Below are 65,007 nucleotides of genomic sequence, written 5' to 3'. Positions count from 1 at the left end.
CCCCGAACCTCAGTTTCCCCATCTGTGCTGACAATCTCCCATAATCCCTGCCAGGTGCTTTGTGTTCCACCACCGTATACTGAGGGCCCCAGGATCGTCACCCTGTGTCTGCCTCCCTCAGTGGGTGGGGACCTCCCGGGAGGTGGCCACTGTTCTTTTTCACAGTCTGGCGGCTGCCACAAAGAAGACGCTCCTTTAATGGGAATATTTGTTAAAGGAATGTATGGTTGGTTGGATGGATAAATGGGTGGATAGATGGTTGCCTGATGGATTGGAGCATTGGATGATGCATCCGTTTCCTCTGGCCTGTCTAACAAATTACCACAAACTTAGCAGGAGAAATCGACATAAATCTATTATCTTACAGTTCTGGAGGTTAGAAATCTGAAATGGCTCTCACTAGGCTGAAATCAAGGCGTTGACAGGGCTGCGTTCCTCCTAAAGTTTCACTCCACCTTTTTGCTTTTCCAGCTTCGAGAGGCGCTTCACTCTCCCTGTCCTATGAGCCTATTATTTTATGTTGGGATGAGTCTTTCTCATGCTGCCATCATGTTCTCTCTTCTGATTCCCCTTTTCCACTCTTTTTTTTTTTAAGATTTTATTTATTTATTTGACAGAGAGAGACAGAGCGAGAGAGGGAACACAAGCAGGGGGAGTAGGGGAGGGAGAAGCAGGCTTCCCGCCATGACCTGAGCCGAAGGCAGGCGCTTAACGACTGAGCCACCCAGGCGCCCCTCCCTTTTCCACTCTTAAGGACCCTTGTAATTTCATTGGGACCCCCAGATAATCTGGGATAATCTCCCTATTTTAAGGTCAGCTGATTAACCACCTTAATTCTATCCATAATCTTAATTCCCCTTTGCCATGTTAAGTAACATATTCACAGGGTCTGAAGATTAGAATGTAGGCATCTTTTGAGGGCCATTATTCTGCCTACCGTAGAAGGGTAGATTTTTGTTTGGATGGTTGTATAGATGTACGGATGGATGAACGGATGGATGGACGAACAGACAGCAGACTCAGCCCTCCAAGTGGACGTGAAGAGCTTGAGACAGAGCAAACATGTTAACCTCCCATCTTCTGCATCCTCTCCTTCTATTAATGTAGTGCAAGAGCCCTGGGCCAAGGGAGGGATCTTTCCCAGGTTCTGCATTCCTCTCTATTGCATTTTATCTTCCCAACTGGCTCTGGCTCTCCCAGAGGTCGGGTATCCTGCCCCACCTACCAGTCTGGTACCCCAAGCCAAATTTGACCCTTGCCTGCCAATGAGTGAGAGAATGACTTTGTGGGACGTTCCCCTGGGACGGGAGGTTGGAGGGGCGATAGGGGTGCAGGGGTTGGGACTCCCACTGGATGAATGTGATGGAGTATCAGGGTGAGGAAGCAGAGAGAGCCTCCCGAGCTCACCCACTTTGGGATTCTTTTTTTTTTTTTGAGGGAGAAAGCAATTCAATTTGTGTTTATTCCTTATCTATCTGTTTAAATACAATATTTGTTTAATGTAAAAGAATATCTGGAAGTGACAATGTATAATAATATAATGGCCACCGGTGACCGACCCCACAATACAGGCATAGGAATGAGATCTGCCTTGCGAGACCTAATCTCCCTGAGGCCTGGGATTCCTGTCGGTCTAGCTCTGGCCGCATCCCCTCCAGTATCAATAGTGCCCGGTGCCCTGTGGGCTCTTGAGAGCTGTTCATGGGTGGAATTTTCCCGTGTGTGCCACCCCTACCCGACTCCTCCCTACCTGAGTGTATTAAGAATCTTGCCTCCTGGACCCTGACACAGCCCCCACCTGCTCTGAGGAGAGTCCTTCTCAGTCCTGCACTGAGGGGGTGACAGGGAGCCCAGTCTCACCAGACTGATGGAGGAGGTGGGATCGGGAGAGGCCTCAGCAGGCCCAGGAGTCAAGTGCTTCATCTTGCATTTGCACCCAGTTTTCAAATGAGGCTCATGGCAGGGAAGGGAGAAATAGGGAACAGGAGCCCCGATCCAAGCCCCTGTCCAGGCTGGAATGAGTGGAGGCGGCTCCTGCCCTGAAAGTATGTGGAGGGGATCTCCTCCAACACAGACTCTGTGCTGGAAGGAGCCCACTGCCACCACCTCAGCCGGGCTGGCCCCCCTCCATGATGCGAGTCCAGGGGTTAGGCCAGCCTCGGCCCCTAGCTCTGCTCCGTAAGCACTGTGCTCCGGGAGCAGGCCTCCCGGGGAAGGAGGTGAGAAAGGGCCACGCTGCCTGCAATATCCTGCACCCCTGCCCACCTACCAGCACGGCTTTTCTCCATCTCCTCTCAGGGAACCCCCTCTCCAGGCTGCTGCCACATTCCCACCCCCGCAGCCCCCAGGTCCCTCCTCCCGCTAGGGTGGGAGCACAGCAATTCAAGTTATATTTAGCCAAGCCTCATCCTCCAGGAGCTGCAAGTCAAGGGGAAGCCGCCCCCGCACCTCCAGGAGCTGCTTGTGGAAAACGATTAAAACCAGAGCTGCCAGGCCCGTGCCAGGCAGGCAGCCGTGCAGAGACAGGCCCATTCAGGCCCACCGGGCTCTCGCTGCTGGCTCCCAGAGCTGCGGCCTCGTTGCCAGGAGTGGCGGGGGTCTCCACACGCCCCTCACGGCCACCACCGCTCAGCAGCTGCTCCTCAGCCTGCCTACAGTGAGCAGGGCACCCCAGGGCAGCCCCGCTCTCCCATCTCTCTCCCCCTGGGCAGGGCACCTTGGGGGAGGGCAGCCTCCCTGTTTCCAGGGAAGATTTGGGGTTTGGGGAAGGACCTCTATGCTGCCTGCCTGGCCTTCTGGTTGCTTTAAGCCTGGTCCCAGGAGGGCTACTGAGTCAGACAGAGACCATGGGAGAGGCCCTGGTAAGTGCTTGGCTGGAACGGGTCCCTGAAGCCTCACCACAACCTGGCAGGGAGGTAGTGTCCTCATCCTACAGTCTTACAGGAGGGGACAATGAGCCACAGGCATTCAGTATTTGCTCCAACTCACCCAGCTGCTAAGTGTCAGGCAGGATCTGGGTCGTACTCTCCAACCTTCCCCAGTGGATGGGCCGGGCCGGAATGTGATGGCCAGCTAATGAACAAGCGTGGGGCCGGCTCAGAGAGGAAGGACTCACCAGTGTTGTCCTGGGGGGAAGAGGTAGGCCCCCCACTCTCGGCCACTTGCTGTGGGGTCCAGAGCACACTCTACCCCAGGGTCATTCCCTCAGGAGAGGCATCGCCCTCCTTTCCCGAAGCTGTCACCCGTGTGAGAGTCTTAGGCGGGGTCCAAGCCCAGAAGAGCTTCCAGAAGTGGCTTTGACGGAGGAGAAGCTGGTGACCCTGGGCAAGTCACTTCATCTTTCTCAGCCTCGGCTTCCCCACCTGCAGCATGGGAGTAGCGAGAGAAGCTGCTCTGCGGGTACGGCGAGGGCCAGCGAGGACCAGGGATGAGCAAGGCAAAGCTCCTGGCTCCACGCCCCGGCAGGGGGCCCCTTTCCCTGCTGGAGCCCTGGACTTGGGCTGTGTGCTGGGAAGGTGGGGATACCCACCGTGGGCCAGGCCCCAGGGCTTTGAGGGTGCAGCTCAGGGAGGCCCTGATCAGCTGGGGTCTGGTGCCAGAGAGTCCCCTGCCCCCGCCCCACCTCGGCCTGTTCTCCCCGCCTTTGAGCCCAACAGTGTGCCTCCTCTGCCAGGAAGACTTCCAGGTTCCTCCTCCAACCTCCAGAGGCTCCTGGCCTGGATGGACCCCTCTCTGTTCCACGTCTTGGTGTGCTAGGCCTACAGCTGCCTCTCCTCCCAGCCCTCCAGGCTCTGTGCACAGGAGATGCTCCTGGTGATGGTGGCCACAGCTCAGGTCCAGCAAACATAAGGGGTTTCAAGCTTGGGGTCCATCCACAGATCTCTTGGGTGGATCCCGAGGTCATCCTTTCTCTTTGCTGCATGGCAAGCATCTGCCCCAGCCTGAGTGGCTGAACCCATTCCATGGAGGAGGGGTGGAAGGGGAGTGAGCGGCAGCCTCTGGGAAGTTGAAGGATTTACCCAGTGACACAGCTGGGATAGGGCAGCGTGCCTGGGCCAAAGCTCAATGCCTATGGCCACAAGCCCTTCTTGCCCTTTAGGGTCCCCAGCCTTCCTGAATGTGCCCCTCCTCAGATCCCCAGCTCCCCTCTGCTCTTTCTGGTGTCCCTTGTGCCTCCCTAAACAGGGCTGGGCCTCCTTCTCCCTCATTCCATCCATGATGTACTGGGACCTTGGAGGGGGTTTTACTGAAGCACTAAATGGGGAGGAGACAATGGCAAGCCCAGAGCCTTCCCAAGACCTCCCCCACCCCACCCCATGGGGGTATGATCCTCCTGTGGCCCTGTCCAGCCCCCTCACATGCACCTACTCCACCACCACCCCCCACCCCGCAAGTCAGTTCTCTGAGCCCCTGAGCCTCTCCTCCATTCACATCCTGCCAGTCCCTGCCCGCCCGAGGCCAACTGACCCCTGCCTCCTCCCAGGGTCACTGCCACCACCACCACACCCGGTCCTTTCTAGGCCTGTCCTGGGTGAGTGGGTCTGAGCCGAGGCAGGGGGTAGCCCAGAGGATGCCCCCACTTGGGACATCTGTTGACCATAGAGGCCCCAGGCTTCTCCCAGGTCACCTGGGGGTAGGGGAGTCAGTGTCACAGGGCTCCCTCTATGGCTTCACTGGGCATACACCATCCCATGCTTCTCCGGGTCCTCGTGGGCATCTGGACCACAGCAGTTCTCCATGTGGCTGTGGGACCTCTAGCAAGTCATGCCCAAGGACTCTTGTCTCTCCATCTGTGGACTACAGTAAGGAGAACGCCGTCACCACCGGCCCCCCCGCAAGGCTGTTGTGAGGTCCGCGAACGCACAGCCAGGCTCTGGGATACTTCCTGCCTGCTCAGCACTGGGTGCGGTTCTCCCTCTCTGTTACAGATGGGGAGACTGAGGCTCAGAGATGTGAAGTCACTCTGCGGGTGGGTGGCAGTCAGCTTTGAACCCAAGCCCCCCTGATGCCAAAACCATGTCCTCCAGTCACTCTGAGGTGGGCCAGCAGGGGCGGTACCCACAGGCTTCGCTTTCTCTGCCCTGAGCTCTCTTTGGGGAAAACACCCCACCCCCACCCCCATCACCGCCAGGAGCTTGGTTGGAGCCAGGGGGACCCAACTTACCCCGGCTCACCTGCCAAGAATGGGCAGACCGAGGCTTGATCCATAGGTGGGGGCGGGGGGGCGTGGAGAAGCAGGGGTGTGTGTGTGTGTGTGTGTGTGTGTGTGTGTGTGTGTGTGAAAAGGGAGAGAGAGATTGGGGAGGCTCAGAGGGTTCGAGGAGAGGGGAACCCCAGCCTGCCAGCAGCTGCATCATTCCATCCACGGGCCTGTGCTGCCGCCGTGTGGACAGCAGGCTCACGTTCCCGGCTGCCCACACGGCGTCCCTCCTGGGCCAGAGGCACCCCCCCCCCCCCCCCCCCCCCGGGGGAAACCCCGGGGCCGGGGGCTGTTGAAGGCATACCCAGTGACCTGAGGGATGGGCTGCACCTCTAAGCCTCTACCCGAACTGTGCTCTCTTCCTGCCAGGTCCTGAGCCCCAGCCTGGCGTCAAACCCTGCCCACCACCTTTCCTTCTCCAGGGGCTTTGCATCCCAGACTCCCAGAGTTAAGGGAACTTAAGAGTTGTATCCCCCATCCTTCTAAACCATACTTCATTCTCCATCCTCAGCAATTAAACCACTGCTGACACACCTATTGTATCAGGGAACTCACTGCTTCCGGAAACTCACTGCTTCGTGGTTTGGGGGAAATTTTGATTGCATAGATGATCCTCATCCATGGAGCTGGTATTTGCCTCCCTCAGTCACAACGCGGCCTTCTGGAACCACCCAGTGCCAGGTGGCCTCTCACTTGGGCATTTCTTTCTTTTTTTTTTTTTTAAGATTTTATTTATTTATTTGAGAGAGCGAGAATGAGAGAGAGAGAGAGCACATGAGAGGGGGGAGGGTCAGCGGGAGAAGCAGACTCCCCGCCGAGCAGGGAGCCCGATGCGGGACGCGATCCCGGGACTCCAGGATCATGACCTGAGCCGAAGGCAGTCGCTCAACCAACTGAGCCACCCAGGCGCCCCTCACTTGGGCATTTCTAATCCAATGGTTAGGGGCTCTTCTTCTCTGTCCCCCAGTCTTCTACAAAGAAAGCATCCCGGTTCTGATAATCCACTCACAGTCCCTCTTATTTGGGCACACTGGGGGTCCCTGTCTCTCTGGAACTGCAGGACTGGGGGGACCCAGGACCCCTGAGGACTGTCACTTCCCCCCATCCTGGCCCTCCCTTGGATCCTGTCCTCATTTCTAGCACTCACCTGCCACTGACAATTTCCCTAAGCCTTGTCCCCCTCTCCAGAGGCCTTGTAGGGAAAAAGCATGGTTGGGACTGACAATGATTGAGCACCTAATGTGTACTCAGCCCAGTGTCCAGTGCTTTGCTCAAAGTATCCAGTTTTACCCCGTGAGGCAATTATTGTGTTTGTCCCCAGGTTACGCTCAGACTGAGGCTTAGAGAGCAGAGACCTGACTTGGTAGAAGAGCAGACTCTTATCTCTGTGAAATCCCTCCAGGCTGACTGGCTTCCTGCCTCCTGATTCTGCCATCTGCCTGGATTTGTGAAATGTGTACATTTAATTCCTCAAATATTTATCAGGTCCCTGCATGTACCTGGGGCTGTGCTAGGCACAGCAGAAACAACCCCGGATGTCTTCGACCCTGTTACTTTGCTGAGTGGGCCCCACTGACCCTACTTCGGCTGTGGTTGGGCTGTTGCTCTGGACAAGGCCTGGGCAAGACGCTGCCACTGCAGGTCACATGGCACAGTGGGTCACATCCTGCCCAGTGGAAGGCTCATCTGGCCCCCGAAGCTCACCTCTCCATCTTGCGCCCAAGACACTGGCAAGGGGCCTGGAGGATAGACACTCTGCATAGTCTAGTGAGTAGCTCTGCCCATGGCGAGGCCACAGAGGATGGCAAGTGGACCCAGGCCTCCACATGGACCTGAGATGGGGCAAGAGCTGCTCGCTCACAGAGGGTAGAAGTGTGTGAACCCTGGAGGAAGGGTTAAGTTTTTCACCTTTTTTGTGTCAGAGACTACTTTGACATCTGGTGATGTTTCTACTGACCTCTTTCAGAAAAATGTATGTGGGTGGGGGAGTTTGTTTGTTTGTTTGTTTAAAGTAATCTCTACACCCAACGTGGGGCTCGAACTCACGACCCCAAGATCAAGAGTCTCATGCTCTTCCAACTGAGCCAGCTAGGCACTCCCAGAATAATGTTTTTAAATGTGTAAAATAAAATAGGATTACCAAGGATTTTCATGAACAAGGAAGGATGTCCACGAATTATGACTGAATGAATAAAATAAGGTTACAACAGAGCTTCTTTTTTTAAGATTTTATTTATTTATTTATTTATTTGAGAGAGAGAGCTCAAGGGAGAAAGAGCAAAAATGGGGCAGGGGTGGAGGTGGTGGGCAGAGGGAGAAGCAGACCCCCGCTGAGCAGGGAGCCCAATGCAGGGCTCGATCCCAGGATCCCAAGATCATGACCTGAGCTGAAGGCAGACACTTAACTGACTGAGCCACCCAGGTGCCCCAAAAGAGCTTTTATGGAAGGAAGGAAAGAAAGAAAGAGAGAGAGAGGAAACTATCCCTATACATATGGCAAGCCCTACCATCTTTCCTCCCTTGAAAAGCATGGCAGGCCAGTGGCTCCAAGGTCATGTTCCCCTTTGGCCCTGGAACAAGTCCCCTCAGATCACCATCAAAGCCCCTGGCTCTTGTCACTGCTCCGCCTTTGCCTGGCAGCCAGGATTTCACCCTGGGCCAATCCCTCTAGCAGCTCCAACGTCAGTGAGTGACCATCACCTCTCTGAATCTGCCTCCGCCGTCAGACTACGGCTCTCTGCTCGCTGCTTGCTCTGCCACTGTCATAAGAGCCTGGCAAAACTGAGTTCCGAGCAGGCGTCACTGCTCACTTTTTAGGAGCTCACTGTGGGAGCTTCTGCTCAGCCGGAAGGCCACGCGGTGGAGCCACCTGCTTCCTTTAAAGTCATTCCAGCCCCCTCTGCTGGCCCCTATCCTGCCTGCTCCTCTTTCTCAAGGGTGCGGCAGTCAAACTTTCTTCTCCCTGTCCCACCCTCCAGGCCCACCTCTCCCACTCCCTGAGCCGAGGCCCTGACTCCCCAGCAGAGACTGTGCCATCCCTACTTCCCACAGCCCCCACCTCCGCCCACTGGCTCCCCGTCCTGTTCTCAGCAGCCCTCAGGACTGCTCCTCTGGACCCCTTCCCTCTGGCCTCAACCGTTTCTTGGCCCTAGGTCCCCCTGCCAGCGTCTAAACGTGTTCTTCCTTCTCCGGACTCACACTTGCCAGATTTCTCTCCCCCTTCTCAGGAATGCTTTGGTAAGGTGTCACTGCCATGTCTGGTCTCCGCATCCTTCTTTCCCCCCTGCACTCCCCAACTCTCTGCAATATGCTCCTGTCACTCCATGAATCCACTTTGCCAAAGAACTGTCCATGCAGCTGGGGTCTACTAGGTTCCTGTTCTGCATCAAGTGCTATGTCAAGCAATGGGAAAGGAAAAGTGACCAAACCGTCCTGAACTCATGGCTCTTGTGCCAATGGACACATATACAAGTAAGTAAAGAACAGAATTAGAGTCTGGACAGTTCTGTGAAGGAAGCAAAGAGAATGATAGGACAGAAAACAACTGGGGAGATGGAGTGGAGTGTATCTATTTTAGATAGGGCATCCTAGGGAGGCCTCTCCAAGAAAGCACGCCATCCAAAGAGCAGGGAGAAGGTAGTCCAGAGGGAGGGGATAGCAAGTGCAAAGGCCCTGAAGTCAGAACAAGCATTCATGGGCGCCTGGGTGGCTCAGTCTGTTAAGCGTCTGCCTCCGACTCAGGTCATGATCCCAGGGTCCTGGAATGGAGCCCCACATCACATCGCATCAGGCTCCCTTGGACTGAGCCCTGCGTCGGGCTCCCTGCTCAGCAGAAAGCCTGCTTTTCCCTCTCCCACTCCCCCTGCTTGTGCTCCTTCTCTCGCTGTGTCTCTCTGTGTCAAATAAATAAACAAAAATCTTTAAGAAAGAAAGAGAGAAAGAAAGAAAGAGAAAGAAAGAAAGAAAAAGAAAGAGAAAGAAAGAAAGAAAGAAAGAAAGAAAGAAAGAAAGAAAGAAAGAAAGAAAGAAAGAAAGAAAGAAAGAAGGAAAGAAAGGAAAGAAAAAAGAAAAGTACCCCTGGCTACTGTGCAGAGAATGGACTGTAGGGGGCAGAGGTAGACGGGGGAGCTGTGAGCAGGCTGGGGGAACCTGGAACCGAGCCGGGGCAGTGGGTGTGGAGAAGAGTGTATAAGTTACACTGGACTTGGGATGCAGCTGATCAGGGAGAGGATGGAGGCCAGAGTAGCCCCTGAGTTTTGGGCTTGAACATCTGGGTGAATGCTGGTACTGTTCACAGAAATGGGGAAGGTTGGGAGGGACAGGGCTTTTATTGCTTTGTTTTGAGGAGGCCAGTGATCCAGATGTTTCTGTTTAGATGCATTAAATGTGATACGCCTATTGGACATCCAAAGTGAGTTAGACCTTGCCTCCCGACAACTCTCCCCCCGCCACACACACAGTTCAGTCTCCACACAGCAGTGGGGGCTGAGGGCGTTGTTAAAGACACAAGGCAGATCTTGTCATTGAAAGTCTTCAAAGGCCTTCCCTTGCTTTGGAAATAAACTCTGCCTCCCCTAACCCTGGCAACTCCCTCCCTATCATTCACTTCTCTCCAAACCCATGGGCTTTTTTTCTTTCCTGCCAAGCATGAATGCTTGTTTTGTTTTTAAGATTTTATTTATTTGAGAGAGAGAGATCACGAACAGGGGGGAGGGGTAGACGGAGAAGCAGGCTCCCTGCTGAGCAGGAGCAGGGAGCCCGATGCGGGGCTCAATCCCAGGACCTCGGGATCATGCCCTGAGCCCAAGGCAGACGCTTAACGACTGAGCCCCCCAGGTGCCCCCAAGGGTACTTTTCAAGAGCACGAGTCTGTCATTCCTTGCCTAGCATGCATCCCTCAAAGACTCCCTTCGTCTTCGGGACCTTTCACGAGAACTGGGTCCCAAGAGCTTGGTCCAAGAGGAATAAGGGTACGTAAAACCTGCAGAAAGCAGGGCCAGGCCCATAGCACCGCCTTCGCGTCCGACTTATACCCTCCCGGGCTTCGGAACCTTTCTTCCCGGCGCTGGGGGAAACTTTTCCAGAAGTACCTTCCGGCCTCGACGACCCTATTTCCCGTGCTGCACCGCGGCTTTCCTCTTTCTCTTTCTCTTCCGGTCCGAGGTGCTTCGGGAGCCGCGGTCTTCGGTGAGAATTGGCCGCGCGGTATCTGGAACCATCCGCGCCTCCTAGCCGGCGGCCGGACGCAAAACCGGGAAGGACAGAGAGGCCGGCTGCATGGCTCTGGGGAGCGGAGGGCGCGGGTGGTGCTTGTGGGTTCTCAAGGAGTGGATGGGAGAGGGAGAACTCGGATTTGGGGTAGAGCGCAGTCTGGTGAGGGCGGGTTGGTTCCAGGGCCCTCTTACCCGAGTTCGGGAGGCCGGGACCGGCGTGGGGTCGTGCTGAGTAAGTGGAGGCCGATGGAGGCTGCAGATGCGGGGCCCCTGTGCTGCAGCTTCATTCTGGCTTCTGGCCCCACGTCCTTCCAGATCAGGGCGGCAGTGAGAGGCCCAGCCAGCCTGGCGAGCCCCCAGCCCTGATCTCCACTCTCCTCCCCCAGGTGCAGACATGGCCAAGTCCAAGAACCACACCACGCACAACCAGTGTAAGTTCCCCCGGCCCCGCCTCCGTCTCACTTCAGACCCTGACAAGGATTGGGGACACTCTGGGCCTGGGGCTGGCTTTGTTTTCGGCCAGGATGACCTCCGGGTTATAGTTTTAAGAAGCCAGGGGTCCTTTTGAGATGCCCACAGTGCTTTCCATTCAGGGATAAGGGCTATTCCCTCTCTCGAGAAGACCTGCTCTGGGAAGTAATGGTTTTCCCAGGCTGGTCAGCCGTGATGTGTGGTCTTACTAGAGCAAGTCTCGTTTGGTCTAATACCTTTGCTTCCCTGCAGCACGAAAATGGCACAGAAATGGCATCAAGAAACCCCGGTCACAAAGATACGAATCTCTTAAGGGGGTGAGTGAGGAGGGTGTCCCTTTGGCCCCCGTTGCACAGCTAGAGCGTCTCCTGTATCTCTCTCTGGCTTCAGCATCTGCCTGAGCAGCGACTCCCGCGTCTTGGCCCGGACCACCAAAGCCCACAGTTTTTCTCTCCAGCCAGCTTTTGCCTGGACTTCACGTTCTGCGAAAGCCATAATAAACCTTTGCTTGGCTTTTCCCAGCCCAGATTGTAACTCCCTAGTCAGGTGTAACCTGCCTCGGGAGGGTAGTTTGACTGTCCCCCTTGCTTATCCAGAACACTTAAGGAGAGAAGTGGCCTTACCTTTGTGTACCAGGTACCCTCTGAGAGCCTTGCATTCCACCAGCCTGTGGCCTTGATCTGACCTCATGCAGGGCTTGGGGGCAGCTTTCCTTGCTGTGCCAAGGAGTTCTCAGCTGAGAAGGCTGAGGCTGGAGGGTCTAAGCAAGAGAACGGGGTCCTGTCTGTCCCCTGTGCCCTTGGTCTCTGGTCTGTGGAATGAACCATTAAATCTCTGAACCGCGGTTTCCCCATCTTGGTCTCTTTTTCAACCTCATTTGCTGTGTGTCTGTTGGACCAGGCTTGGTGCTTAACTGACACCTTCCTTTAAAGAGGTGGGGATGGCCCTGAGGGGTTTCAGGAAAACCTCAGCCCTGCAAGCCTGGCTGTTAGGGCAGCCTTCATTTGTTCTTTCCTTCTGCACTTGGCCTTTGAGCTCAGTTGGGCTCTGGGCATAAAGCCCTGAAAATACGGTCTGTATGTAGCATTAGCAGGGTGGAGTGGTGGCTTTGGGGGTTGTAGCACATGTTTCTCTGCAGGTGGTTTGTAAGGGGTGTGTATTTCAGCATTTAAGTTTGACTTGATGCTGTCTCTGCCCCCAGTAGTCTCCTGGTGCAGCTATGGAGAGGGCCACCAGCGGTGGCTTGGGGCCCCACATGCTGCACTTACAGCCTGTACCTTTCCTTGCCTTCCAGGTAGACCCCAAGTTCTTGAGGAACATGCGCTTTGCCAAGAAGCACAACAAGAAGGGCCTGAAGAAGATGCAGGCCAACAACGCCAAGGCCATGAGTGCACGTGCAGAGGCTATCAAGGCCCTCGTCAAGCCCAAGGAGGTCAAGCCCAAGATCCCAAAGGGCGGCAGCCGCAAGCTCAATCGACTTGCCTACATCGCTCACCCCAAGCTTGGGAAACGTGCTCGTGCCCGCATTGCCAAGGGTCTCCGGCTCTGCCGGCCAAAGGCCAAGGCCAAGGCTCAAACCAAGGCCCAGGCTGTGGCTCCGGCTCCGGCTCCGGCTCCAGCTCCTGCTGCAGCTCTGGCTCCCAAAGGTGCCCAGGCCCCCACAAAGGCTCCAGTGTAGAGGCTTGTGTCTGTCAGTGTGAGGACAGGACTGGTGTGACCCCAGGGCTTCTATCTGCACGGGGCTGGTGTCCTCCTTTGCTCTTTGTACAAATAAACCTGGGGCAGGCTCTGTCAGTTGGCCTGTGTCTGTGGTCCACAGACTGGGGTATGGGTGGGAGTCGGGGGAAATGGGGCCCTGGAGTACAAGAAAGGGACCTAGTGAAAGACATGGTGGAGAGCCTTAGGGAGGCTGGGGCACATAGCCTGCTGGATTGGTCAGTCTGGTGAGGAAGGAGAATTCCCAAATATCCTGATAAGTCTTGAAGTTTATCCCGGGGTTAAAGAGAAGGACCCTGCTGAGTTCTGCACTCCGGCCTGAGGCGGTCCAGTGTACACAGCCAGCATCCATCACTCTGGGTTGTGCTGGGGGCCCCGGGATGCAGGGCAGTGGTGGCACTGCCTTATTGATACAGCTGGGCCAGATCTTACTGTGCCTCCTGGATCAGCTGCTTCCTCCTCTGCAAAGTTAGAGCAGCTAGTGAGGCAAGTGGTATAGTGGTCATAGGCATTGTGGAGGCTTTCTGTAGAAGCTGCTAAGCATGTCACCGTTCCTGGTCATGCAGTCTTTGAAACCAGTCTTGAGTATGGTTGTCGTTAACTTGTGGACCAACCTTGGCACTTGGGAGGTTCCAAAAGGGTTGCACTTCCTAGAGCACCTGGGTGGCTCAGTCGGTTAAGCATCCAGACTCTTGGTTTTGACTCTTGATTTCAGGCTCAGGTCATGATCTCAGGGTTGTGGGATCAAGCCCTGAGTTGGTCTCCGTGCTCAGGAGGGAGTTTGCTTCTCTCTCTCCCTCTGCCCCTCGCCACCCCCTCCACATGGCATGCGCGCACACACGCTTGCTCTCAAATCTTAAAGAGGCAACAGGTACATCCCATGATAAATGGTCCCTCTTCCTCTGAAGTAGGTATTCTCTTTGTTTCACAGGGAAGGAAATTTGTTTGAGATCATGGAGCTCTGGCATGTAAGTAGCATTGGGATCCAGGCAGCCCATGCAGGACCCCAGAAAGTTTGCCCAACCAGGGCTGGGCTGCTAGCTCATGACTTTCATCTTGGCATGCTCTGGGGGGCCAACTGCCCATTACCAGGGGGTGTCAGATAGATGGGGTCTTGAAAGGGACCAGGAACAGGTTTTATGTCCTGAAGGTACTTTGGCCCAGCCTGAGGTCATCAGGTCAGGTGGCTTCCAGTGAGGCTTGTGTTCTAGGCCAGGACAGGGCGTGAAGACTCCTTTCCCATCATCCTGCTGTAGTCTGAAGGGGGAGGCCAGACCCCAGGTCAGGGGCTTCAAATAGGCTTACTTAAGGTCACAACCAGGTTGCTGTCAGCCTCCAGCTCCCACCCAGAGCCTCCCCTGTGTCCCTAGTTTTTGAGTCTCAAATCTTGACTCCCATTACCTACAAGCTATGTGGTTTTGGGCAAGCTATTCTAGCAGAGCTGCTAAAGGGGCTCAGTGAAACCTGCATCCAGGGGCTGCTGGGAGGGCTCAAAGCAGATAGAGCTGGCCAAAGTCCTGGCTCCTTGGCAGAATTGCACGAGCAGGGGTTAGTACTATCAGGACTAAGCCTGCAGGCCACAGAACCAGGCTGTGGACTTCCCTCTGGCCACAAGAACTTCAAAACCCAGCCCTCCCTGTCTCTCACCCCATGCCTGTGGAGGTCCAAACAGGACTAGATCAGATGAGCTAGAGGAGCAAGCTCAGCAATCAGGCCATAGTGACTCTCGGTCCTGCCTGGAGCCCCCTACCTAGCAGGGCTGACAGACTGAAGCCTCACTCAGCACACACTGATCCCTGCCCAGGGTGTAGGGACCCTAAGATGAACATGCTAGCAGCCATGGCTTGCAAGCTCTCCTACCTGCCCCACATCTGGCATGGCCCAGCTGGCCTCTAGCTGTAGTCCTGTCTCAGGATCCTGAGTGTGTTCCCAGAAAGCCAGAAGTGTTTCCCTGAGATCTTTGCTTTGGTTTCCTCCTCAGAGTGGTGTCCCCGACCTTATAAGTCAGATAAAGGCTTAGTGGCCACTGAGAAGAGGAACTATGGTCCCTCGGCGCTGGGCACAGACATGGCTGGGTGGTACTGGATGAGTGTGCTGTGTCTAGAGACACAGAGCAGCATGGGGTAGTGGGAGGCACCCAGAGCCGGGCTCAGTTTTCTCATCTGTGAAACGGGGGTGGGAATTGCATGTCCCCAGAGAAATGACAGAATCCCTGCTCCATGAACGTCCTTGCTCTTAGTACTTCAGAACTGGCCTCTGTCCACACGCAGACTTTATTGTTGGGCCGGGGGGCAGAGGGGTCCTTGACACTGGTCCGGTGGACGCTCCTGGGACTCAGCCGTCACTGGGCAGGGCAGGCACACTGGCCAGGGCAGGCAGCAGCCGCGTGTATATGTCAATCCCACGGAGGAACACGGCCTCATGCAGCCGCTCATCGTGGTCGTGCAGCAGCACAGGTGTGCGGTTCATGGGTGAGAAGCCCAGCGCGGGGACCCCCACCTGCAGGGGACAAGGAGAAGCCATCAGGAGGAAAGCCAGCAACCAGGACCGCCCACCCCCTGCCCACCCACTGCCAGCAGCTCACCACACGGAGGTAGCGGCTATCCGTGGCGGCAGGGAAGATCTCTGGCTCCAGCGTGAGGTTCCTGCGGAGGCAAAAGCCTGGTGAATGAGGAGGCAGGGAGGGGAGAGCACAAGGGGAGCATGGAAAGGGTGAAGGAAGATGGAAGGGAGGCAGGAGGAGAGAGGAAAGGGGAAGAGAAGGCAGGCCAGGGTGCTCACATGTCCTTGCAGACCCCGCTAAATGCTGCCCACCAGGGGTCTGAGTCATCAATAGATGTCATTCGGGACTCCGTCCACTTCTGGAAGGAGGGGAAGGGTAGCAGGAGCACGACAGGGCCTGGACAGCTTGCCCTATCCTTCACAGCCCTGTCAGTGCCCGGCATAGGCACACACCCATTCCCCCCACCCGCCACCCCGGCTTCCACCCACCTACCCAGAGAGCCAGCTGGCCAGTCCAGCCACAGGCCCTCTTTCAGTCCCTTACAGGCCACAGGTCTGGGACTTCGCCCTGCCCTTCGTCTACTTACTTCCTGTCCAGCTTTCGCATCCTAGGCCTCTTCCTCAAAATGGCTCTCCCAGACCTCTCAGACTGGCCAACTACTTGTTACAGGTTCTCAGAGTACAGGGTCCCACCTTCTCCTGAACCAAGTGTGTTCATACTTATATAAAAGTAATATTATATTAATGTTTAATTCAGGTCTATTTGCCTCTTCATGCCGTAAGGACTATGAGGCCATGAACTGTGTCTCACTTTACTCCTACGGTATCCCCAGCACCCAACAGTGGCCTCCACAACGAATGCCTGTTGGTGAACAAAATGTGTCCCTTGTAGCTAAAGAAATGTCCAGACGTATGCAGGTACACTGAGCACCCACTGCCATGATGGCACACACCCAGCAAGCCCAGTCTCCCCTGCTCCCACAGCTCCCGACCGTAGGTCCCGGCTGATACCTGAGCAAACTCAAAGGTGACCCCCTCACCAGCTGCCCGGCACCAGCCCTGCAGCTGCTCCTCGAAAGCCTGTGAGAAGGGAGATGAGCTGACCTCTCAGGCTCTCCCTGAGCCTCCAGCCTAGGACTGAGAAGCCGGCTCCCTGCCCCAAACCCAGGTGGAGCTGGCACCTTCAGGTCCACATCCGGTGCCACACGGAAGTCAAAGCTGGCGCTCATAGTAGCAGGTACCACGTTATAAGCCACGCCGCCCTCTAACTTGGTCAGGTTCACGGAGGTCACAGCCCCTGCCTTCAGGTGGGGGTTTGACTGCAGCCTGCGGTGGGGGGACGGGGCAGGGGCAGCAGGGGGAGCAACAGATAAAGAGCCTCCCTTCTCTCTCGCAGGGCTGGCCGCCCAGACCCCCATCCTCTTTCCCAGGCTGCCTCACCTCTGCCGCTCCTTCTCCCGGAAAGCCAGGACTGAGCTCACCACCTTGTGCTAGGAGAGTGCGAGGTCGGATGTGAGAGTGGCCCCAGGCTAGAGCCTCAGGAATTCCCAAACTCCCTCCCCGCGTGCCACGCACCAGCTTCTCCGCTGCTGTGTCCTCGATGAAGCATGAGCTGTGGCCTGGCTTCCCGGTGCTCGAGACCCGCACCCCTGGGAGAAGAGGGAGAAGGGGGTGTCTTCAGCATGGGAGGGGCTGGAAAAGTGATCAGCCTGGGGGTGGGCCCCGGTCTTTGCCTCATCCCAAGCTCCTCCAGCAGGGTGGTCTCCCTTAGAACGCACGGTGGAGAGCTGGTTTCTGCCCATGGAGGGCTACCCTCAGAAGCTCAGGAAGGAGAAGCCCAGGTAGGAAGGGGCTGGGAGGCAGAGGCTCTGGGTTCAAGGCCTACTCGGGCCCCGACCTGCTGCATGACTCTTCGTAGGCTGCCCCTTCTGGCTTAGCACCCCACCACACAGTGACACCCTCCCTCCAAGCCCATACTCACACCAGGGGCTCCGCTCACTGTAAAAGACAGTGAAGGCATCAGTGGGGTTGGCCAGGCCTGGGGAGGGAAAAGGGATTCAGAGGGTAGAGTGGCCCAGCCACTAGCAGCCTCCATATCCCCTACTGGCCGCTCAGGGGCCTGCCACCCTGCTCACCTTCATCCAGGGCGAAGCCAGCCCTCAGGGCCTGGAACTCGGGCCGCTGCACAAACAGCTCCATGCCTTGGTGACCTCCAACCTCCTCATCTGTAAAAGCAGCAGGGACATGAGATGAAGGAGCTGCCCCTGCCACCATATCCTCCTGCTCCCTGAAAGTGTCCCTCCCCAAGCCACTCCTACCTGGCACAAAGGTCATGTGGATGGTTCTGGGGAAATGGTGGCCCTCAGCCTTCAGCCTCCTCACAGCCTCCAGGTACCTGAGGGGCAATGACAGGGTGTAAGCCAGGGCTCGGGGAGCCACCAGATGCTTGGGCGGGCAGGCTGGAGCCCTGGGCCCCTGCGGCCTGTTCTGCCACAGCCTGGCAGGGGACTCTGGGAAGTCTCTGTCCTTCACTCTACCATGTAATGGTGCTAATTGCTGTCCGAGATAAGGGGGTCAAGATGTTCCTTGGCCTTGAGGTTCTCCAATCACACCCACCCCAGGCCCTGGGTCAATTCAATGGGTCAGTAGGGACATTGTGGGGGACAGGAAATGGAGGACACTCACTGGATGCTGACACACTTCATGTCCTGGGCACCCCTGGCATAGATGTAGCCCTCAGCATCCTTGAAGGCCTCAAAGGGGTCATGACTCCAGTGTTCCTGGGGCAGAGATGAGAAGAGGGACCCAAGCCCCAAATTTAGTCATTAATCTACTCTGCCCTGCCCTAGAAGCCTACCCTAGGGTGGGGGTCACAAGTGGGGTGGTGAAGAGGGCTGAAGAGGGCAGCTGACTGCAATCCCTCATCTCTGCTCCCACCTCCACCCCCACCCTGGGCACAGAATGGACCACCGGGCAAAGGCTGCTTAAACGGAGTAGTGTCCTAAGAGATCGGGAGTCAGTTTCAGGACAAGCCCCCGAGGCTCCCTGGGGTCCCATGGGGGGGTCTGCATCATCTTTGTGTACCCCAAGGCCTGCACCGATCCCTGCGCCCCACACACCTTGAAGACAGGCACCACATCAGTGTGGGAGTTGAGTAAGATGGAGGAGAGTCTGGGGTTGGTGCCTGGCCACGTCAGAATGGTCACCACATGGCCAGGTGCCACCTGGAGAGGACCAGGAGGTGAGGAGGGGCCCCGGGGCCACCTCCCCTCCCCATGCCAGGCCCCAGGCTCACCTCCACTTTCTGACAGCCCAGGCCCAGCTGGCGGGCTCTCTCTTCAAGGAAGGCCACGGCAGCGCCTGGGGACACGGAGAGTCTTGGGGCTGCTTCTGCCTACCCACCTGTCCCACTGGCCCAGGCAGAGCTGGGGGTACATCCAGAGAGGGAAGCCAACCCCGAAAGGGGCTGCTGCCTCCTCGGTGCAATTCCACATTGCTCGAGGACCCCTGCATTTCTGTCTCCAAGGAAGAATGTATCTTTGGCCAGTCAGTGACCCTTTGTGGAAGGTCAGGTGGGAAGTCCATAGTTAGAAACAGGAGTGATGGCTCTCTTCCTTAGGGATGGGAAAACTGGTGCAGCGGCATGAGATTCACCTGATGTCTCCCAGCTGGTAAATCAGGGCAGGGGTTTGCACCCATGTCCACCATTCCCAGCCACCAAGGCTGAGTCCCTAAGGGCTGTGGTCTTTGTCCTGCCCCAGTAGGCTTCTGGAGCTTCTTCCTTGAGGCTGTCTGGTCTCCCCTCCCCCTCCTCAAACCCCGGGGCAGTGAGGTGAAGTTGTTCCTTAACCAGCCGCCAGAAGTAACTCTGGGTGCAACACAGCCTGGAGGGGCTGCTGAGCAGTCGGCTGGCCTGGGGAATGGCTAGAGGCGTGGAGGTGCCAGTTGGGGCAGCAGAGTGGGGCTCAGCTGGGTGGCAGTGGTTGGAGTCTGGTGTAGAGCAGTCCCCGCCCCGGGACCCCACCGCAGGCCCTGGAACGGCCGCGTTCTCACCGTAGTCGGGCTTGGGCTGGACGGTGCGGATGCGCAGGTACTGGCGGAAGAGTGTCACGGACGGGTGCTCGCCCTCGCGACCCTCGCTGGCCATGGCGCTGCGCGTGGTGATCTAGGGGCAAAGCGAGTGGCTACCTACCCCTCCCAGCTGCTGAGGCCCAGTGGTGTCCACCTACCCACGGCCCTTCCCCAGGGCGGTTCCCCGTACGTCCCACAGGGAGAAGACACCCCGTTTCGGAGCCCCCATTCTGTTTCAGGAGCTGTGCTGGCCGCTTTCAACACATTTCCGTATTGAATCGGCCAAAAAGCCCCAGGAAGTTCGTGCCTCTGTATGCCTACTTTCCAGAGGAGAAAGCTGAGGCTGAGAGGTTCAGCGACAGCTAGAGAGTAGGGGAGCCCGGTCTGAACACTGACACTGACTCTCCCTACCCTCCTCAAAAAAATTCTCCCAACTGCCCGGATTTTATGCCATGTAACCCCAGATCCCTTTACCCTCTCCGGGGTCCCACCTCGCTCTCCGCTGGTCTTGGGCCCGCGCTTGCCTCTCAGCGCCCGCCCCGGACTATGGCCAGGGCTCAGGGGTCCTGCGAGGTCGAGGGCTCAGAACCGCCCCGGTCCGCCCACCACGTGGCCGGACCGGATCGCGGGGCGGGGCCGAAGACTGCGAGTTAGGGCCACCCATCGTCTCTGCTGCGGCGACGGCGAGGGCGTCTCCGCCCGCCCCAGGTTCCAGCCTCCTCTCGGGTTACGGGATCCCTCTCCCGCGCAGCCACCGCCGCCGCCTGCTCCGCCCCGGCGGCGGGCCCCGCCCCCGGGCCCCGCCCCCGCAGCCCGGGTCCCGCTCCGCAGGCCCCGCCCCGCAGGCCTGGGCTGAGAGCTCCGGGTGGTCCCGCCCCCCGGAGGGCTCTACCTCCTGCAACCTCCAGATTGGGCGGGAAGAGAGGAGAGCAGACCCTTGACACGAGAGGCTGCGTCTGCCCCCTCGGGCGCCCTTCACTCTTGGGGTACAGCGCTGCAGAGTCCTGCCAGAGCTGGCCCCTGCCTGCTCCCCCACCCCCTCCCGCGCGTCTCTGACTTCTCCCCTTTCCGTGTCTCAGCTCCTCAGGGAGGTCCTCCCTGACCGCCTCAGACCCCCGTGTGGAGGTTATTGGTCAATATCTGTCCCCTCAGACTGCAAGTTCTAGGAGGCTGGCTGGTCCCCGTACCCACAGGATACTGTCGCTGGCGGGGCACAGATTGGTGTCAGAGCGGACGCCTGGACACATGCCAGGAGCAGAGGATAAACGGGCAGAGGGGCACATGGCGACTTCGTGTGAGATCGTGCAAATGTGCCGCTGTGGGAGCTAATCCAACAGTGTGTCTCAGCGTGTATGACCGCGCGTGTGACAAGTGTGAGATGGTGGCCGGGTGTGGCAGCGTCTGCATGACAGAGGATGTCACGGTGAAGGTCACCATGAGGCTGTATGACCGTGTCGGGGGGGGGGGGATGGCACAAAAGCACACATGTGGCATACTCTTGGCTGACCCTGTGCCAGGCTCCCTGGCTCTCCCGCGGCCACCGGAGAGGGGGGGATAAAGAGGCACAGGTGTCCCACTGGCCACCCCCAGGCTGCACACGGTTGTAGCTGCCCACTTGTGTGCCTGGTTGCCCTTTGTACTCTCAGCCAGTTCTGCCCCCTGCTACAGGGGCTGAGTCGGCGTGGTGAGAAGCAGAGCTGAAAACTTCAACCTCTGTGCCCAGAGGAGGCAGGCTGGGAGGGGAGGGTAAGGCGGGGGGGTTCGTCCCACCCTCCTGGGGTTTAAGTCTGGTCTGCTTGCTGACCCATACATACCAGGGGCAAGCAGGCTTGGCAGTTCACCACCAATGCTATGTTAATTGCTAAATCACATTCCCCACTTCCGTCCCTATACATCCTGCTCCCTTCGGCCATAGGTCCTGCATTCCTGACTCACTGGCTCAACTGCCAGACCCTGGATTTCCCACCAACCCCAGTGGTCACACAGCAGTAGTAACACCCGCTCGCCCTGACCCCCCTCAAGTCCTGTGAGGCCAAGTGCTGAGTCAATTCTAAAACCACATTTTGAGCCAGGTATTACCATCATGCACATTTTACAGGTGAGGAAACTGAGTCACAGAGTGGTGAGGGCAGCCAGCTAGGAAGTAGACCATCCCAGGCTGCTGAAGCCTCCCTCCAGCTCCCAGCCCCAAAGCAGCCCCGGACTTGCCTCTCACTCCTACCCCACCTGCTGCAACGCCAGGAAACAGGACCTGCCACTCCCCGGGCATGACAAAAAAATGTGTTTTTTTTATTGTGCCTGTGAGATGAAATGAGAGGTCCCGACTGGGCCTGGCCCTCTGGCCTCCACCCTCCAATCCCAGGGGCTGCCTCCCTGGTAGGGCACTGGTCCAGACTCTCCAAGCTCAGGCCAGGCCTGGGGCCTGGTCAGTGGGTGAACTCAAGGCAGGTGGTCAAGGAAGGCAAGGAGGACAAGGTGGAAGTCTTGCGGCTTGTGGAGGTAGCAGGCGTGGCCTGCATCACGCAGCTTCACCACAGAGTGGTTGGGCAGGTGGCGGAGCTGCCGCAGCGACTCCCGAGCCAGGATACGGTCCAGCTCCCCATACAGGATGAGAGTCGGGGTCTGCAGAGCAAGGCAAGGGGCTGTGACCCTGGGGTCTGACGGGGACTGACCCTCTAGCTACCTCCTTAGGACATCTTTCCCAAACACCCCATCTCTTTCTATCCAGATGAGGCCATGCGTCCTCCAAGTGAGACCTGAGTCCTTTCCCCCCATGACTCAAGCCAGGGATAGGAAGCTGGACCTTTGGAAACCATCCATCCAGTACCTTCACGGCCCAGAATTGTTCCTGGGTGTAGTTCTGGGTGGAGGCGGGTGCAATGGGCACAAATCCACGCAGGTGGTGGTGGCCTCGGATCAAGAAGGGCAGGGCGTAGCGGCCACTCAGAGAGGGGCTCACCAATACGGCATTGTGCACCTCCAGGTCTCGCAGCACTCGCTCCAGCAGCTCCGCCCGCCCTGCCTCTGTGCTTGCCTCCTTGGAAGGTGCCGAGTTCCCAAAACCTGGGAACAGCAGGAGGCACCAGCTGAGGGAGGCTGGAAAGGAACCCAGGACATCCTGCCCACCACAGTGGGGGAAATAGCAGAGGCACATGGCAGCGCTACCCCCAAACTTCCCAGAAGCTCTTTTTTGTAATGGGATAGGTCTGCTAGAAAAGCATCTTTCATTCATTAGAGTGGCAAAACTAAAAAGATTGACAATATGCAGTGTTGGGGAAGATGTGGGGAAATGGGCACTTTCATCCATGACTGATGGGAGTATAAATCCATGTAGGATTTTTGGAGGGTAAGGCAATATTTGTCAACACTTAAAAAATGTGCATCCTTTGACCCATCAATTATCCTTGGTAGCTACCCTACAGAAATTATTGCCTCCACGCTCAAAGAAACATGTCCAAAGTTGCTTCAGCTTCATACCTCAAGCATTTCCACAGATGCTGAAAACTCAACTTACATATCCATCAGTGGAGGAACGGGCAGATCAAACCTGTCCATCCTTCTGATGGCACACAGTGCAGAGAGAGGGAGATTCATATTGACTGGCCCGCTCTATGAGAGGTGGTGTAGGGGGAGAAAAACCAAGCTGCAGAGAGATCTGCTAAGCAGACGGGACACCAGTCATGTTTCTAACCTCACCACACAATCCTGCGTATTGTCTGTCTTTCTATATATGGAAATGCCCCGAGGGGGTTGGGCACCCCCAAACTGCTGGGAGAGAAATGCGGCACGGGTCTCTGAGGGCGTCATTCTTGCTTGAGTTTTAAAGACAAGAATGATAGCATAAATCATTCGCATAGCTACAAAACCGAAAAGCTACCTAGTTTGTCATAAAATGACCAGTGAGATCTCTCTGTGCAAGCACTTGTGGAAGTGAGTCACGTTTCTATTTGCTATGTGACATGCAACAGTCCACATTCCAGTTTTCAAGGCAGAAAATAAAGACACAGACCTTTTAGTATTGCCATCTTGTGTTGCGACCTACCATGGCTTGTCCAGACATTGAGGTCCAAATCCGCCCCCCCAACCCAGCCATACCTTAAAGCTTTTCTCCCCTCCACGTCCTCCCCTGGGAAGCTGCCCCTTGTACCTGCTGAATGTTGCCTCCCTAGACCCTGGAGTGGGGGCTCTCACCTGGGAGGTCAAGGGCCACGGCCCGGTAGCCCCTCTGCGCCAGCAGCTGCAGTGTGCCCAGCTGCTCCCACGTGTGGGAGTTAAAGGCCTTTCCGTGGAGTAGCACCACCTCCACCCTGTGGGCACACAGGGGAGTGTGTGTCCTTGGGGTCTGGAAGTGGCCCGCCATTCTTTCTTTCCAGGCTTCTCCCACTGCCCTCCCAGGCCCTGAGCACCCTGAGTTGAGCTGGGGTCCCACACAGGGACTCTCCTTGGACCTAGGCCTTCCACTGCACCCTGAGGTCAGCACCCACCTGTGTGCCCGGTGGAGCGGCAGCACCTCGCGGTAAAAGATGGGGGAGTTGCCAGGGGTGAGACCAGCCAGGACTGTGACATTGGGGCCTCCCCAGAGCCAGGAGGTCTGCTCAGGGGGGCCTGGCAGCCCCACGTACAGTAGCAGCATGAGCAGCAGGCCCAGGCCCAGCAGGGCTACCTGGGACCGGCTCATGGAGGTCTGCACCACAGTCTGGAGGAGAGGAGAGGAAGAAGAGCCTGGGGCTGTGTCCCCACCAGGTCCCCTGGACCCCATCCCCAACCCCCCCCCCAGAAGCCCCCAGCAGAGGAACAACTCAGCCCTTGCTCTTTCTCCTGCTCTGAGCAGGGTTCACATCCAACTGCTCCACACATGCTGGGGCAGGGGCTCAGATACCCTGCAGCCTGAGAAGGAGCATCTGAGATGTCCCTGGAAACACAGCATGCTCAATGACCACCATCACCATTGTGCCAGCTAAAACCGCTTCCGTTCATCAGGTGCTTATGAGAGCCAGATCCTGTGTCTGGCCCTTCACATACGAGGGCTCACGAATCCACACAGGAACACTGGGGAGCAGATATGATTAGAGTTCTCTTACAGATGAGGAAACAGGCTCAGAGAGGTAAATTCTTTTGCCCAAAATGCAGAATAGCAAGTAAAGGAACTGGGATTTGAACCCAGAGCTGGGCTGCTAACCACCAGGCTACGCTGAGCTTGCCAAGGAAGAAACCATGGGGCTGGGAGGTGAGGGACGAACTGGAGCCTTGCTGGTGGACAGAGTAGTGAGAATCATCAAAAGTGAAAGACTATGTGTAAAGCCTCATCCCACTGACAGCATGTTTGGAAATGGTTCTTCTTTTTTAATCACATTGCATGTAAGAGTGCTCAAATCAGAATGTGTTTTCCAATTGATGGAAATATTCAGTGCTCTATCTCAGCTGATATTAAGTGGGAGGAGGGTTCGTGGAGAGTATCTGGGATGGAGAAAGCCTGAGGGGAATGAATGGGGCCAGGGAGGGGCATGGTACACCTAGAAATGGAGGTTGGAGAGATGAATGCTCGCCCCACCCCCTCAGCTTCATGACCTGCTTCATGGACTCCTGTAGTCTGGGTCCTTTGCCTGTCCAGACAACAGACATCAGGACCCAGGACCCAGTTAGCCCTGGCTTTGAGACTCTGCTTTGCCACTTCCTGGCTGTGTGTCTTCAGCTTGTCAGTAAAATGGGGAAAAGGATCACTTTGCATCAGCCCTCTCAAGTTTCCTGTGGTATTTCAGGAATACAGTGGACTTGACCCAGGGCTCTCCTGTGATTTCTTGGGCCTAGAATGAGTACACCTGCCTTATTCCCAGATTCCAGTAAACACATCTTTATGGAGTGCCAACTGGGGTGCTGGCCCAGCTGGAAACCCATACTGGGCACCACCCTCCTTTCCTGGGAGCTTTGGGGATGTTTCCCGAGCCCCCACCCCCAGGTTCCCAGTCCTGGGGTGGGTGGGCGGTGGCAGCCCCTCTGGTGCTGATGGAGAGCCAGGAGCTGAATGGAGGAAGAGGCCGCTCTTCTCTTCCTTCTGACCACGAACAGCAACCTCCCACTGGGCATGAGCCTAGGCTCCCAACAGTGGGAGAATCCCTGCGGACTTCTCCTTATGGGGAGCCTGCTGCAAGGGAGAGGCGGGACTTTGGCCGTTGCCTTGGCAACCTGGGCAGCTGGCGCACTAGACCACGGTGGTGGGCAGCTAGCCAGCAACCCAGCATTCGCTACAGATACCAGAGAAGGCGTGCGGTCAGGGAAGCTGTACCCAACTTAGGTCCTTGGCATACGTGTGGACAATGACACACAGGTGTACACACGTGCACACAAACATCGAGTCTTGTCCCCACATACTTTTCTTCTGCACAAGCTATTCCTGGCACGGCGGGTACAGGCAGCCCTGCTTGGCCTGTGAGCAACGGATCCCTTGAAATACATACCCTCAAAATCAGGCAGTCAGCCATCAGGAAGGCAGACGGACAGACACATACACGCTTTCAAAATCATGCTGACCCTCAAATTTCCAGCACACAGTCATATACACAATCCTAAAACACACATGTACAGGCAAAAAGACACACATAATAGCCTCAGAAATACACACGCACAGGTAGATACACACCCTCAAAATCACATGTACACAGAAATACACATAGCATACAGACACAAGCGTACAGACAGACCGACACCCCCCCCAACGTAGGCGCGTAGAAACAGACAGACAGCACATCGACACACATCCAGACCCCGCAGAACGCACGCAAACGCCTGAGCGCACACACAACACACCAACACAAGCACACTCGCGCCTAGCCATTCCCACGGGACTCTGCCCCAGGGCTCCGCGGGCAAGGGGCGGAGCCAGGATGGCCCGCCCCCGCGCACCCTGCAGTCTTCACTCCCCGGGGACACTCACCGGGCCGACCGGCATGACCAGGCCGGACACCCCAGGGCGGGCCCCGCCCACACGGAACCAGCAGCCAAACAGCGCCGCGACCATTGCGCTGCCTCCGCCGCTCTGCAGGCTGCTGCGGGGACTAGGCGGCGGGGCGCGCAGCCAAGGAGGCGCGCTTGCGCAGTCCGCAGTCGCAGGCCCCGCGCCTCCTAAACCCACGCAGGGGGTGCTCCAGGCGGCGCCCGGAAAGCACGTAGGCCCGGCCCACTAACCAGATTTTCCGGATTGTTCTCAGCCCGAAGGCCAGGGGAGAGCCACCGGCTTCTCCCCACCAGACCATCTCTGCGGTGGGTCAGTCCCTCGTCTGTACAGAGGGTTAAGGATAAGGAGTGTCTTAAGGACCACAAAAGATGGGTCAAGGCTTAGCACAGTGTCTGGAGAGGAGGCGTCGCTGTTTAATGTCAGATATTATTGTCACTTGGCAACTCCAGGTCTCAGTCCAACCGCTTCCCCAACCCCTACAAATACACAGGCGCACACACTCAGTCACAGCCCAGGGTGGCCTGTGCCTCTTTCACTGCTCTTTTTGGCACCTATCCTGGTCGGCGATGTGTGGCCAAGGCCAGGCGTGGCAGCTAGGCTGGGTACAGGAAGGCAGCGCAGGGCACGCAGGACCCCTCTGTTACAGACACCCTGCCAAATAGGCAACATCACACCCATTCTACAGGCCAGGAAATAGGCTCGGAGACGCTGTGAAAACGGTCGAGGTCACCTGGCTGGACTTTGGCAGAACCTCGCACTTAAAGCTGTCTGGCTTCACTGCGTGCCTGTGCACAACCCTGGGCCTGGGCAGGGTGGGGAGGAGGAGGGAGCAGCAGGAATGAGACCCCACGAACCCTTCTCCGCAAGCCGCATCATGTGCATCTGGGGCGGCCTGCTGCGGCCGCACGCAGTCGGGTGCTTGGAGCACATGGGGCCGAGGGGCTTGGGGAAACCGAGGCCGCTGTGACAAGAAAGATCTAGCTGCAGTGACTGGCCCTGCGACGGCTTGCGGCCACAAGAGGGCGTTCCGTAGCACGGCCTGGTCTCCGCCCTCGGCCGGGCCACTTCCCCGCTTCCCTGCCCCGGACCCCAGACGCCGCCAGCACTCGCCTGCCTCTTATCTGCGAGAGCCTACGCAGCTCCCCAGGTACCGGCCCTGCACCCCCCGACCCCCTCGTCTTCTGTCCAGTGTGATCCCCCCCCCCCCCCCCCCCCGATCCCCCCCCCCCCCCCCCGGCCCCCCCCGGCCCCCTCTCCGGGGCCCCCCCCCCCCCCCCCCGCCACTTTCCGCGTGCGCCTTACCGGGCCCAGCGAGCCAGAACCGAGGTCGGCGGAGGGGACCGAGCGAGCCGCCGGGGCGCCGATGACCGTGCGTCAGAGCGTTGGGCCCCAGCGGGCAGCGCGCTGGGTACTCCGCATTCCTTGAGGGCCGGAACTCCAAAGCCTTTCCCAGCTCTGCGTTCCGGCTTCCGCCTCCGGGAAATGGGTTTTTTAACTACAATCCCGACCCCCTCCGGCCTGCGGGGCCAACCTACAAACTGTAACAGTGCCTTGAAGAGAAAGGTCGATAAGCAAAAGAGCTACGTACTGTCGACGGAGCACTTACTATGCTCACTATGTGCTAGGAGCGGTGTCCAGCGTGGTACATGCGTGAGCTCATTTAATCCCATCCACCACCTAGGAGCTGAGTACTATTGTATTATCCCCATTTGTAGAAAAGAAGAATTAACAGTGAGGATGATAATCATAATGGGAGCTGCATGTATTGAGTTCTAAGGGCAGGCACCCTCACTTGTCAATTCTTTTTTTTTTTAACTCATTAATTCTTGAGGTAGGTTTTATTGCCCCTTATTTCAGAAGAGGAAACTGAGGCCCAGTGCCATACAGTTGAGTGGCAGAGGCATAAGTAACACCTCTGCCTTCCTCATCTGAAAGCACGTGGAGAGTTCCGGTAGCCTCCTGGAGGCCTCCTTGCTGCTCCCGGAGGGACCCCTGCCCTCTCTGTGGCAGCCTCCCTGTCCCATCTGGGCAGGGGGTTCTGTGGCTCCTTATCAGTCTGGCCTTGAACCACAGGTGCTGCACCAGTACAGCAGCAGGGATGGCAGAAGTGGAGCTTCATGAGGGCACCATCCAGGTGCAGCGCCAGAGCCTCTTCTTCCGAGAGGCTCGGCCAGGCGGTGGGCAGGCTGCCTGCTTCTCAGTTCTGCTGTTGCATGGCATCCGCTTCTCCTCCGAGACCTGGCAGAACCTGGGCACGCTGCACAGGCTGGCTCAGGCTGGCTACCGGGCTGTGGCCATGGACCTGCCAGGTACTTCCGGGGCAGGCTTCTGGACTGGGGTTGTGGGGGCCTCACTGGGGGACAGGGTGCTGGGGCACTGGGAGGACCTAGCCAGGCTAGGCGCCTCCAAGCTTGACAGGGTGCAGTACCCTCGGCAAGGGCCTTCCAGTTTCTCTGGTCTCAATCTGGATGTGGTCTGGACACTGTCCAGCTGCTTCTAACCAGGTTGCCCAGGGCGGTGTCTCAGTGCCTCTGAGCCTCTGTTTCCTCATCTGTGAAGGGAGATGCAGATTTTGGGGGTTAGCTCTAGTGAGAATGGACTGAGATAATGTGCATATGTGGCCCGTACCCAACACCTAAGAATTGGTGCTCAGACAAGTGGAATTAAAATCTTTTGACAGAGCCATGACCATAGGCTGTGTTGGAAGCCCTAAGGAGTGAGACAGTCTCCTGACACATGTGGGGGCGGGGCAGGGCCTGGTGGGTGGCTGAGCCCGCAGTCATGATCCCAGGTACAAAGCCTACAAAGCCCTGAACTGGGTTCTGGAGTAGGGGAGGGGCAGCCCCAGCCCAGACTGGTAGTCCCCAACCCATGGAGCCAAGTATGACCCTATAACTGACCTGCTACCCCTCACAGGCCATGGCTGACATGGTTTCAGTGCCCAAGTGTGGGCCTCCGGGCCCAGATGGGATTGGTTCGGACAGTGGGTTGGACTGATCTTCCAGGTGAAGGTCTTGATCTTTTTGGGGAAGGTGGGGCCTGACTAATTGGAGGGGAGGTACATGTGCAGAGCCAGCTCCTCAGCCACTGTCCACCTTGCCAGCCCTGGAACAGGTGCCTCTTAAGCAGTTAATTCACTTAATTTTCACCACAATCTGAAATGGCAGATACTTTTTTGTCTCCTTTAACAGATGGGGAAAATGAGCAGCCAAGAGAGGGGTGAGGAGACTTTCCTAAGGCCACATAGATAGTTAAGTGGAAAATTGAGACTTGGCCCCAGCTGTGTTGGACTTTGGAGCCTGATCCTTTCCAGGACACTCTAGGGCTGGGAGAGATGGGCACAGACATAGAGGGAAATGCCTCATGCTTGCCAAAGATATGACAAATCTAGGCTGCTGTAGGAATAAACTTGGGCACGCTGTGTGCTGCTGGAACCTGGCACAGAGAGATTGACCTAGGAGGGCTTCCTGGAGGAAGGGACTGTCTCTTCCATTTTCCCACTCAATGCCCTTGTCTTTCTCACACCTGAATCCCTGCAGGCCTGGGGCGCTCCAAGGAAGCAGTAGCCCCTGCCCCTATCGGGGAGCTGGTCCCCAGCAGCTTCCTGGCAGCTGTGGTGGATGCATTGGACCTGGGCTCTCCAGCTGTTATCAGCCCATCGTTGAGTGGCATGTACTCCCTGCCCTTCCTCACGGCCCCTGGCTCCCAGCTCCGGGGCTATGTGCCAGTGGCCCCCATCTGCACTGACAAGATCAGTGCTGCGGACTATGCCAGTGTGAAGGTATCCCTGTGTGGGAGGCTGAGATGCCCCTGCCATGAGCAAGAAAGCGTCCATCCTGGGGCCTTTCCTCAACTCAGGGCAGAGTAACCAAGGGGTGGCTTCTGGGGGGAGCTAAACTACCAAACGCTGCCCTGTTGGTTTACTTAGCAGCAGATTACCGTGCCTTGGCCTGCGCTAAACCATGTGCTGGGGCAGACAAAAATCCATGCCTCTGTCCCTCAGGACTGGGGCCTCTTGGATCACCCACTGGGCCAGCTTGTCTCTCCCCCTCATTTGGGGTGGCCCCAGGGAGAGACTGAAGTGGTGGTAGCACTAGACCTGACCTCTAGGAGGTTGGGGCTGGTGTGGCAGATCCCTGTTTACTGTTTCCCTTTCGTTTCTCTAGACCTCAACTCTTATAGTATATGGAGACCAGGACCCCATGGGTCTGACCAGCTTTGAGCACCTGAAGCAGCTGCCCAACCACCGGGTGTTGGTCATGGAGGGGGCAGGGCACCCCTGCTACCTCGACAAACCTGAGGAGTGGCACACAGGGCTGCTGGATTTCCTGCAGGGGCTAGCATGAGACCCAGCCCTGCTGATGGGGCTGGCTGCTGGCCTGCCTTGGGCTCTCTCTGTCTCCTTTCTTCCTCCATGGGTTCCTGCTCATCATGTACATGCAACAGGTGTGTCTCTGTCTATCTGGGTTCTTGTCTCTAGGGTCTGTCTTTTCCTTTTCCTCTTCCTCTTTCTCTTGCAGTGACAGACTAAGGAGGTGAAACCAAGAGGAAAAACCTCAGGAAGCAAGAGACGTAATCTGGTGGAGGGTAATCCATTAGATGAGCTTCTCCTATAGGCTTTCCTGTTCGCTCACACCCCTTACTCTGCCCTGTGCAGCCTCCCCAGCCTGCCTCCCTCCTTTTCCTTCAGCTGCCCTCCAGGGCACTCAAACCTCCTACTCCTGCTTCTTAGACCACAGATACATCCATGCCCACATACATGCTTACACATTTAGAGCCATCCATGTTCCCAGATGTGACCCTTCACTTGGGAGCAACCACACAGGTACAGGCAACTCTGGACTGACATGCACACTGTCACCTACAGCTTTGCATTGCATGCATTCACACACATGCATTCTTGTGCTCTCACACAAGCATTCACATGGGCACATGCACCCTCCCAACCATGCAGAACCCCACTGTCCAGGAAGGTGGGGACCCTAGGGGCCAGCCCTTGCAGGAGGCCCTCTGCCAGGTTTAGGAGTGGCCAGCCCTGAACTCCATTCACCACAGGTTGCAGCTGGCCCCAGACCAGAGCTGCTGCCCAAAAGGTGAGGGCCACCCTTTGGAACCTCTGATCTCCCTGCTTTTCCCCCTCTTTCTGCGTGCTCCCCACCTCCCCAGGTTATTAGGCCGGGATCTGCTCAGCCAAGCTTGTTTCCTGCTCTGAGGTTTGGGGGTTGGGGAGACAGAGACTGGAGAGTGGAGGTCGGTGAAATAAAGTGATGCAATTAGACCCCGCAGGCTCTCACTGTCTCTGGAGCGCCGCTCCTCCCCCCCGCCCCTGGGGACCGGCACTGTGGGCCCTTCCCCCACCCTGGCGGGACCAGATGGTCCCCCTGCCCTTTGTCCACCCGGCCAGATGGAGGGGAAGGGAGATTGGATTCCCCTCCCCACCCACACACACACACACACACACACACACACACACACAGGTGCCAAGAGACTCAGCTGTGGGGGGAGGTGGAGGTCAGTGGGACCAGGCTGAGCCGATTACGGGGGGGGGGGGGGGGGGGGAGGTAGATCGGGTCCCTGGGGGGTACGGTGGGGGAAGGAGAGGGCTTGGGGACCGTCCAACTCCTCCCATTCTCTAGCAGAGTACACAACTGCGCCGCGGCCCTTGCGACCCTAGCCCCAAAAAGGCATTCTGGGGTAGCTTTGGGGGGAATGGCGGGGCGGGGTGCACGGGAATCACACCGCTCTCAGGCCCCTCCTCCAGCCGGTCCGGTAACCTGTCCGGGGCGGACAAGGGCCGGGCCTCGCGGAAGCTGTGGGTGGCTGAGGGGCGCGGGTCTTGGTGGACGAAAGCCCAGCGCGGGGATGGATGGCGCAAGAAGCGAGGAGAGCCGGGAACCGGGCCGGGCGGAGGGTCGAAGCCCGGGTTCCGAGAGATCCGAGCCGGAGCCGGGCAGCGCGGGGACTGGGGTGGAGCGGGGGGCTCGGCGGAGGCGCCGGGCGAGCGGCCCTGGCGGGCAGAGAGCGCAGGGGCTAGGGGCCCCGCGAGGCGCGGGGGGAGAGCGGCTGGGCGGGCGCTCGCGGCGCGACCCCCCCCTCCCTCCGGCCCCCCGCTCCCGGCGCCGGGACGAGCTGCCGAGGGAGGGTCGCCCCAGCCCTCCCGGAAACGGCCGCCGCTCGGGACGCACCGCGGCGCGCGGGGCGGGGCGGGCGGCTGCGGCACTGGGGCGGCTGGGGCGGGCCCGCCGCGCTGTAATCGGATCCGGGGAGGGGGCGGGGAGGGGCCGGGCCGGGCGGGCCGGGGGGGTGGGGGGGGGCGCGGAGCCGGGCTCCGGGCCGGCCGGGCTCCGCGCCTGTCAAACCCCTCATTGTTCGCAGCTGATGTCACTCGCAGTTGTGAGCGGCCGCCTCTCCCGGGGACAATGTGGGACTGAGCGGCCCAGCCGCCGCGCCGCCGCCGCCGCCGCCGCCGCCGCCGCAGGACAGCCCCAGCGAGGTAGGGCGCGGGCCGGGCGGGGCACCGCCGGCCGCGAAGTTTGGGGGTTCGGCCGGGGGGCGGGGAGCCCGCGCCGGAGTCTACAGGCCAGGGTCCCGGTTTGGGAGACTGGGAGACTGAGAGGAACACGCTTCCCTGTCTCACACGGGCCCAGGCCTGCACAGGTGGGGGGCGCTGCTCGGCCAGAGGAGCCCCCAGCACCAGGGAGGGCCTTCCTGGACCCGAGACCCCAGATTTGAGGCCCACATCCCACCTGCTCTTCCTGTTCTTTGGACCCGCTCTTCCCTCGACCTCCTGCCTTGGGTTCTGGTTCTGCTCCATCTCTATCCCCATCTGCCATTCCCCTGCAGTTCCAGGCTCAGCACACACCCCTTCCCATTCTCTGCGGTCCTTGGTTAGGGGTGGGGGGGAGGCAGACGGACCTCCAGACCAGGGGTGTGTGGAGATGACAGTTGGGGGCTCAGAGTGGTCCCTCATGCTCTGTGGCTCTTAAGCCCCTCAGCTCTGACCTAGCTTCTAGCTGAAGTCCTGGGGGGCAAGGGGTGTCTCTGGTTATTCACTTTAGCCTGGCCCTCATGCCTGCCTGGCCAGGAGAGGGAGGTGCCCACCTCCTCACTCCCCTATCCCAGGCCCGCCATCTTGAGACCTGTGGCACCCAGTGCCCCGGCCGGCTCCAGCACCCTGGGGAGTGGTCTTCAAGGGGGTGCACCCAGGGCCAGCTGCATTTCCTCCTCCCAGAATGTGGGCTCTTGGTCCCCACCAAACCCACAATGTTTACCTTCATGCTGGACCAACAGGGCATGTGTCCCTAGGGGCCCTCCTTCTCCTACAAAGAGCTCTTAGACCCCAGGGACTCTCCAGGAGCTTAAATCTTAGCTCCAGCCTTCACTCTTTCCTGAGGTTACTCTCATTGCTTCAGGGCCAGCACCTGGGACCCTATCCTTTTCCCATCTGAAGGTCCCCTACTCTCTCTGGGCCCTGGAACCCCGTCAACCTCCAAAGCACCCCCATCCCAGCCCCCACCCCCCAGCCTTCATCAGCATGCAGGCTCAGACTGCCCAAACACAAGGGGATTGTTCTTCTTGCATGCTCAGGGTGGGGGGCTGGGAGCAGGCGGCCCACACACCCTGGCAGGCCCAGGCCACAGGGAGGCTGGCTTTGCCCCGCCCTGTGTCCCCAGACAGGCTCTGTCCACCCTCCCTACTCCCATCCCTGCCCCCCTGCAGCCTCCATCACCATTGCCCAGTGGCATTGACCTCTTGAGGAAAGAGCTCTGAGCGGCACAGGTGGACCCCTGGTTCTCCCAGCTCTGCCAGTTGCCTTTCATGTAGCCTTATAAACAAGCGCCTCCCTCTCTGGGCCTTGGGTTCCGACTTTGTGAAACCTATGCCACTCCCCAGCTCTTCTTCCAGCCTCGCTTCCACATGGGGAAACCCATTCCGGGCCCCTAGGAGTCTCAAAGCACAGCGCTAATCCCCTACCCCAGTGACATGCCCAGGGAGCCCATAGACCCAAAGAAACAGCAGGAGGAGAGGCTGAGGGTCCTGAGGAATGGAAACGGAATTCTGTCCAGGCAGATCCTGGCCCTCCCATGTGGCTGGTCCCCCGTGCCCTGGATCTTCTCACCCCCTCCTCACTGCTTCTCTGGGACCCCATCCTCAGCCCCATCTCTGGTCCCTAATGCCTCTAGTCCCTTCTCCCTGCACACACAGTCTGGTCCTGGCTCCTGCCCTCCTGAAGGAACTCCTACCATCCTGGGTAGTAGAAAGATAGGCTTGAAAATGCCCATTGGGGCTCCTTTGAGCTGAGTTGGGGCACAGAGGCCTGAGTGATTATATCTGACTTGGAAGGTTGGGGGGGCACTTCACAGGGGAGGTGGCATTTGAGAAGGATTTTGACAGAGTGAGGATGGGCATTTCAAGCTGGGATCAGCCCCGGCAAAGGCCCAGAGGCCTGGAGGTACTAGGCATGTTTTGCAGCCTGGTGTGTAGGGGGGAAGGAGTGGAGATGAGACAAGAGAAGCTGACAGGGGCCAGATCATAAAGGGTCTTGAGTGCCTGTCTGTGGTGATCAAGCTTTATTCCTTGGGTACTAGGGAGCCAAAGATGGCTGTTGAGCAGCAGCATGATCCAGTCTCCAGCATGGAAAATGGAAGCTAGAGACCTTTCTCAATTTGGGTAGGGCAGTGAGGGGATGGGTACCAGTCAGTGGGTGGGGCTGTACCAAGAAGTTGTGTCCTTTCTCTTGGAGCCCAGTCTGGCCTGGGCCTGCCTCAGTTTCCTTTGGCTGTGAGGACTCTTGAGGGGGTTGCTGAATGATGCTCTAAGGAGGCGGTGGCATTTCTGGCACCCGCCAACTTGTGAGAGCTTCCCTTTGCTGCTTAGCTCTGAGTCTACAGGACAGCCTTGGGCGAGCAAACCAGAGGGTGGAATTCATGGACCCCACGCTGCTCCCCTGAAGGCCTCTCCTCCCCCGACTCTCCCAAGAGGTGGTATGAATGGCCATCCTGGGAGGCTGTAAGGCTGAGAGGCTGGATGCACATGTCAGAGGATACTAGGGCATTTCTTGTGGAGGCCTGGGTAATCGGGAAGGGGGAGCATACCCAGAGAAGGGAACAGGCAAGGGAGTCAGGATCCCTCACTGCTGATCTCCCCATGTCCAGTGTCCACCTCCTGCCACACCCTGCTTCGTTTGATGTCCTGAGCCATTCCCCAGCATCACTGGGTGTGGCCAGCATGGCTGCTTTTGGATTAGGAGTAGGAGGCTGCTAGGTTGGAGCCTGATGGTGCTGAGGGGGATGTCAGGGGATATGAAGTGGGGGATGAACTTGGAGACTGCCCCCCCCCCACCTTCTCCCTAGCCCAGGTGGGTCTATAAGTCCTGGTTGGTCCAGACACTGGCTAACAGAGCCAAGGGAATCCCCCAAGGGGCGGGCCAGTCCACTTGAGTTGCCTGGCCCCAGGAGCCCTCCCCTCCCCCGGATTGTTCTTGCTCCAGAACAAAGCCAGGGTGGACACTTGATCCCTGCATGTGGGGGGGAGCTGGCTAAGCCCCCGGCCCTTTGATTGGGCAGCTGTCATGAGAGAGAGACAGCTGGGGGGGAGGGGCAGGAAGGGGCAGCCGCCATCGCTTACACAGCTGTCACCCCCCCCCCGCCCCCTCCAGCCTGAGTGGCAGGAAGCCAGGGACAGAAGGAGCGGGCACTGGGTCTGGGAAGGGGGCTTGGGGAGCAGGAGGGAACACCCGAGGTCAGAGGCAGAGGCCTGGTCTGAGCTTGGTATGTTCTGCCAGGGAGCCCTGCTGACCAGAGGGGGCTGGGCACCCCCAGAGGTGAGCTGGAGGTCAGTGTGGCATGACGTGTGGCTGCCGTGTGGGTGGCCCAGCAGGGACCCAGGGCCCACCAGCAAATGATTCCCTGAGAACTCTGGTGAGGGTAGAAGGGGAGCCAGCATGCCAAACAGGGCTGCTTGTTCTTAGGGCCCCTAGGAGAATATTTTGGGAGCCCTGTGTCAGGAACTGCTGTTCTCTCCTACAAACAGGAGAGATCTCGAGGGTCCCTCACGCAGAGAGACCAGCACTAGCACCGCCCCCTCCAGTCCCGCACATACACATATAGCACAGGTGGGTAAACTGAGGTCTGGATCAGGTGAAGGCCTGGCCAAGGTCAACCCATGAAATTTGGGTCAGTGGGCTCTGCTGCAGACCCAGGTATCTTTTTCAGGGCAGGAACTCTAGTTCTGGCCACATTCTAGCCGCTTTGCCCTTTTTTCCTCGAGACTTATGACCCCCAAGGTGATGTGGCATTGGCCTGGGGACAGTGTCAGATCTTCCACTGGTTACCACTCCGGAGGAATCCCTGAGCCTCAGAATATTGTGGAGTTTAAGACCGTGGCTTTGGACAAGTTATCAGTCCTTTCCAAACATGACCCACATGTACTAGCCAGGCAGGGGTCTCCGGAGCTACTGAAGCCTGCTCCCCACCTTTGAAGAACCTCCCTCCAGGAAGAGGACGGACAGACCCAGCCAGGACAGCCAGAAAGCAGAGGCCGATGGGGCCTGCGATAGAGAGCCCCGTGCCAGCAGGTAGGACCATGCGGTCCACCATTCCCCACCTCTCTATGACCTTGGGCAGGTTATAGACCGTCTGTTGGCATCAGGTTCCCTTCTGTCTGGTGAATTCATCTGTTCAGCTAACCAGTATGTTCTGAACACCTTCTCCAGTCCGGCTCTGGCCTGAGCTCTGGGGACGCAAGGAGAAGGTGGCAGCCTTGGCTCCTGCTCTAAGGGGCTCCCAGGCTTGGCTGTCCAGGGAGACAGAACTAAGCACGTCATCACAAGTGCTTTGCTGGAGGAAGTGCACACAGCTGGGGAATGTTAGCAAGGGCAGCCAGCATGAGGCTGGCCAGGATGCTCAGAGGGCACAGTCCCTGTGTCCACTGTTGACCTCTGACCTCTGGAGAGCCCATGGGCAGAATTCAAGCAGAGGGAGGACCAGGTGCTGGGGGTACAAGTTACCGAGGGCTTGAGGGGACAGCGTTGTCACCCAATGGTACAGATGAAGGAACAAGCTTCATGCCATACAGTGGCTTCCTTGGGCTTCCTGAGCCTGAGAACATCCCCTTCCTACTCCATGCCCAAGCTCTGGCTAGCAAGGGGGTTCCAAAGAGGGGACTGGACAGTGCTCCACGCCCTTGACCTTCATTTCAGGATAGGGCAGGGGGCTGAGGAAGAAGGTGCCCAGAGGTCTCCAGAGTGCTCTAGGCAGGCACACACATCCTTGGCTCCCACACCCTCCTGGACAGAAGGAATTTGCGGGATTAGGGCTTGGCCTTGGCTTAGTTTTGGCACCAGTTGGTCCCACTCCATTCTCCTTCTTGGGTTCTGGTCCCCCAGTTAGCCCCCCATCAAAGCTGAGCCTTGGTGGGAGACAGCCCCTGGAGGAGAGGGATTTCCAAGCAGGATTAAGGTTCAGGATTAAGTTGGGGCATGAAAAGGGGTCGGGTAGGGAGGGCTGGCTGGCTGCCGGGCTAATCCCAGAAACTAATCTCTGGCTCCTCCTTCCTCTGTCAGTTAACGGCCTTGACATTTCCCAGCCCCCAAATCCCTTTCTTACCCATCACCCAGTCCCTAGGGGAAGCATTCTCTCCATTTTATAGGTGAGGAAATTGAGGCCGGGGGCCCAGTGACTTTTGTTTCCGGTACAGGAGAAAGCGTCCCAGGCTGGGAATGCGGCCACTTCTTAGCGCCGCAGCACACGGGAGAGCAGGCTGCTGGTCTCCCCCGACACCAGCCCCCTTGCCCCGTGTGCTGAATGAACCCTGCTCAGAGCTGTCTGCAGGGAGCCTCTGCTTTAGTGACCTCTGTACCTGAGGCTCCCAGCCCATGTGCCCCCCCATCCCCACAAGCCTTTGCCAGGCAGGGGGCTACCCTCCTTTTGAGGCCTCCCCACGTCTCCCCATGGCTGCTCCAGCCTCCGCTCCAGCTGCAACCCCACGCTCTTGTCAGCAGGGTAGGGTGGGGGCTGCGGGGCATGGGGAGGCTCTGGTCCCGGAATGCAAGTGCTTCTTATGTGAAGTAACTTTTCCACCTTAACCACGTTTTCAAGGTCCAATCCCCAGGGGTCCCCTCTTCTAAGAGGTCAGAGAGGAGGCTCCCCCTCTCTGGACTCCCATAGGTCTCCTGGTTAATTCTTCTAATGCACGCAGGAAAGGGAAGGATGTCCATGGAGACTGGCTGCCTACCACATGTGTGCTTAGCTCATTCTAATTCTCATAACTCTTTGGGGGTAGAACCTGGTAGTCTCTTCTTACCGATGGGGAAGCGGAGGCTCCGATGGGTAAGATGAGCTGTCCAGGGTTACCCAGCAAGGGAGGGGCACACAAGGATACCCATCAGTGTGACACTTGAAACTGGGGGTCTACGCTGTCTCTCTTCTGTGGGAATTTGGTCAGTCTGACTCTGAGGTCCCCATGTAAGGGCAGGGGACCCAAAAGAGATGGGAGCTCCCCTCTAATCCCCCTTTTGCTGCCCCCACCAGAGCCGCCAGGCACCGTGGACGCACTCCTAGGCCGCTGTGGCCCCAGCCCCGCTTGACAGGATGAGCGGCTCAGACGCGGGGCTGGAGGAGGAGCCGGAGCTCAGCATCACCCTCACACTGCGGATGCTGATGCATGGGAAGGTGAGTGGGTGGGGGGCACGGTCCGGTGTGGCCGGCCAGGAGTTTGAGCTCCTGTGTCCTGTCTCTGTTAGATCCCCTGTCCTGGTGGACGGGCTGGGCCTGGGGCATTGGTCCCCCCTGACTCAACTCTTGTCTTGTTTGCAGGAGGTTGGCAGCATAATTGGGAAGGTAGGTGCCCAGTGCTGTTCTGTGTGGACCTCAGCCTGAGGCCTCAGGCCAGGTCAGGAGGTAGTGACGGCTCAGGCTAAGAGCCATTCCATGTTTTTTTGTCCCACAGAAAGGAGAGACTGTAAAGCGAATCCGGGAGCAGGTGAGGATGGAGTTTGGGAGAGCTGCCCAGGGCATCTGGTTTGGAGGGGAGGGGAGATCCCTGCCCCACCTTTTCCCTGAACCCCACCATTTGGGATGACCAATGAGTGCCCTTGGAAGGTAGCGGTTTCTGGCAGTGGGCTGGGGCCTGGTGGGTGGGTAGGCAGACAGGCTCCTGGCAAGGAAGTGGAGAAGGAGCCCCACTGCCCGGCATTGTGTGTCCCCGCAGAGCAGTGCCCGGATCACCATCTCTGAGGGCTCCTGCCCTGAGCGCATCACCACCATTACCGGGTCTACAGCTGCTGTCTTCCATGCGGTCTCCATGATTGCCTTCAAGCTGGATGAGGTCCGTGGCTGGCTGGGCTGGGCTGGGAGGCCGGGGCTGGTTCCCTGGGCCGGTTCCCTGGGCCGGGGAAACAGGGCTCCGACTCCACACAGCGGCTGCAGGTGGCAGGGAAGGCCAAGGCTGGGGGCGGGGGCAGGGTTCTTTCATTAGGGTGGGACCTGGGGAGGGCTTCTCTCCTTCAAACCCCAGCAGGAAGGTGCTCCCAGGGGTGGGGGAGCAGCAGGGGCATGCACAGCCAAATCATGGTCTTCCTGCCCAGGACCTTTGCGCCGCTCCTGCAAATGGTGGAAGTGTCTCCAGGCCCCCGGTGACCCTGCGCCTCGTCATCCCCGCAAGCCAGTGTGGCTCACTGATTGGGAAGGCCGGCACCAAGATCAAGGAGATTCGAGAGGTGAGGAGAAGGGGGATACCACCCTCAGGGGGTCCTACCCTTCACTTTAGAGAGGGGACCTGGGCTTATGGCTTCCTGTCCCCCTGGGGAGCTTGGAGTCTGGGCAGCTTAGTCTGGGTTATGAGGGCAGCCAGAAGTGGCCCCTGTTCTCTGCTTGCAGACCACGGGTGCCCAGGTGCAGGTGGCAGGAGATCTGCTCCCCAACTCTACAGAGCGTGCTGTCACCGTGTCCGGGGTGCCTGATGCCATCATCCTGTGTGTGCGCCAGATCTGCGCTGTTATCCTGGAGGTGCTGCCTCGGTGCAGGGAGAAGGGATGGGGATGGGCCCCGGGTCTCCTTTTCAGGTCCCCTAACCCTATGCATGTGGCACCAGGTGGAGGCAGGGCAGGGCCGCAGGGATGGACTGGGAGCTCTGGATCCTGGGATGCGTTTACCTGGGGGTCATCGCCAAGGGCCTTGGGAACACAGGGCCCTTGGGGAGGTCAGAGGGGCCTAGAGGGGTCTGATAGAGCCTCCCCCATTTGTGCCTTCCAGTCCCCACCTAAAGGAGCTACTATCCCATATCATCCGAGCCTCTCCTTAGGTACCGTCCTTCTCTCTGCCAACCAGGTGAGGTGAAACAGTAGGAGGGGTAGGAAGCATTCCTGGAGAAGGGGGATTGAGATGGGGGAGGGATGGAAGAAGGAGTCGGGGGCTGGCAGTGGGGCGGAGTGACTGGCCAAATTGCTCTGACTTGTCACAGTAGCCCCCTTTCCCCCCACTTTGTCCCCACAGGGTTTTTCTGTCCAGGGTCAGTATGGGGCTGTGACCCCCGCCGAGGTGAGTGACCATAGCCCCAGGGACCCCTTCCGAAAACCAGGCCTCCTCTGACTTCTGACCCCTCTTCTTTGGCACAGGTCACCAAGCTCCAGCAGCTTTCAGGCCACGCGGTCCCCTTCGCCTCCCCCAGCATGGTGCCAGGTGAGCGACCCTGCAGAAGGAGGCAGGGGCGACACCCCTGGGGGGCCAGGCAGCACCCCCCTGGAATGTACATGGGGCGGCAGGAAAGGCCCAGAACCATGTCCAATCCCTCTTCTCCTCCTTCCCAGGACTGGATCCTGGCGCGCAGACCAGCTCACAGGAGTTCTTGGTTCCCAATGACGTGAGCGGAGGATGGGGTGGTTTGAGGGTTGGGGGGGGGTGCTTCCTGGGGTCTGGGCTTGGCCCAGGGTTGAATTCCACTCTCCCTGCAGCTGATTGGCTGCGTGATTGGGCGCCAGGGCAGCAAGATCAGTGAGATCCGGCAGATGTCAGGGGCACATATCAAGATCGGGAACCAAGCAGAAGGTGCTGGCGAGAGGCACGTGACCATCACTGGTTCCCCTGTCTCCATCGCCCTGGCCCAGTACCTCATCACTGCCTGGTGAGTGTGGGGTGGGGGTGGCCCAGGTCACGGGGCTTACGTGCCCGTGAAAGGCACACTTGGGGCGGGGAGAGCTGATCTCCCTTCTCTGTCTCTGTCTGGGGTGTGTCCTCTGCCTCCCCGAACCCTGCCTTACTCCACGGGGCCCCATCTTCCCCTCCACGTCCATCCCTCATGTCTTCTTTTCCCTTACCCCTTCCCTGTCTCTTTCCCCTGGCTTTCGGCCTCCCCGTACCCCCCCTCACCGAGTCCCATACCTGCTTGTCTTTTCTTCCCCTGTTGACCCCCACTCTTCCGCCATTCCCATCCTCCCCCCAATATCCACCTCATGTCGTTATTCTCGATCCCTCTCTTTCATCCAACCCCCCCTCCCCGTATTTGCCCTCACTGCCCCCTCTCTTACCCGCCCCGTTCCCTTCATCTCCCCCCTTATCCCTCTCTCCAGTCTAGAAACGGCCAAGTCTACCTCTGGGGGGACGCCCGGCTCGGCCCCCACAGACCTGCCTGCCCCCTTCTCGCCGCCCCTGACGGCCCTGCCCACAGCTCCCCCAGGCCTGCTGGGTACACCCTATGCCATCTCCCTCTCCAACTTCATCGGCCTCAAGCCTGTGCCCTTCTTGGCCCTACCACCTGCCTCCCCAGGGCCGCCGCCGGCTTTGGCGGCCTACACTGCCAAGATGGCAGCAGCCAATGGGAGCAAGAAAGCTGAGCGGCAGAAATTCTCCCCCTACTGAGGCTGGCTGAGGCACAGGCGCAGGGGCAGGCAGGACCGCCGGTAGGGGGCTGCCTCTGCACCCTACCTGCCCAAGGAGGCTCCACCCTGGGCTCCCAAACGCCACTAATGCCCAGACGCATGGATGCACCCCCCCCCCCCACACCACCACCCAACCCGGGTCTGTGGGAGAGTTCCTCCTCTCGCAGTGGGAGCAGTTTCTGGCCCAGGGACTGGGAGCCGCAGCTGCCCCAGGGTAGGGGGCTCCACCCCCTCTAGCTCTATGCTTGGATGCAGGGAGCATCCTTAGTGCCCCCACGTCAGAGGGTCACTCATGTACTCCTCATCCCTTAGGGCTTTGCAGCCTACTGCCCCCCCACCCCATGGGGATCAGGGAGAAGGGCTGGGGGGTGGCTAGGGGCCATGCTTCTCTCCCCACCTCCCTGCAGATTCCTGCTGCTTCCACTGATACCCTTTTGACTGGAATGGACTAGCTGGGCTTGGCAGAGGGCAACCCAAAGAGGGGACCCTGCTGGGCAGCTGGGGGAGTGGCATGGAGGCAGGGGCCGAATTCTCAGCAGCAGACACTCTGTACAGTTTTTTCAATCCCTGTTTTTGAATAAATATTCTCAGAGACCAGGAAGCTGTGAAACATTGTGGGTGTTGGCAAAACCTCCAGAGAACGGGTGTGGCCAAGTCCCTGCAGGACCCCATCTGTGAATCTACCAGTCCCCATTGGGTCTTGGGCCCTTCCACCCGCCAGTTCTGGGGCTCCAGGGCCCTTTGGGGGTCATGTTGTCGAGCCTCTTGCCTCCGGCACCACACTGATCCAGTTGCTTTCTGGGCATTTTAGAAGCTGGCAGAGGAGTTCCAGTAGCTTTGTCCCACCTCTTCTTGGTGCAGATATCAGGGAAGTCCTTCTGAGTGTCTCTCCACTGGTTCCTCCTGCTGTGGCTGTTCCCTAGGCCTTGCCCTGCTTGGTCCATTCCTTTGGCTGTAAGCCCTTAGGGCCCTCTTCTTGGTGATCCGGCCCACCTCCTCACCTTCTTTAGCCTGGGGACTATCCATGAGTGTCCGAGGAACCCTTAGAGATGGTCCAGGATACAGATGGGAAAACGGGCCTAGGGAAGGGTGGGTCTGTATACAAGACTCTGCAGGGTAGGACCCAGAACCCAGGATTCTTAGCTCCCAGAATCCTCTGGCTCTCACTAGCTTGCAGGCCCCCCTTCTCCTGTTCCAGAGCCAGAAATCCAGGCAGGGTACCTGCCCGGAACTGTGTAGGAGGTTGGATGGGCTGCTGATACCACCATCCCTTCTCCAGTCTCAGCTCAGCATGGGACACAGATCTCCTCTCAGGTGGCCCCTGGCATACTCAGGCTCTGCCTTCTTGGCAAATCTGGGGCTTGTTCTGGTGCCTCAGAAGGGCCTAGGGCAGGGCTCTCTGAACGGCCCTGGAGGTGCTGCAGAAGTGCTGGCAGGTGCCAGGCCCTCGGGGGCCGGGGCAGCGCCTGGCGGGCGAGGCGACCCAGTGCCCTGCGCACGGGGCGCTGCAGCAGGCCATACAGGAAGGGGTGAGCCGCGAAGGCCGAGTAGGCCACCCAGGTGACCGGCGCCTCGGCCACTGCAGCCTGCGCAGCGGGCGCCAGGCACGCACAACCGTAAGGCAGCCAGCAGGCAGCAAACTGGCCGACGGCCAGCGCTGGGGCCAGGGCTGCTTTGCCCCCAGGCAGGCGAGGCCGGAGGGGCGGCAAGATGGAGAGGCGGCTGTCCAGAGAGTCGGAGCGCGGCCGGGAGCCGCGCGCGGGCCGTGGGGGCCGGAGGGCCGCGCGGCGCGCCACGAGGAAGATGCCACTGTAGGCGCCGAGCAGCAGGAGGGCGGGCAGCGCGAAGGCCAGCAGCGCCCAGAGCGGCCGGAAGGGCCCGAGGCCGCCGGCCAGGACGGAGCAGCGCGCCGGGGCAGGGGGCGGCGCGGGCGGCGGCCCCAGCAGGGAGAGCGCGCCCAGCAGCCCCGCGGCGGCCCACACGGCCGTGAGCACCAGGCCCGGCGGAGGCCGCGCGCCGGGCCGCAGCGGGTGCACTATGAGGCGGTAGCGCGCCAGGCCGAGCGCGGCCACCCCGAGCGTGCAGGCGGGCAGCAGCGCCGCCGAGAGGAAGCGCGCCGCGTGGCACGGTGCGGGGCCCAGGCGCACGCGGCCCAGGCCCGGCGGCGGCGCGGCCAGCAGGCCCAGCGGCATGATGGAGGCGGCCGCCAGCAGGTCCACGACGCACAGGTGCACCAGGTAGAGCGCGTCGCGCAGTCCCGGCGTGCGCAGCACCACGACCAGCAGCGCGCCGTTGCCCAGCAGTGCTGCTGCCTCCACGATGGCCGCCAGGATCAACCCCACCGAGCCCGCGACTTCTGAGGTGTTCAGCCCTGTGGTGTTGGCCATTCCAGCGCCTCAGGCCTCACCCTGTGCTGGGCTGCAGAGAGCGAACCCCCACCCCCCCTTCCCATCACCTGTCCCTTGCTCCTCTGGCCCTTCGCCTCAGAGGCTGCCCCGGCGCCGGCTCCGTTGCCCAGGCTGCCATCCTGTCATAGGGGCTTGGCCGGCCGCATGGAGAGGTGCAAGGCTGGGACTTCAGCTCTCTCCTCTGCCCCGGCAACTCAGCCTCTGCTGGAGATGGTACTGGCTGACACTCTGATGTTGCCCTTCAGAGACACACAGAGCCGGCAAGGGAGGAGCAGGGCCTGGCACCAGCCCCCTGGGTCCTAGCAGCTGCCGGCTGCTGGCTGGAGGCTGTGCTGTGGACGTGCTGGGGGTGCCTCTGGAGGGAGGCCCAGAGCAGGCACAGGCTGGAGTCTAGACTGAGGACATCAGAATGTGGGCTTTGGAGTCAGCCCGACCCTGCTCTGCCTTTCCCTGGGGCAAGAAGCAGGCCCCCACATGCCCTCCCCTCTCATCTCCATTAGTGGGCATAATCAGATCATTCAGCCTTTGTCCTGAGGGGAAACTGAGGTACCAGTGATACAAGAGCTGGAGCAGTGAGGGCTCCAGGAGGGCTAGTTCTCTCAGACGAGGCTAGGTAAGGTGAGGGGAAAATCATAGGACTTGGCGCCTAGTAGGCTCTCAACCGGGATTAGCTTGGCACAGAATAGGTGCTTCATGATAGTGTGTAGAATTAATGAGAGGAGGCCTTGGGGAAACTGCTGTTTTTGTTTGGTTTTGTTAAAGATTTTATTGATTTATTTGAGAGAGAGCTTTAACATGAGGTGGGGGGGGCGGTGAGGGGCAGAGGGAGAAGCAGACTCCCCACTGAGCAGGGAGCCCGACGTGGGGCTCCATCCCAGGACCCCGGGATCATGGCCTGAGTTGAAGGCAGATGCTTAACTGACTTAACATGCCACCCAGACATGCCACTGTTTTTGTTTTAATTGAAGTATAGTTGACATACAATATTACAGAACTTCAGGTGTACAACATAGTGATTCGACAATTCTGTACATTACAAAATGCTCCCCACCTTATGTGTAGTTGCCATCTCAACTGCTTTTTTTTAATGTCTTGCTGAGTACTTTTTATCTATCATCTATCTATCTATCTATCTATCTATCTATGTATCTATCATCTAAAGTGGGCTCTATACCCAACATGGGGCTTGAACTCATAACCCCGAGGACAGGAGTCACATGCTCTACCTACTGAACCAGCCAGGTTCCCCTCAAGGTTGTTATTTGTTTGGTTTTCTTTCTCTCTTTCTTTCCTTCTTTCTTTTTAAGATTTTATTTCTTTATTTGACAAGAGAGAGACACAGCGAGAGAGGGAACACAAGCAGGGGGTGTGGGGGAGGGAGAAGCAGGCTTCCTGTGGAGCAGGGAGCCTGATGCGGGGCTCCATCCCAGGACCCTGGGATCATGACCTGAGCTGAAGGCAGACGCTTAACCGACTGAGCCACCCAGGCGCCCCCTTGTTTGGTTTTCTTTTTGCTGTTAGCAAACAAGTCCCCTTCTCCTAGGAGCACACTGAGTTTTCTTTAGGAAACCACCCCTCCCCAACTCTCAGGGCTTATGGTTTGGATGAGCAAGATCCCTACCCTCCGTTTTCCTGATAAGGCACAAAACCCAGTCCTGGCCAGTCAGTGTATGGCATCCTCCACACCCAACGTGGTTGGCTCAGGGAAAGCCATGTGACTCCAATGGGGCATATGCTCCCAGGTGAAGTCACCCAGTCCCCAGTCAAAACCCCACCTATACGCTGATGGCTTGACTTGTATCTGAAACTCCTTCCTCTCCCCAGCCTCTCCGACATCTCCCCTAGTACTTTGACTATTGGACACCTTAAATGTCCTATGTCCAAAACAGAACCGTGACTCTGTAGCCCTGCCCAACGTGCTCCTGGCTGAGTCTCCCCCAGCTCAGTAAACTCCATCTCAGGAGTTTTTACTGATGCCTCCCTTCCCCCAGGCCCCACCTCCAACCCATCAATTTCTGTGAATCCATCCATTTCTCACCACCACCACTCCCATGGTCCCAGCCGCCACCACCTCACACCTGACACCTCAGCATCCTCCCAATTGGTCTCCCAGCCTCTGCTCCTGCACCTTGTGCCGGTCATTTGCCTGTTTGTCCCCAGATCCATTCCCCAGTCTTTCCCAGTGCTCCGCCTTCCAGGGAATTGTACTTCCCAGACTCCTTTGCCAGTTGGCTTTGGGGTATATTCAGCTAAAAGAAGTTAGCAGCGGAAGACTGGAGGGTGGAGCGAGGGAGGAAGCCGAAGAAGGTATTTTCCCTCTCATGCTCAGCCTGGGGCTCTGGGTCTACCTCTGTGGAGGACAGCTCCCTCTGTGGTTGGGTGCTTGCAGGGAGATCGTGGCCTCAACGCAGTGGAATACCATTTCCTTCCATTATCCCTCTGGCCCAACGGTGGTAGCAACTTCCTACTGTTGCTAATCTTCGGATTGCCTCACTATCCCCTTTGATAGTTGTTTCTCTCCTCTATAAAATTCTCCTTGTCTGGAATCCCGAGGGTGATTTCAGCTTTGCTGACTGGATTTTTTTTTTAAATGTACTTTATTTAAATTCAATTAATTAACATCTAGTGTATTATTAATTTCAGAGGTAGAATTCAGTGATTCATCATTTGCGTATAACACCCAGTGCTGTTACATCACATGCCCTCCTTCATGCCCATCATCCAGTTACCCCATCCCCCCACCCACCTCCCCACTGACTGGATCTTGATTGACACACCCTCCAGTCCACTCTCTACATAGCAGCTGAAGTGGATCCTTCTAAAAACACATCCCATCATGTTATGACCCTGCTGTCACCCCTCTAAAAGCTTCCCATCATCAGATTAGACTCTCAGCTCCTTGGTGCCCAGGTGGCCTTCTCTCCACCTCTCTGACCTCACACTCCTTGCTGACCACACTTCCAACCATAGCTGTCATCTTGCTGGTCCTCCAACATGTCAAACTGTTTTCCACTCAAGATCTTCCCGTGTGCTGTTTCCTCTGTCAGAACACACTTCCCTCGGATCTGTCCAGGACTTGGTCCCTCACCTGAGTCTGGGCACTGCTTGAGAGAGGCCTTTGGTGACCATTTTTCCTAAAATCCCGCCACCCCCATCACTAATTCTTTACCCTGCCTTCTTTTTCTTCCTGGCACTTTTCCTACTCGATAAATTTCAGATCTCTGCACATGCTTGTTTAGAGCCTGTTGTTCTAGCCTGTAAGCTCCACGAGAGCTGGGATTTTGTCTTCGTCTGGGCCCCTAGAACCCACCCCAGGCACATGATCAGCATTGTACGGAACTAGGTGGTAGCCACAATAGCATGAACTTCCAGATTTGACTCATTTCCCGCTGGAATTTGAAGAGCCTGGTCCAATTCTCCATTATTCACATGAGAAAACTGGTGCTCAGAGAAGTAAGGAATGTGTCCCAGATCACACAGCTGAATTGTGCCTGGAACCCAGGTCTACACAGGCACCAGTTCCTGTGCTTGGCCACAGCTTAAACGTGGGCCTTTCCCTCTAGGAGGTGAAGCTGGATTTTTGAGGTCTTAGTTCAGAATAAGAGGAAGTCCAAAGCCTTCCTTTCTCCTCTTCTCTCTGCCCAGCTGGCCGTGCACGCCAGGGTCAGTGCCTGAGCCACCTGGGCCTGAGGAAGGCTCAGCAGGGCCAAGTGGGAATAGCAAATGAGAAAAGTGGACTGGGGTAAGGTGACAGGCAGGGATGGAGATGATAACATCACCGAGAGTGCACGCTCCCTCCAAAATAGTCCAACTAAATTAAAAATGGAGGGATAATGGAACACTTTGTAGCTTATCTTTTTTGGGTTTTTGTTTTTGTTTGGTTTGGTGTCTTGTTTTGTCTTAATTTGCACAAAGAAATACAGGAAGAATAAACCAGAAACTACAGCAAGTGGGTGGGAATGGAGTGACAGGCTCTTCTGAGCACATATTTCTGTCCAAAAGACTGGACTCTTTGGAACTATGTCAGTGTTCTACGTATTGAAAAAGATCAACCAACGAAGATGAAGAAAACCCCCTAAAAGTTAATTATAAACAGAAACAAATGAACCTCCCTATACTTCAAATGTATAACCATGCTGAAGAGAAATAAATAGCTCAACCAAGTGATATTTGAACCTTTGCCCAAACTGCTCCTTTGACCATTGGCCCTCAGCCTAAAAGATAAGTCCTGAAAAAGATTCAGTACATCTTGAGCTCAACTTACAAAGTTTGGTTTTCACAATGGTATGGGTGTAGCAACTCTGAAACTCCTTTGTGTGTGGGATTAAGCAGTAAGTAAATATATTAAGGTTGATGGAAACCAAGGTTCTTCCTGTTAGAGAAAGGAGGCATTTAAACTATACATTTGGGAGAGAATGGAAGAACCCTGTGGTGTTGGATTGGAATTGGAGAAATAGACATGGATAGATGTGTTCATTTATTTACATATACGTATTTCCTGGCTCTCTTTGCTACAAGGACTTAAAAACAATGATACCCCAGTACCAAGGAGCATACCTACTGCCCAAATCTTGGATGTTAAATACCATTTCCTGCTCTAGGGAACCAGGGCTCCTTGGAGAAATGGCTGATTCCAGGTTTGCACGAGATGAGCTTGGAACATTTTGTGATGCCAGAAAGGAAAGAAGTGCTCAAAAAATGATGTAGATCTGAGAGTTGGCTTGAAAGACCTTTTGCTGGCAAAATCTGGGACATTTTGAAGATCAAAATAATTACAGTAATGGATTATAACCCATTACATAAGATAAGAATCTACAAGTCCATACGGATAATAAAGAAAGGGGACTAGTGATTAATAAATATAAAAGAAATGAGGGAATTAGGTAACTATCGTTTGCAATCATCTTAGCAAAAATTGATTTAAGTCGTCGATTTCAGGTAAAAATCATCAATGGATATTAAAGCTAGTGGGTAAAAGTCCAGGAAGGATGGGACGCTTACACCTCAAGATATTTTCCCACAGTTCACTGATTAATTACAAACAGGAAAAATGGTGTCTCAGGTGGAGACCCCTGGTGGACACTAGAGATTGAAATTAACATCACCGAGAATGAGACATATCCCTGTGGATATAATGCACGGAGGACACATCACGTAGGTCATATTCCTGCCCAACCTGCAATGCCTGAAGCTGATCATGACACAACATCAGACAAACCCAAATCGAGATATTCTGTACAACAACTGGCCTGTCCCCTCCCGTATCAAGAATGTCAAAGTTATGAAGGGGAAAGAAGGGCCGAGGAATGGTTGCAGACTGAAGGAGACACATGAGGCATGACAACTAAATGCAATGTGTGACCCTGGACCGGACCCAAACCTGCTCTTTAGCACCCGCACCCCCATTTGGGGACAGGGTTACTTGGGGGGGTGGCTGGCATGCCTGTCATGATTATAGAACAGTACCGCTTAGCTATATTCTGAACTTATTAATAATAGTTGCATATAAGATACCTATGGATGTTTGGTGCTGAGACATGAGAAATGCTTGATTTGCCGGGCTGTGTCTGGGCTGAAAGGCAGAATCACTACATGGGTCTCCAAATGGCGAGAGTCGCCTTTGAAGGCTCAATGATCAGGAGGCAGGTGTTGCAGACATGGATGTAGATCGATGGTGTGTGTGTGTGTGTGGGGGGGTGTGTGTGTGTGTCCCACATCACCCTTGTGAGTGCTCACTCCCTAGAGCAGGGCTGGGGCTGCTGTGTGGTTGGTGGGTCCCTGATGAGAGGGAAGGAGCTGCAGCACAGACAAGCAGAGGCCAGGGAGTGAGTGGATACAATATTTAATAAACTTGCTATATATGCTTGAAGTTCAGCCTGACCTGGTACTCACACCTCTCAGACAGATGGTCTGGGTCAGGGTGGACAGCCCGGGTGGATGTGGGACCCCACCCACTCTCAGCCTGTGCTCCTCTAACTTGAACAGGCAGCTTTATCTGTCTGTGCTCCAGTAATAATGGCAGTCCCTCATGCCCATCACCTTAGGAGGTGAGACTCTGGGGCCATGGCCATGCCAGGGCTAGCAAAGATTGGAGAGGGGGGGAATCATTGCCTGGGACACAAGAGGGAGATTTGGGGGCACCACGGATAAGCAGGAAGGTTAAGGCTGATGGTCTAGCTGCCAGCAAGCCCCAGGGGTGGGGGTAGGCAGACAGCTCAGAGGTGAACCTCCAGCAGGTAGCGCAGGCGACATTGGCTCTCCTGGTAGATGAGATACTCGCTCTGGGAGAATCGGGAGCTGCAGAACTCTGCACAGAGCACAGGATGGCCCTGGGGCACCGCCACTCGCTGGCCATCCAGCTCCAGCTCAGTGTCCTGGGTTGGATCTGCGGGGCACAGCAAGGGCCATGGGTGAATCAAGGGTCACTGATCCTTGGCTTTACCAGTAAGTTCTGCCACCTATACTCTCCACTTCTGCCACGGGGAACACCTGCTCATTCCCAGCTCGCAATCTCCAAACCACCGCACGGGCTGGGCCTTCTGCCTGGGATATCCATCCCATTTCTCCGCCTGGGAAATGCCTACTTATCTTTTAATGCTCAGTCATTGACACCTTTTCTTTGAAGCCCTCCTGGATGCCCAGGAGTGATGTTGAACCAGGAAATGTTTGTCGAATGACAAAGTAAATGACTAGTAAGGAGGGCTGCTTCTTTCTGTCCCTCTCCACAGCCCCTTCCCTGCCCACCTCCTCCCTGAAAGCATCCTGGTCCCCTAGCTCAGCCCCAGGCCTTTATTCTCAGGCCTATCCAGCTTTTTGGGACTCACCAGGCTCTGTGTGGCCTCGGGCAATGACACTGTCAAAGCCAGGGGGTGGCTGTTTCAAGCTGGGCTCATCGATGGTGATGTGGTGCTCTCTGCCCAGTGCCACCTCCCCCAGGAACATATAGCCAATTTGGTGGGCTCCACAGGACATGCCAGTCACTGGGGGGACCCAGGGAAGCTCAGCATGAGCAGCCTGGCCTCCTACCTGACTCCCTGGTCCCTGCTCTGCTGCACTACTATTTCCTCTGGCTTTGTTGACCCGGCCCAGAAAAGTGCCCCCTCTTCCTGCATCCTTAAAAACACCCCCTTGTCCTGGCTGTGCCCCCTCCCACCCCTCCCCTATTCCTTGGACCCCAGAGAGCAGGCCTCTGCAGCCCCTGCCCCCACTCCAAGGTCGGCAATGGGCTCCCAATGACCAAATCCAGGGTAGACACCTTTTCTCTCTGGCCTGTTCTGATTTTGCCAACAGCATCCTCCACCCCCTACCCCGGGACCCCCTGGAACTCGTTCTCCCAAAGCCCCCCTCTACTCCTTCTTAGGCCCCTCTTCCCTCCTGGTGGACCCCTTGGCCTTGGGCAACCTCAGATATCCTAGAACATCAGTCCCTTCCAGCCTCTCTTGGCTTGGTGGGTGGTGGGGGGTCTTCAGTGATGCGCTGGCTGAAGCCCCAGTCTGGGGAGGTCTCCTCAGTGAGGACACCTCTGGACAGAAACTTGGGGGTCATGAGAGATACCTCTGACCCTGTCACACAAGCTGCCCACCCCACCTCTCATACACCCCTCTCATGGATTCCCTCTTCCCCCACCTCCACTGCCTGGGCCGGGTGCCCATCACCTCTGGCCTGGGTGAGAGCACGGCTTCCCTGTGCCTCTGGCCTCAGCTGCCCTCCCCGTGGCTGCAGCCACCGAGATGCTGCCGTATACAAGTCTGGTTAGGGTCCCCATCACTCTCTGGATAAACTCCCTTGATGCTCCAGGCCCCAGTCCCCGCCCAGAACAGGCATTTGCTCAGATCTTTATCATCAGCTGTGTGCAGGGGGCCTGACCTGCTGCAGCCTCCCAGGCTTTGTGCCACCTCCTAGCTTCTTGACCTCCAAGGCTCCTTTTTCACCAGCCCTCCTACCCCCCAACCTCTGGCTGCCACGCTCCTCTTATCTGCATCACCTTCTCCTGGAAGGGAAGTTGCCTGGGGCTTCTGACCTGTCCCTGACCAGCTGCGCTTCCTCTGAGTACCCCCCGCCCCCCGCCCCAGGATGCACCGCTGAGTGCTCTGGTCAGTAGCCACTTAAGGATTCCTCTCCTGGATTCACCGCGAGTTGGGCAAGCACGAGGCCCAGTCCTCCCTCGTGTCCCGTGCCGGGCCCGGCCTTGGCCCCACGGGCTACCTCACCATAGCCAGCTGACTTGCTGTTCTCTGAGGCGAAGTAGATGCCCTTGCCAACGCGGCCGCCGGAATGTGGCATGATGCGGAGCCCACTGGTGAGGATGGCGGCCACCACTGCCACGTTGGTGCCATGCCACAGTAGCTTCCGATTACCCAGCTTGGAGTGGGCCCGGAACCTGTCTCCCTGCGGGGAAGAGGGTGGTGACAGGGAGGGTCATGCTATCCAAGCTCAGGTGTTTCTCCCTGCTGTTCAGAGGGTGCGACCAAGGCCAAAGGCCCCTCTGGCCAGTCACACACACTCACGCACACGTGCCCAAGACCTGGGCCTGGGGGAGGCTGAGGAGTTGTTAAACCAACTCGCTGATAGGCACATAAGCCAAGGTCATCTCCGGAAGGGGCAGGTGGTGAGGGGAATGGGTTAGGGAGACTCTCCCTCACCTCCCCTTCTCGGTTCACTTTCCAAACATGTTGAAGAGCCGGGCACCTGTAGCTGTTGCCAGTCTGTTCCAGGTAGGTGTGTATCACCTGCAGGAAAAACAGAAGCTGGGCGCCGAGGGTGAGAGATGTGTGGACAGAACCCCACTGCGGCCTCCAGTCCCAGAGCTCTGCTCAGGCCCTACGGACACAGGGAGAGAAGGCCAAGGGCAGGCGATTCTTCTGCACACCAGGAGGGCAGGTGGGCAGAGGGACAGTGCCTCCTGTCAGCCTGGTTCCTCTGCGGGACCGGCCCACCTTGTACTCGGGCGCCTCTGGGTCCAGCAGCTGGAGCTGACACTTAAGGAGCTGGTAGTCTCGGTCCAGTGGGTGTGGCACCTCCTCCACCTCCTCCTCCTCGGGGGATGCCTGCAAGGTCTGGGCCAGCTCGATGTCGGCCAGCACCTAGAGTGACGGGCACGGGCGGCTTGTGTGAGCCTCCTCCCTCCCACACGACTGGGATCATGGCCACCCCACCTGTCTATCCGCCTCTGCACTCCCACCCCATCCATTGGTCTGGCCTTTCCCTCCCCTGTCCTTCTGGCTACTCATTCTGTCCACCTCTCTGGGCCTTCTTGGCCATCTGTCCCCCATCTCCCTTGCCCCATCTGTCCATCTGCCCCGCTGCCTGCCCCCCTGCCAAACCTCACCAGCAGCATGTCCTTCTTGGCCTGCAGGAGCTCGGGGGAGTTGATGGGCGGGGGCCGGTTGCGGCCAAAGTTGTGGGGAATGACGGTGTAGAAGTGGGAGGACAGTGCCTCCAGGCTGGGGCCACCATCTGTGGGGGCTCTCAGCGCCACCTCCAGGGCCTCCAAAGCCTCGAAGCCCCGTGCAATCTGCTGCTTGCTCAGCTTCCCTAGGGGCATCTTCTTCACATCTGGGGGGGGCGGGGAGAGTGGGGGAGACTCAGCCCTACAGCCCTGCACTCCCCCCAGGGACCCCGCCACCCTGCCTGGCCCCTCTCCCCTCACCCAGGTTCATGAGGGTCATGGCATTCTTGAACATGTCCTTGCTGAAGATGTTGGTGATGAGCTTCTGTGTGGCAGCGTCCAGGGAGCAGGGCTGCACGCGCTGTACCACGGCCCTCACGGGACCTCTGTCCACCTAGGGGTAGAGGGCACATGGGCGGGAGCAGCTGGGCACAGCCAGAGCAGAGCCTGGCCTTAGACAAAGATTGGCCAGATTGAGGCCAGAGAGGGGAGGCCCGTGCCTGAGGTCACACAGCTGGGTAGTGGCAGGAGCCAACTGGCTGGGTCTCTCCTCCCAGGCCCCTCCCTTGTCCCAGGCCCTGCCACCCTCCCGGCCATATCACCTTCACCACGGCTTCCTGGGCCTCGTTGTCTCCCTGCACTTCGATAAGCGTGTACTTGCCCGGGTGGGCCACAAAGTGGTCACGCTCCACCCAGCTGTTCTTGGTCTTGTCCCGAAATTTCTTCTCGAAGTCCTTCTTTGCATCCTCCAGTAGCTTGAAGTAGCTGAGCTTTGACTGGCCCACCTCTCCCTGCAACCGACAGCCTTCAGGGGTGTGCTGCCTGCCACCGGGCAGCTGTGAGCATTTGCGGGCCTCTACTCTGCCAGGCCCTGTGCCAAGAGACCCTGGGCAGTCAGAGGCAGAGAGGGGGTGCAGTCACCAGCCAAGTAAGCTGTGGGGACCCTGGCGAGCAGGGCGCATGTGTCGAGCAGGGAGAGGTGGGGAGGGGGTGGGTACAGGGTGGGAAGGCGGTGGCACTTACCACACGGCCCCAGCGGTTCCAGCAGGCAAAGCGGTCACCCTCTTCCAGCAGCTGGATGATGTAGAACTTGTTGTTGTTGCTTCCAATGTTGGTCTGGTTCAGGGTGCATGCATAGTCTCCATGCACCTAGGGCCAGAGGGGGCGTGGGGAGGGCAGGCCCGCTTGGGCTGCCCTTGGAGGGGACAGAGTACCCGCCCGCACACGGACAGCGGTCTGATGCGGACAGGAGTCAGGCTGTACTGGGGGCATCAGAGGAGGCTCTGTCAGGGAAGGCTTGAGGAAGTCATGGTTCTGCCCTGCGGGACACAATCTGAGGGGACATGACTAAACTCAGGCAGTTGGGGGAAGTTCTGGAAGGCCATGGCTGTGCCCTGTGTCAGGGAATCAGAGGGAGACATTCATTCTGCCCTGGGGATCTCATAGGGACACAACCCTGCCATGCAAGGGATCTCAGGGGGACATGGCCCTGTGGGGCTGCTGTAGGGGATATAGGTGAGCCCTGGGGAGACTAAGAGGGTCAAAGTCCTGCCCTAAGTGTGGCAGGGGGAGGCCTGAGAACCTCAGGGGCTTGCCCTGGGGTCTGAAGAGCAGACATGACCTGCCTGGATCTGATGGGATATAACCCTACCTGACCTTTGGGGTCTTGGGGGGACATAGCTTCCTTGGGACTCTGAGCTACCTGCCCAGAGCCAAGCCCCAGTGAGGTAGGGAGCAGGTCTGAGTGTATTTGTACCTGGGAAGGAGTAGACTCCAAGTCAGGATTGGGACTACGGCTTACCTGGGTCCCAGGGTTGTGGCTGAGTGGGCATGCTGGGTCCACTCGGACTACGTGCTTCTCTGTGGGCGCAGCTCTGAGGGCCTCGGCGGTGGAGCGGAAGCTGTCCTCCCCCTCTGCCCCCTGCCGCCCCTTCTTTTTTTCAGGGGCCTCACATTGCACCTGCGGCTTGCGCTTTGGAGCCATGGCTCTTCTGGGGCACAGAGGGGGCCCTCAGGCTTCATGGCCTCTGCATCCCACCTGACTGGCACAGCACCAACTTGCCCCACTCTGGGTTTGCCCTTTGGTGACACCCCCCCCCCCCGACACACACTGCCTCCCCTTGCCTCCATTTCCCCATTCCCTGACCCAGACCCAAACCAGCCCTCTGCACCAGTCCCCTTTCCCTTTTCCCATTCACAGGGGCCAGGCCAGGACCCTGTCCAGTCTGCCCTCGGGTCAAGGAAGAACGATTCCCTACCCTCTCTAGCAATCCAGGGTCCTGAAGAAGGAGGGAAAGTGAAAAGAGAATTTCTTTCTGCTTCTGAGCTCCTCCTCCCTGTGGGTACTGCCTGCTCCTCCCCGTCTCAGCTGACTCAAAATGGACCGGGCATGGTTGCTGGGCTGAGTCACCCCAACTATGGAGGAGAGTGGGCAGCAGCTCCCAAGAGCCACACTCCTGGGACAGATCTGTCCCTCCAGAACTTGGGACCCATTGGCCCAGAAACCCTTCCCAAGGGGTTCAAAAGTTCTGGGGTGCCAGTCAGGGTCTGAGACCCGTGGCCTTGAACTGCAGAGGGCAAGCTCCAGTCCCACCCCGTCCTGCCCTGCCCTGCAGAGGGCTGTGGGCAGGACCATAGGGCACTCACCTAAGAGACGTAGAGACCTGAGAGAGATGGCAGTCACGGGTCTAGTATCAGGACCCCCCCAGCAGTTCCAGTTCTAGGGCCTTCTCTAGCAACCCTCTGTAACCTTAGACGGGACTTGGGGAGTGATTTCCCTACAAACGCCAGAGATGGGAGCAGGGGCAGCGCGGGGTGGGGGTGTGGTTTTCCAGCTATCTCGCCACCAGTCAAATGAGTCAGAGGCCGGACAGGCGGAGGCCAACAGCCTGTCCCATGGACCGGTGGACACTTGATCGGGATACAGCCAGTGCAGCCCAGGGAACTGACGTGTCCTTAGCGCCGCTTGTCTGGCCTGAGGCACGCGATACGTGTCAGCCGGTTGCCCAGTGACCTTGGGCCCAGGTGCAGACACTGCCTCCCCTCCTCGGGGCTGCCTAGATTCCTCCGGGTTATCTCGTGCCAGGATGGTTCACCCTGGCTCCAGCCCCCGACGGGGAGGAGTCACGCTCCGAGACACGGAACCCTGCATCTCTGACGCCTCCCGGCGTCCAAGGACCGCAAACACAGAGAAGGCCCTTTTGGTCCGACCCGCCCCCGGACGTCAGCCCGCAGCAGGGCGCATGCGCCCTAGCCTTGGGCCGGAAGCGCCGGGAGAGGCTTGTTTCCTCCTGGAGCCTGGCGCCCGAGCCAGTAGGAACCCTTGGAGGCGTGGCCACGAGCGTTTATCCTATGGGTGCTTGAGGGGCGTGACAGAGCTTACAGAAGGACCCAATGGAGCTGTGGGAGGCGGGACCCGCGGGGCAGTGGGAGCCTATCCGGGCGCGGAGTCTTGCCAGAGCTCAGGGGTTTAGTAGCCACGTGAGTTCTCCGTGGTGGTAGCTACGCTCGCTGTGGGCAGCATGTCGGCGGCCGCTGCGGCTCGAAAGCGTGGAAGGTCGGCATCGGAGCCCGGGGCCGGTGCAGGCTCCGGCAAGCGGCGGCGAAAGGTGAGCCCGGAGCTTCTGCGGGCCAGAGTCAGTCCCGCTACTGGGACCACCGTCATCCCATACGGGACACCAGGGCCCCGGGCCCCTCCGCGGCTCTTTTTTCGGGACCCCAGCTGGAATCAGCTTCGTCCCTCTCTCTGTGGGCCCAATCCTGAAAGACCTTGCATTTGAGCCGGGGGGCCACCGCCTTTCCTGGTCCCGCGACCCTCGAGAGATCGGAAGGGGTGCTTGGTCAGTGCCGGGATGGTTGGGGCCCCTGACCAACGAAAGGATTATTTAATTCACAGGCCGACTCTGCCGGGGACCGGGGCAAGTCCAAGGGAGGCTGCAAGATGAATGAGGAGATCTCCAGCGACTCTGAGAGTGAGAGGTGAGTTCTCTTCCACCTCGGGGAAGGGAACAGTGAGGCTCAGTGAGTCGGGACAGAGTGGGACTAGAACCCAGGTCTCTGGCCTTTTTGGCTCTTAGATCTTGGCACTTTCCTCCAGTTCTGACCCTGATGAGTAGGACTCGTCTTCAGGAGATTGAGAAGTCTCATCTCCTCTGCAGGGTCTCTGTGTGGGGAGAACCCCCAGTCCCAATGGGAGACCAGTGAGACGTCCCTGGTTCATGGCAGGGACCTGAGCACAGGCTGGACCGGCTGGTAAGGGTAGAGAAACACAAGAAGTGCTTGCTAGTTCTTCATCTGTTTTCCCGCAATTTCACAGTTGTTGCTCTCAATATATGCCAGGCACTGGCTTTACTGTTGAGAATACAGAGATGAGCAGTCAGGTGAAGACAAAATGTGTTGCAATGGGATGTGTATTCTCCAGCTCTGTGTTCTGGAGACAGGGGAGGGGACATTTAAATAGGGCTTGGAGAGATGAGGAGGAATCCCTCAGGTAGAGGCAGGGAAGACATTCAGGGAGCAGAAAAAGTCTAGAGCTTTACATGTGTGGGAGTGGGAAATGGAGAGGATGGAAAGGCAGGTGTCGGCCGCTTTGGCGGAGGGCTTTGAATACCTCCCTCATTCTGTAGGTGCCGGGGGTGGGGCATGTTGCAGGGCTTCAGAGAAGGCTAACAGGGTGTCAGGCCTGAGCCTGTGGAAAGGAGGCTGTCATACCAGGGATTCCCGGGGCCTTCCCTAAGAGTTGGCTTTAGAAATTCAGCTTCTAACACTGAGCACATGTTGGTTTTGACTTGCTCACAGAAAGACTTAATATACTTACTTTTAAGGTCACTATGGTGGGTGTGTGCCTGGCCCTGTGCTGAATACTTTTAAATGTTTAAAAAATGTGTTGTGAGTGTGTGAGATACAGAAGGAGTCCACGAAATGTGTTTTGACTCTAGAGAGCAGTGGTGAAATGATGAAGCTCTGTGTGCCTAGCACCTAGGTTAGGAACTAGACCATCTGCAGAAACTTAGAAGCCCCAGCTCTGCATTCTGACTTGAGTTAATCATTTCTCTGGTTTCCTTCCTTCCTTCCCTTCTCCTTCAGCAGCGCCCCCCTCCCCGGTCCTCCTCCTTTTCATTTTCTCATTCAGGTATAATCTGTTTGTGAGTTTTGACAAACACATACAGTTGTGTAACTGCCACCACTGTGAAGGTGTAGAAAGGTTTCATCACGCTCCAGAATTCTCCCTGCTCCTTTGTAGTCAGTGCCTCCCCACCTCCAGCCCCTGCTAACTACTGTCCCTAGCGTTTTGCCTTTTCCAGAACATCATCTGAGTGGAATCATACAGCATATGTTTCCTTTGCTTTTCTTTAGAGTTCCGTTTCCTATGTGTGAACCCCTCAACAATTGATTAGTTTAGGTAAACTGAGGAGAAGTTCTAACCTTAGCTGGATAAAGGAAGGGCGGCACCAACCCTGTTGGCTGAAGGGTGGCTGGGCACTGGGTACTAAGTGGTCTCTGGGGCGTGGTTTAGCCTTGGCTTCCTTGAGGATTTCCAAGGTTCCTTCTGGGGACATTGTGGGCAAAGTCATAAATGACTCTTGGGAAACAATTGGGGCATTTGACAGGGACTAGGTATCTTCAGGCACATGATCAGGGGACGGTTCCTGTGACCTGCCTCTAGCTCCCAAGAGCAAGTCCGGGTAGGATGTGTCTTGAGTGAAGTAAGTGCTCCCAGCCGGTCCAGGGATGGGGCGTGGAAGGGAAAGCAGCACCTTCACCCGCACAAGGTCAAGCCAAGACCCAGTAAAGTTTCACCTGGAATCCCGTCCTCAAGGTAGAGGCTAGTGCCGTGGCAATGAGGGTGAGGCAGTGATGCCTCTTGGGTCCTTCTCTCGGATCTGGGCTGGTGGCTGCTCTCCCCTGTTGGGGGCGGGGGGGTGGTTCTGGGATCTGCCTTTTCAGCTTTCCGTGTCGGATCTCCTATTCCCTTTCTCATTCTTAGCTCACCCTCTTGTATGGGGAGCACACCCGCCATCCTTTACTGAGGTTTAGAAAAGACCAGTCCTGTGGCGCCTTGTACATTTGACAGTATCTTCACCGGTCGTCGATGGTTTAACTGGTGTGGCCTTCCAGGGGTTCACATTGCCCTTGAGGATTTTGTGTGTGCGGCTCTTTTGTCGGCCTGCTTTCAATGTTGCTGTTGATTCCAGACCCTGCGTATGTGACCTTTTCTCAGCAGTCTGTAGAACCTGCTCTTTCCCTCTAGAGTTGAGAGATTTCACAGTGATCATTTTGGGTTTGGGGTCTCTTTTCACCCTCATGTCGGGCACTGGGTGGGTCCTTTCAGTTTGGTAAGTCACGTCTTCCGGTTGTGTGCATGGGTAATCATTGGCACTGAAGGCTGGCAGGGACGCGGGCGGTGAGGGGCAGGGGAAGCAGCGGGGAGGCACGGTCCCAGTGACCAGGGGAGCGGGCGGAGCCCTCTCAGAGCCAGCCCCTTCCCCCCCCCACAGCCTGCCTCCCAGGAGGACTGAGGAGGAGGAGGAGGAGGAGGAACAGGAGGAGACAGCCCAGGAGAAGAAGCTGCGCTTGGCCAAGCTCTACCTGGAGCAGCTCAGGCAGCAAGGTCAGCCCGTGCACTGGGCAGGAGAGGGGCAAGGCCTGTGCCCACGAGTGCCTGCTGCAGCCGCAGCCGCCTGACGGGTGACTGATGCAGGGGCCTGGTGGGCTGCCAGAGCCGCTGGTGCTGGCTGCCCTGGGGAAGGGTGGCTAGGAGACTAACGGGCCTCCTGGGGGAGGGGGGCAGATGCAGCCTGAGCGTTTGGGGCCCAGGACACAGGTGGTGGTGGCGTGGGGATGGGAAGGGAGAGGTGGAGGCTTGGCCTGGGTTGACCTGCTCTGGTCTGTGCTTGCACAGAGGAGGAGAAGGCTGAGGCTCGGGCGTTTGAGGAGGACCAGGTGGCTGGACGCCTGAAGGAGGACGTGGTGAGTTGTGGAGGGAAGGTGGTGGGAGAGAAGGGTAGGGCTGGCCCTGCTCCTGGGAGCTCACCCCTGTCCTCTCTGTGCAGCTGGAGCAGCGGGGCAGGCTGCAGAAGTCGGTGGCAAAGGAGGTAAGCAGGCAGGGCACTTTGGTGTGAGATGGGAGTGAGTCATGGGTCCCACATGGGTTGGTGAGCAGATGGCCTGACTGGGGACTCAGGCTATGGGGTATTTGCTCTGGAACATGGTGGGCACTTGGGCAGACAGGGTCAGGTGAGGGTCTGATCCTTGCAGCCCTGGTCAGGGTGGTGGGAAAGGATGGTTGTCTGTGTGTGTATGTGTGTGTGTGTGTGTGTGTGTGTGTGTGTGTGTGTCTGTGTCTCCTAGGGCCCTTCTTGCCCCCTGTGGCAGTGACCCAGCCCTGCCTGCCCAGATCCAGGCCCCAGCCCCGGCCGACATCCGAGTCTTACGGGGGCACCAGCTCTCCATCACATGCGTGGTCATCACCCCCGATGACGCGGCCATCTTCTCTGCTGCCAAAGACTGCAGCATTATCAAGTGTGAGTGAGCGCCTGGGTGGGGGTCCGCAGCCCTGGGGGTCTTTCGGGAGGGCTGGTCTGTGGAGGAGGGAGTCGTCAGGGCAGACGGAGGCCGGATGAGGGAAGCTTCTGGAGGTAAGTTTGCTCCTAAGGAGGTGTTTTCTGGGTGCCAGTGGAAGCTTCTGGCTAGGAGTGGGGCTGTGAGCTCCCTGAGGCTCGGTGCAGCCCCGGGATTGCGTTCCTGGTCTTCCTGGGTCCTCCCAGGAAGCTGAGTGCTGTCTTCATCCACCCTTAGGAGAAACTGGAAGAACTCGTAGCCTTGGTCCTAAAGCACCTTCCTGTCCTCCTTGGGGCTTCACGGCTGCCCTTCGGGGTTACCATCACCATGTAACAGACGAGGAGCCTGAGGGGGTTGTACAGGGGCTCACAGTGGCTGCACCCGATCTTTGGCCCTGAGGCCACCACTTTTTCCACAGCGCCGTGCTGCCCTTGGGGGGTTGCCAGCCGGTCCTGGCCTCCATCCCAGTAGCCTCTCTCTTTCCCGGTGTCAGGGAGTGTGGAGAGTGGACGGAAGCTTCATGTGATCCCACGGGCCAAGAAGGGTGCCGAGGGGCAGCCCCCCGGCCACAGCAGCCACATCCTCTGCATGGCCGTCTCCTCCGACGGCAAGTACCTCGTAAGGCAGGGTTGGCCCCGGGGGCGGGTGAGAGGCCGGGGCACACGCTGGCTGCCTGCAGCCATTGTCTTCTTGCCCACAGGCCTCGGGTGACCGCAGCAAGCTCATTCTCATCTGGGAGGCCCAGGGCTGCCGGCACCTGTACACTTTCACGGGACACCGGGATGCCGTGTCGGTAGGAGCTGTGGACGCTTATCAAGCAACGAAGTGGGCCAGGCTGGGGCGATGGGGTGAATGAGGCAGAGGGTCGCCATCCTCGGGGAACCTGCGCTTCGGTGCAGTGCGTGGCACTGTAAAGGACGTAAGGGGGTGAAGGGATCGGGGAGAGCTGGGAGGGTCTGAGCTCAGAAGTCTGCAGCTGCTGTGTTGGGACCTGATGTCAGGAAGTCCTCCCTGGGCCTGGCTTCTGTCTCGCCTGCTGTAGTCCAGGTCCCCTGTTGCCCCCTCTCCGTGTACCCTTAGGGTCTGGCGTTCCGCAGAGGCACCCACCAGCTCTACAGCACGTCCCACGACCGCTCCGTGAAGGTGTGGAACGTGGCGGAGAACTCCTACGTGGAGACGCTGTGAGTGTGCGCGGGGAGAGGGTGTGTGGTTGTGCGTGCCAGTGCACATGTGACCCCGTCCTCCCCCGCCCCCCCCCCCCAGCTTTGGGCACCAGGATGCCGTGGCTGCGCTGGACGCCCTGAGCCGGGAGTGCTGCGTGACGGCCGGGGGCCGGGACGGCACGGTGCGCGTGTGGAAGATCCCCGAGGAGTCCCAGCTTGTCTTCTACGGCCACCAGTAAGGCTATCTAACGGGCCGGTGTGGGGAGGGGGGCTGGGGGAGGGGCCATGCCCCTCACTGCTCCTTTCGCCAGGGGCTCCATCGACAGCATCCAGCTTATCAACGAGGAGCACATGGTGTCGGGCGCCGATGACGGGTAAGAGCTGCCTTTTGGATGCTTCGCACCACGGCCGCTGCTCCCGGCCTCACCTCCTGGAACCTCCCCATGTGGCGGTGTGATTCCTTTCCGCCAAGTGGCGTTTCTGCCCTAGCCGGCCCCTCGCCGATGATCTTCTCTGTCTACAGCTCCGTGGCCTTGTGGGGCCTCTCCAAGAAGCGGCCACTTGCCCTGCAGCGTGAGGCCCATGGGCTGCGAGGGGAGCCGGGCCTAGAGCAGCCCTTCTGGGTGTCGTCGGTGGCGGCCCTACTCAACACAGACCTTGTGGCCACAGGTGGGCGCCCTTGGAGGCCGAGAGGAGGGGGTGGCGGGAGGGCTGGGGCGGGGGTGCTCACTGTCTCCCTACCTGCCCCAGGCTCCCACAGCTCCTGTGTGCGGCTCTGGCAGTGTGGGGAGGGCTTCCGGCGGCTTGACCCTCTCTGTGACATTCCCCTGGTAAGTGGGGCTTGAACACCCAGCCCGTTTTTGCCACGTTCCCAAGGCCCTAGAGCTCGTGGCCCCTGGACTTAGCCCCTTACTGTTTTTTTCCTGCCAGAAGGGAGGCTCCTCCGGGCAGGGCCATCTGAGGACTTCTCTTTTGTATAGTCCCAGCTGCTAGCACAGGGCCTGACTGGAGCCCTCCTCCTTCCCCTCCCTCTTCCCCCATCTGCGCTTTCCTCGTCTCTCCTCCCCACCCTGTCCTGGGTGCGGGGGAGCAAGGCTGCGACAAGGCAGGGAACAGCATATGCAGAGGCATGGAGGTGATGGGCGGCCTGGTGCTGTGATGGGTTCTGCGTGGCTGGTGCCAGATTGACCCCTGGCTAGGGCACGTGGACATGGGGCACCTTAGGGGAGAGTGGTAGGATGGTCGGTGGCGTCTGGTGACAGTGCAGGGCTTGGTGACAGAGATGGAGTCTCCAGGACCCCACAGCCGGGAGCTCGGCCCTTGGCCACCCCCGATACACAGGACGTACCTGGTGTACACTGTCTCCTTAAATCCTCACAAGCTCACTGTGAAGCTGGCTCTATTTCCCTCCATCTCACAGGTACAGAGGCTGAAGCCCCGAGGGGTCGGGGCTGACCCAGGTGGCAGGAGGCAGAGCAGGGATTTAAGCCAGGCCTGCTGAGGCCAAGCCCGGGGCTGGGAAGCTGGGGCTGTGGTGTTGGGGGAGGGGGGATCTGTTCTCGCGTCTTCCCACGTCTCTCCCTCTTCTCAGGTGGGCTTTATCAATAGCCTCAAGTTCTCCAGCTCCGGGGATTTCCTGGTCGCCGGGGTGGGCCAGGAGCACAGGTAGGAGGCACCCTTGGAGGGGTGAGGTGGAAAGTGGCGGGCTGGGCCCCCGGGTGGGGTGGTGGGGGCTGGGCCTGGTCTCAGCTGCTCCTTTTGTTTTGTCCCCTGCAGGCTCGGCCGCTGGTGGCGCATCAAAGAGGCTCGGAACTCCATCTGCATCATCCCGCTCCACAGGACCTCCAGGCCCGCAGCTGCCGGCTCCTGACTCTTCTCCCCTTTATTTAAGTCCTTCCCAGACCAGGCCCTGCCCTCTTTGTATTAAAAGCCTCCTTTTTTGGGCCTTGTCTCTTGCAGTTTCTTGGGTGGGGAAGGAGGGTGATGGCAGAACTCTGGGTTAGAAAAGGCCAGGGAGGGACAGGGCTCCCCAAGTCTCAATCGCTGAGGGCTTTTTTTTTTTTTTAAGATTTTATTTATTTATCAGAGAGCAAGAACTCAAGCAGGAGGAGTGGCAGGCAGAAGGAAAAGCAGGCTTCCTGCAGAGCAGGGAGCGCGATGCGGGGCTCGATCCCAGGACCCTGGGATCATGACCTCGGCTGAAGGTAGACGCTTAACGACTGAGCCACCCAGGCGTCCTGGCTGAGGGCTTTTTATTCTTATCCATGGAACTTGGGGATGGAGACCTCAGCCAGCTCCTGGGTCCCGAGTATCTTCTGCAACCTTATTAGTCCAGTTCCTTGCCCACAGCTCTGGGCTGCTAGGGGTCGGAAGCTGCTGACCCCTCAGCTACGAAGCCATGGCTGTCCAATTATGTGTCTGGGCTGGCTGTGGAGTCTGAGAACTGAAGTGAAATGAAGACATGCTAGGCCTGCAAGTCAGGCCAACCT

At 58.0% G+C, this 65,007-nt stretch overlaps 7 protein-coding genes across 19 annotated transcripts; 4 read left to right on the top strand and 3 right to left on the bottom strand.

Annotated features, from left to right (window-relative positions):
- The first annotated feature begins 10,293 nt into the window (after nt 1-10,293).
- RPL29 (ribosomal protein L29) lies at nt 10,294-12,678 on the top strand. Of its 2 annotated transcripts, none has more exons than XM_025885346.2 (4): nt 10,294-10,387; nt 10,800-10,844; nt 11,137-11,201; nt 12,179-12,678. In XM_025885346.2, the coding sequence occupies exons 2-4, from the start codon at nt 10,808-10,810 to the stop codon at nt 12,560-12,562; spliced, it is 486 nt and encodes a 161-aa protein (XP_025741131.2). In that variant the 5' UTR covers nt 10,294-10,387; nt 10,800-10,807; the 3' UTR covers nt 12,563-12,678. The 2 variants fall into 2 exon arrangements, with proteins under 2 accessions (XP_025741131.2, XP_073757413.1); XM_073901312.1 differs by lacking the exon at nt 10,294-10,387 and adding an exon at nt 10,497-10,512.
- Nucleotides 12,679-14,820: 2,142 nt separating this feature from the next.
- Nucleotides 14,821-27,568, bottom strand: LOC112833869 (aminoacylase-1). 6 transcript variants are annotated; one of them, XM_073901308.1, is made up of 15 exons: nt 26,105-26,217; nt 19,156-19,267; nt 18,398-18,462; nt 18,222-18,326; nt 17,788-17,882; nt 17,421-17,497; nt 17,238-17,327; nt 17,084-17,140; nt 16,678-16,751; nt 16,543-16,592; nt 16,284-16,428; nt 16,114-16,182; nt 15,382-15,461; nt 15,185-15,245; nt 14,821-15,099 (listed from the first exon to the last, which is right to left on the bottom strand). In XM_073901308.1, exons 1-15 carry the CDS (start codon nt 26,186-26,188, stop codon nt 14,935-14,937), a joined length of 1,329 nt encoding a protein of 442 aa, XP_073757409.1. In that variant the 5' UTR covers nt 26,189-26,217; the 3' UTR covers nt 14,821-14,934. The 6 variants fall into 6 exon arrangements, with proteins under 6 accessions (XP_073757409.1, XP_073757410.1, XP_025741050.1 ...); XM_073901309.1 differs by lacking the exon at nt 26,105-26,217 and adding an exon at nt 27,428-27,568 and having other exon boundaries at nt 14,822-15,099; XM_025885265.2 differs by lacking the exon at nt 26,105-26,217 and adding an exon at nt 19,648-19,900 and having other exon boundaries at nt 14,822-15,099.
- Nucleotides 27,151-31,403, top strand: ABHD14B (abhydrolase domain containing 14B). Its single transcript, XM_025885267.2, has 4 exons — nt 27,151-27,272; nt 28,199-28,434; nt 29,665-29,906; nt 30,292-31,403. The coding sequence occupies exons 2-4, from the start codon at nt 28,224-28,226 to the stop codon at nt 30,469-30,471; spliced, it is 633 nt and encodes a 210-aa protein (XP_025741052.1). The 5' UTR covers nt 27,151-27,272; nt 28,199-28,223; the 3' UTR covers nt 30,472-31,403.
- A 1,003-nt stretch (nt 31,404-32,406) lies between these two features.
- PCBP4 (poly(rC) binding protein 4) lies at nt 32,407-42,600 on the top strand. 2 transcript variants are annotated; one of them, XM_025885549.2, is made up of 13 exons: nt 32,407-32,618; nt 38,656-38,796; nt 38,941-38,964; nt 39,074-39,106; nt 39,335-39,451; nt 39,711-39,842; nt 40,003-40,131; nt 40,378-40,452; nt 40,618-40,662; nt 40,740-40,803; nt 40,932-40,984; nt 41,076-41,245; nt 41,691-42,600. In XM_025885549.2, the coding sequence occupies exons 2-13, from the start codon at nt 38,716-38,718 to the stop codon at nt 41,977-41,979; spliced, it is 1,212 nt and encodes a 403-aa protein (XP_025741334.1). In that variant the 5' UTR covers nt 32,407-32,618; nt 38,656-38,715; the 3' UTR covers nt 41,980-42,600. The 2 variants fall into 2 exon arrangements, with proteins under 2 accessions (XP_025741334.1, XP_073757408.1); XM_073901307.1 differs by lacking the exon at nt 32,407-32,618 and adding an exon at nt 36,340-36,701 and having other exon boundaries at nt 39,340-39,451.
- Nucleotides 42,601-42,750: 150 nt separating this feature from the next.
- Nucleotides 42,751-44,608, bottom strand: GPR62 (G protein-coupled receptor 62). Its single transcript, XM_025885610.2, has one exon. The coding sequence runs from the start codon at nt 44,384-44,386 to the stop codon at nt 43,310-43,312; it is 1,077 nt and encodes a 358-aa protein (XP_025741395.1). The 5' UTR covers nt 44,387-44,608; the 3' UTR covers nt 42,751-43,309.
- Nucleotides 44,609-50,233: 5,625 nt separating this feature from the next.
- Nucleotides 50,234-56,999, bottom strand: PARP3 (poly(ADP-ribose) polymerase family member 3). 6 transcript variants are annotated; one of them, XM_073901303.1, is made up of 11 exons: nt 56,442-56,999; nt 55,597-55,837; nt 54,819-54,944; nt 54,398-54,586; nt 54,057-54,189; nt 53,736-53,962; nt 53,344-53,490; nt 53,050-53,136; nt 52,618-52,795; nt 51,232-51,387; nt 50,234-50,792 (listed from the first exon to the last, which is right to left on the bottom strand). In XM_073901303.1, exons 2-11 carry the CDS (start codon nt 55,777-55,779, stop codon nt 50,623-50,625), a joined length of 1,596 nt encoding a protein of 531 aa, XP_073757404.1. In that variant the 5' UTR covers nt 55,780-55,837; nt 56,442-56,999; the 3' UTR covers nt 50,234-50,622. The 6 variants fall into 6 exon arrangements, with proteins under 6 accessions (XP_073757404.1, XP_073757405.1, XP_073757407.1 ...); XM_073901304.1 differs by having other exon boundaries at nt 55,597-55,833; XM_073901306.1 differs by having other exon boundaries at nt 54,819-54,869; nt 55,597-55,786.
- A 244-nt stretch (nt 57,000-57,243) lies between these two features.
- On the top strand, nt 57,244-64,463 carry RRP9 (ribosomal RNA processing 9, U3 small nucleolar RNA binding protein). Its single transcript, XM_025885679.2, has 15 exons — nt 57,244-57,403; nt 57,691-57,773; nt 60,293-60,405; nt 60,697-60,764; nt 60,848-60,889; nt 61,192-61,318; nt 61,849-61,973; nt 62,056-62,148; nt 62,436-62,536; nt 62,619-62,753; nt 62,830-62,892; nt 63,042-63,187; nt 63,269-63,348; nt 64,110-64,183; nt 64,295-64,463. The coding sequence occupies exons 1-15, from the start codon at nt 57,317-57,319 to the stop codon at nt 64,386-64,388; spliced, it is 1,431 nt and encodes a 476-aa protein (XP_025741464.2). The 5' UTR covers nt 57,244-57,316; the 3' UTR covers nt 64,389-64,463.
- Nucleotides 64,464-65,007: the final 544 nt, after the last annotated feature.

The sequence above is a fragment of the Callorhinus ursinus genome, unplaced genomic scaffold, assembly GCF_003265705.2.
Source record: "Callorhinus ursinus isolate GAN/ISIS: 27379988/994484 unplaced genomic scaffold, GSC_fseal_2.0 scaffold15, whole genome shotgun sequence".
NCBI classification, from domain to species: Eukaryota; Metazoa; Chordata; class Mammalia; order Carnivora; family Otariidae; genus Callorhinus; species Callorhinus ursinus.
This window is presented reverse-complemented; position numbering and strand designations above follow the sequence as displayed.

Bases quoted from the DNA above. Each gene is read 5' to 3' on its own strand.
- RPL29 (XM_025885346.2), top strand. From the start codon at position 10,808: ATGGCCAAGTCCAAGAACCACACCACGCACAACCAGT. The intron at 10,845-11,136 runs GTAAGTTCCCCC...GCTTCCCTGCAG, and splicing joins CCACACCACGCACAACCAGT to CACGAAAATGGCACAGAAAT. The intron at 11,202-12,178 runs GTGAGTGAGGAG...CTTGCCTTCCAG, and splicing joins GATACGAATCTCTTAAGGGG to GTAGACCCCAAGTTCTTGAG.
- LOC112833869 (XM_073901308.1), bottom strand. From the start codon at position 26,188: ATGGTCGCGGCGCTGTTTGGCTGCTGGTTCCGTGTGGGCGGGGCCCGC. The intron at 17,328-17,420 runs GTAGGAGTGGCT...CTGCTTTTACAG, and splicing joins CCACATGACCTTTGTGCCAG to ATGAGGAGGTTGGAGGTCAC. The intron at 15,462-16,113 runs GTATCAGCCGGG...CCCTCCTTCCAG, and splicing joins TCACCTTTGAGTTTGCTCAG to AAGTGGACGGAGTCCCGAAT.
- ABHD14B (XM_025885267.2), top strand. From the start codon at position 28,224: ATGGCAGAAGTGGAGCTTCATGAGGGCACCATCCAGGTGCAGCGCCAG. The intron at 28,435-29,664 runs GTACTTCCGGGG...GAATCCCTGCAG, and splicing joins TGTGGCCATGGACCTGCCAG to GCCTGGGGCGCTCCAAGGAA. The intron at 29,907-30,291 runs GTATCCCTGTGT...TCGTTTCTCTAG, and splicing joins CGGACTATGCCAGTGTGAAG to ACCTCAACTCTTATAGTATA.
- PCBP4 (XM_025885549.2), top strand. From the start codon at position 38,716: ATGAGCGGCTCAGACGCGGGGCTGGAGGAGGAGCCGGAGCTCAGCATC. The intron at 38,965-39,073 runs GTAGGTGCCCAG...TTTGTCCCACAG, and splicing joins TTGGCAGCATAATTGGGAAG to AAAGGAGAGACTGTAAAGCG. The intron at 40,985-41,075 runs GTGAGCGGAGGA...CTCTCCCTGCAG, and splicing joins AGTTCTTGGTTCCCAATGAC to CTGATTGGCTGCGTGATTGG.
- GPR62 (XM_025885610.2), bottom strand. From the start codon at position 44,386: ATGGCCAACACCACAGGGCTGAACACCTCAGAAGTCGCGGGCTCGGTG.
- PARP3 (XM_073901303.1), bottom strand. From the start codon at position 55,779: ATGGCTCCAAAGCGCAAGCCGCAGGTGCAATGTGAGGCCCCTGAAAAA. The intron at 54,587-54,818 runs GTAAGTGCCACC...TGTCGGTTGCAG, and splicing joins GGAACCGCTGGGGCCGTGTG to GGAGAGGTGGGCCAGTCAAA. The intron at 51,388-52,617 runs GTGAGGTAGCCC...GGGTCCCCCCAG, and splicing joins CAGCAAGTCAGCTGGCTATG to TGACTGGCATGTCCTGTGGA.
- RRP9 (XM_025885679.2), top strand. From the start codon at position 57,317: ATGTCGGCGGCCGCTGCGGCTCGAAAGCGTGGAAGGTCGGCATCGGAG. The intron at 62,754-62,829 runs GTAAGGCTATCT...TCCTTTCGCCAG, and splicing joins CTTGTCTTCTACGGCCACCA to GGGCTCCATCGACAGCATCC. The intron at 63,188-63,268 runs GTGGGCGCCCTT...TACCTGCCCCAG, and splicing joins CACAGACCTTGTGGCCACAG to GCTCCCACAGCTCCTGTGTG.